Source organism: Coffea arabica, chromosome 3e (genome assembly GCF_036785885.1).
Source record: "Coffea arabica cultivar ET-39 chromosome 3e, Coffea Arabica ET-39 HiFi, whole genome shotgun sequence".
In the NCBI taxonomy this organism is placed as follows: domain Eukaryota; kingdom Viridiplantae; phylum Streptophyta; class Magnoliopsida; order Gentianales; family Rubiaceae; genus Coffea; species Coffea arabica.
The window spans coordinates 39,998,675-40,070,763 of NC_092315.1; the positions used below are offsets into that span (position 1 = coordinate 39,998,675).

The 72,089-nt window shown below is 35.6% G+C and overlaps 4 protein-coding genes, 1 long non-coding RNA gene and 1 pseudogene across 5 annotated transcripts in view; 2 read left to right on the forward strand and 4 right to left on the reverse strand.

Annotated features, from left to right (window-relative positions):
* Nucleotides 1–393: 393 nt before the first annotated feature.
* LOC113737622 (small ribosomal subunit protein eS30z/eS30y/eS30x-like) lies at nucleotides 394–771 on the reverse strand (annotated as a pseudogene).
* A 3,376-nt stretch (nucleotides 772–4,147) lies between these two features.
* Nucleotides 4,148–6,427, reverse strand: LOC113736826 (L-type lectin-domain containing receptor kinase IV.1-like). The gene has a single exon (XM_027263994.2). The coding sequence runs from the start codon at nucleotides 6,392–6,394 to the stop codon at nucleotides 4,361–4,363; it is 2,034 nt and encodes a 677-aa protein (XP_027119795.1). The 5' UTR covers nucleotides 6,395–6,427; the 3' UTR covers nucleotides 4,148–4,360.
* Nucleotides 6,428–13,337: 6,910 nt separating this feature from the next.
* Nucleotides 13,338–13,988, forward strand: LOC140038499 (uncharacterized). The gene has a single exon (XM_072083873.1). It carries the CDS (start codon nucleotides 13,338–13,340, stop codon nucleotides 13,986–13,988), a length of 651 nt encoding a protein of 216 aa, XP_071939974.1.
* Nucleotides 13,989–27,398: 13,410 nt separating this feature from the next.
* LOC113736827 (L-type lectin-domain containing receptor kinase IV.1-like) lies at nucleotides 27,399–29,833 on the reverse strand. The gene has a single exon (XM_027263995.2). It carries the CDS (start codon nucleotides 29,718–29,720, stop codon nucleotides 27,684–27,686), a length of 2,037 nt encoding a protein of 678 aa, XP_027119796.2. The 5' UTR covers nucleotides 29,721–29,833; the 3' UTR covers nucleotides 27,399–27,683.
* A 2,125-nt stretch (nucleotides 29,834–31,958) lies between these two features.
* On the forward strand, nucleotides 31,959–34,928 carry LOC140038275 (uncharacterized). The gene is made up of 2 exons (XR_011842116.1): nucleotides 31,959–32,281; nucleotides 33,994–34,928. It is a non-coding gene; the product is annotated as an uncharacterized lncRNA (long non-coding RNA).
* Nucleotides 34,929–66,652: 31,724 nt separating this feature from the next.
* The window catches only part of LOC113737623 (uncharacterized), a 6,699-nt gene continuing 1,262 nt past the window's right edge, over nucleotides 66,653–72,089 (reverse strand). Inside the window, exons 2-5 of the mRNA XM_072083874.1 lie at nucleotides 68,670–69,651; nucleotides 68,157–68,585; nucleotides 67,875–68,080; nucleotides 66,653–67,697 (exon numbers count right to left, since the gene is read on the reverse strand). Of these exons, the coding sequence (XP_071939975.1) occupies nucleotides 66,653–67,697; nucleotides 67,875–68,080; nucleotides 68,157–68,585; nucleotides 68,670–69,651 (2,662 nt within the window). The remainder of the gene's footprint in view (nucleotides 67,698–67,874; nucleotides 68,081–68,156; nucleotides 68,586–68,669; nucleotides 69,652–72,089) is intronic.

Sequence of the window (72,089 nt, forward strand, 5' to 3'; positions counted from 1 at the left end):
ATTAGCCATTATGCTCTAAGCATACTCATGGATGAGGAGAAATTTTTTGGCTCTCCTTAAGTGTCATGGTACACTTTGTAAAGTTGCTTGACTTGTTGCTCAAATATTGTACAGGTCAAGTATTTATAAAATATCATCTATCGTTTTCGGGAAAAAAATAGTTAAGTGGAGGACAAGACAAATGGAAACATACACCAACAGGAAATTGTAGCTTCCAGTCTAATGACTATACTCAATTCTCCTGCCTCGAGAACATAATTATGCCTAGAGAACATGGCAGTAAGTGGACTCGAGTTTCCCAACAGCTATAACATGACCAACATAACAATGCAACAAGCTCAAAACAGAATTTCACCTGCTAAAACTACCATACCTCAGTCCTCATATTTACTTCTATGATGAGTTTGGCCCCCTTTTCTTTCCAAAGCCAACAATGGCAGTGATTGAGCAGCAGTTGTATTGCATACGCTTGTAGACACGGCCACGGGGCTTCTTCTTATCTTGCTTTGCGACCTAAGGAGTTTGCCATCTCACCTTATCTACACAAGCTAATGAACTGCAAACCTTACCGATGATTAGCTATGGAGTTTAAACTGCTGAGAAATCTACATGGAGTGGGTGAGACTACAAAGAGTGAAAAGAGAAAGGACTGTTTCGTTACTTCTTAGAATAGATGAATTGGTCTCCAGTTTGTTCCGCCTTCCCGACCGGCGAATCATTAAGATTCATTTTAATAAAATATTTTGGATTCACAGTTTCTATCGTTCCCATCACTTCTTACTTTAATATTTAGGTCCAAATTTTACAACAGAGCTTAGTAATGAAATTTGTTCTTGAGTCAATTTTCTCAGTCTTTATTGTCTCGAACCTCTTTATTTTTTTGTTTTGTTCTATAATGTTCTACTATAAAATATTCTATAAGAAGAGTCATTTAATTATGGATGAATCAGTATTGATGCTTTATTACACTGCCTTTTATGAGATCACTCATAGACCTTACATATTGGAATTCTATATCATAGATATTTTTTCTCTTTCTCTCATCCTTCCATTTATCCACAGTTTTCTTCTCTATTTTGCTTTCCAACTTAAAATCATATTTATTTTTCCAAGAACATAAAATAAATTTCAATTGCTGCAAGGATGTGATATATCGGTCACATCTTGACTGGTTCTTTAGCTTTAGATCGAGATAATGCGAAATGATGGGTTAGTTATTGGGCGGCCAATTTTTTGAATTCTAACCCTAAAAAAATCAACGAGTCACACACTAAGAATAGCAATTTTCTCAAATGATTAATCGAATAAATGTTTGGGAGTAAAGTTAGAATTAGCGTATGCCTTAGAGGAATAAATTATAATTTAACCTTATCTACAATTAGGCATGCGCATATATCAAAATCATGTATTTTTAAAATGACCGGAGTAAAACTTTGAAGTTATGTTTTCCATATATTAAAAAAATTTGGTCTTGTTCTCAACTAATATTGGAAGCATGATTTTAGCTTGTGATTCTTAAAATGCTATATTATTGTGTATTGCAACTACTTTTTCTATTCTGATTTTAGATTTTTAAGTTAAAAAAGATAAAAAATAAAAATCTAGGATTTTTCCTAGTTTTGAGTTCTAATTGTGGATTATTCTTTTATGCTGACAAATGCCCTCAAGTTTTTAAGATAATTATTAACAAATCTAAAGGCACCCTATTTTTCTATTTCAATTTGTTATATATATATATATATATATATGTCTCTTTTCCTCTTTTTTTTTTTTTTGTTTTGCTCTCACTCCATCTTGAGGCATGTTTAGTTTATGTTCCTTTCCATCTATGTCCTTGGGTGAAGAATTTAAGTACATCAAGAAACAATTTAATTAGAATAAAATTTCATTATGCGCCACATAAGGCAATCTAGTCATTAGATGGTCAAAATTAGAAGCAGTATTGAACTAGAAGTATTATAGATACACTAAATAGACTTTCAAGTTACTTTAAATACCTAAAACTTCTTTGATTTTTTTTAAAATTTTTTCTTTTTTTGTTGTAAGTGAAATGTTTTGAATTCAAAATCTCTTACTGAGAGTCCTTCATAACTTACCATCCAACTCAATTCTTCCCCAATTTCAGTGACTCCTTATTAATCTTGAGAGAAACAACTTATCAATAACCATTTTGTAGAGAATCATGGTATGCTGAATGCATGTACTCCTAGATAAGACTACTACAAACGGTAAACAGTCACCAACACAGTAAAAAGAAATTACCTTTTTCTTGAATTTATAAAAAAAATTAAATTGTGTAAGAAACAAGTAACTTTTTTTTTTTTGTCGATACGATAGCTTCTTACACTATGGGAGGAGGGGGAGGACCTGAAGAGGTCCAAGGGTAATACGAAGGGGACTGAACCACCACCGAACGGGTCCAAGGGTAACACGAAGGGGACTGAACCACCACCGAACGAGACGGGGGTACTATGCACCCACCTGGATTTTTTTAAGCAAGGCCACATTTAAATGTGGCATATTGGTGGGAGGTAAGGTTTGAACATTGCCTCCTACCTCACCAAATTTTAATGCATTGGTAGTGCCCACCAACCTAAAGAATGGTGGTTTTAGCAACAAGTAACAATCTAGAAAAATAGGTAACTATTAAATATTTATCAATCTATACATTTTTATTTGCATTAGATACCCTACAAGTCTTGTCTGTTAGGATTGTAAGATTTTTGAGTTTTTGTAGAAAATATACTGTAACAGATATATATAAGATAAATAAGTGATTGAAAAATGTATTAAGAGAATTTTTCTATGAAAAATCGCAATCTAAACACAAGATCAAAGAAAATGCGAAACTCATTTCTATAAAATAATTTTTGATAGTAATCATAATTTTTACTCCTCCGTCCCATTATTAATGTTATATTTTTACTTTTTTATTGTCTCAAAATAAAAGTCTTATTATAAAAGTCAAATAACTTTCAATACTACTTTTCCTTTATACCCTTAGCAATAATAACAAAAATTTATAATTAATAATAAATAATTACATATGACCCACCATAATACATGCACACTTTCACAAGTCATGTGACCTTTTGTTTTTAGCTGGCCATTTTCGTGTGTCAAACAATGGCAAAGATTGGAAGAATGTGAAAAATACGGCCCACCATTTGACTGTGCATCATAAATGCTACTCCGGAAAAACGCCCCAATTTTTTGGGTGGAGGGGTACCATTTATACAAACATATGCGGTCTTTAATCACTAGTAACTTACTCGACGGATGTGGCTTAAATTTAGCACCTACCAACTTTGACCGCTAGACTGTACATTTAACAAGCTAATCCGGAGACTTTCATTATATACTGGTCCAGATGTTGTCATGCAACTGATTTGTCATCGTCAGTATAAAATCATATCGAGGAATCGTACTAATCCGAAGACTTTCATTGTGAACTTGTCCAGATGTTGTCCTTTTTGACGAGGGGAAACGTTTAAATGCCGTGCTGGTTAGGCGATTAGGTGCAAGAAATCCAAATTGTGGTTTCCATTCATAGGACCACAATAAGTTTCAGATTCATATGTTTTGCCTCTTTTGTATTTATATCAGGAAATTAGTCATGTTTCGAAAGTCATTTTCTTCCAAAAAATTTTTAAATTTTTTATAAATATATTTTTTAATCACATTTTTACCTTACATATATCAAATTATTATAATACATTTTTCTATAAAAATTTTAGAAAAAAAAAAAGGATCCAAACATGTTGTCATGATTGTGATACTTTTCTGAAATTGCATCTTAGCTAATTTTGAAATATGAAAGAAGAATTAAATGAACTTAGAGATTTCTAGCAAGTGAAGAAGCCTGAGTAGATGGAGGGAGAGGTTAATGAAATTTCAAACAATTTGAAGATAATAAATGGACTTGTACTACATTGGACAGACGTGTGACTACTGGAGTAATGAAGAGTTTGGTGACTAATAATTAATTTCAAGGGTTGGGTGTCTTTGCTTAGTGGGATGATTTCCAGAATAGTTTAGTGCAACAATTTCAATTTTCTCTCAGGAAAGATGCTAATGAATAGGTGCTATTAATGAATCATTTTTACAAGGCATATAGAAACTAGAATATACATGATACAGAAAAAGAGGAAAGAAGAAACTCGCTTACAATATATTAAAACATTGCATATTTGAGATGCCACAGTAATGAAGAATACAAGGGGTTCTGGTGGGTAGAAAGATAATATGAAAACAGAACAGATGCGTCAGGAAATGTACTCAACAGAATAATCACAGCAATAGAAGCTCTTTTTTTTTTTTTTTTCCTAAATTTACAAAATTAGAAAGATATGCATCTTAATTACCGACCACCAGAGAGAAAGGAGTCTGCTACAGAAGGTGTGTAACATCTGTCTGTGGAAGTTGCAAATGACGATTTAATATCTTCGAAGTCAGGATGGGTGAAGCCAAGGCCAACAGCAGAAACGCCCATGGCTAGTGATGATAAATCTGGCAAGGCAACTGATCCCTCCAAGTACAACAGAACTTGCCTCATACTTGGCCTAATCTTTGGTTCTGAATGAGAGCATAGCAAGCCCAGTTTCAACACCAATTCTGCTTCCTCTTTCACATATTCATTACCCAAATTATGATCAACTGCCTGGAGTATACAACCTGCTTTCCAGCACGAAAATACCCAGTCAACCAAAACGATACTCTCTGCTGGTTCTGCTCGAGGTTCTATTGGCCTTCTTCCGCAGGCAACCTCTAGCAAAAAGGCCCCATAAGCATATACATCAGTGCTCGTTGTGGCCATCCCAGTCCTATTATGCTCAGGGGCAAGGTAGCCAAGAGATCCTGCTACATGGGTGCTTTGAGGGAGAGTTCCATGATCATATAGCCTTGCTAGGCCGAAATCACCTAATCTTCCATTCAGTTCATCATCTAACAATACATTACTGGCTTTTACATCTCGGTGGATCACTACTTGCTCCCATTCTTCGTGTAGATAAAGTAATCCTGACGCTACACCTTTGATGACTCGAAATCTTTGGCTCCAGTTGAGGGCGCAGTTTGGTTGGTTGTACAGAAACTTGTCTAGACTACCATTGGACATGAACTCGTATACCAAAAGCAACTCTCCTTTACGCCTACAATAACCCAAGAGTGGCACTAAATTTCTATGGCGTAAGCGCCCAATACTGACGATTTCTGCAATAAATGCTCTCATTCCCTGTCTTGCTCGATGAGAGACCTTCTTGACAGCAACCTCAACCCTGTTTGTCGGCAACACGCCTTTGTAGACCTGGCCAAATCCGCCTTCCCCTAACAGCTGTTTTTGTGTAAACCCCTTGGTGGCAATGTATAAATCTTTGTACTTGAACCTGTGAGGCCCATAGGCAAGTTCCCATTCTTCCAGCACTTCTGCAAACTTCCACTTCCTCCTTAAATAATAAACTACCCCAAAAGCTACAATCGACAGCAAAAGTATGGAAAGCAGGGGCAATCCCACGGTGAAAATTTTAGAAACTTCCTTAGGTCCCAACCGAGGAAGCTTGGGGAGCCGAGAGAGATCAAGCGCTTGCGCATCACCATTCATCTTGAAGCTCCATCCCAGTACAGTAAAAGCTATCCCCTTGTCGATTGGACTAGTGGCTGCAGAAAAGCCAACATACATGGTTTGCCGTAAAATTGGCGAAAGATCATATCTCAGAGACAAAAGAGGAGTATGTGGTTTAGCAGCCGCTATTGGAGCTAATGTAACGTCGATTCTCCTATCCACCCCATCGTATTCCACCCAAAGTTGCATCGGTTGACCGCTGGCAAGAGTTAAGTTATCAAATAAACTCTTGTTATTAGCCCGGTAACTTGCTGGCTGCGATACCTTAGACCTCATAGAGTTAATGTCAATACCAACATGGTTGTCATTGATATCGTCAAAATCTGGGTTTTGGATAGTGTCAAGCTCCACTGCAAAAACGTGATTTGTACTGTTTCCATCTGTGCTTGTGTCGAAGAGGCCGAGGAAACGTGTGGAAGCCCCTTCTGCAAGGCCTCTTGTTGGCGCAATCACAAAAGCCATTCCCTCACCTGGCATGCCTGGGAGCCCAGCTACCATAGCAAACACAAATTGGGTGGAAAAGGAGAAAGCTGAACTATTAGATGTGCTCTTGAATTTGATGGGATTAGGATAGAAGCCATGCCCCGTCTGTAAGCTGGTGGTGTTGGTTATCCGTAGGAGGCCATTGCTGGTGATTTTGGCTACTCCATCCAGACTAAGATTTGATGATTGAAATCCTTCATAGATGAACCCAACATCGTCAGAAGCTGATGCACCAGCAGCGGTGTGAACTAGAAAATAGGCTAAGATTACTGTTAGAAGTCTGAATGACATGACTATCCAACTGCCAAATCCTTGTTAATTTGGTAGCCCATATCTTACTGTCTACCGTTGTATATACTGGATTGTCTGATGTGAAATACTTTCAATGGGTCCAGATACATGACAATTTGATTTTACTTTTCAAATTTAACCTTTTGACAATGATGCAATGCTTTTGAGCAACATCACCTTTTTAAATTGACCGTCACTTCAAAATGAGTAACATCATGCTAACGTGTGGTTAGAATTGTCCATAACTCATTTAGAATTGTCCATAACTCCAAAATGAGTTATGGACTGTAATACACTAGCATTTTCCTTTGGTTAAATAGTTAAAAAACTCTGTTTCAAAAAAAAAAAGGTGAAAAACTCCAAATCACATATTGCCTTCAAATCCCCTTCTTCTACCTCCTCCCAGCACCCCAGTACCCTTCCAACCATCCCCCTGTCTGTCAGAATTCCTCCAATAAAATGTCTTCCTTTGTCAGAGAAGGAATTTGCAAAGTCCAATTACCAAAGTCTTGTTAGAATCATAAGCGAATTATTATAAATAAAAAAAAGGAACATTAGTCACTATAAAATGAACAACAACCAGATGACAATGGAGGCAACTAAAAAAACATGATGGGAAGGTATGGGTAAATGGGGTTTAGGCGGCAGTGGCAATGGTAGGTTTATCTCCTTTTAGAAACGAGTTTCAGAGTTTGAGGGGTGAAGATAGAAAGTTGACTGTTGAAACAGTGATCGACGGAAGGCAAGATCAGCTCAGGAATGTGGAATTTTCCGGTGAATTAGTGGCAATGATCCCTTTGTGGAGGTAGTAATTTCAAGTAACGGTAATAATGGGATTGAGATTTGGATAATTAAAGTCGATGGTCTCCTTACAATTTATATATGTAACCGGTCAAAGTGCTAGCAAGTTCCATTGCCTTGCCAACCTGTGGACCATAATTGTCCGCAACTTATCTCAAGTTACGGCATCTAATCATCGCATTTCCGTTAACCACAGATTAGAGGGCTGATTTGCATCTGTTGTCTAATCACTGCTCTTTCCAAGTAGGGGTGGGTAAAATTATCCGCTAATCCGAAAATCCATCATACTCGAGCCGATCCGATCTGAAAATTAGGATATCTATTTTTTATTATTTGATCGGGTCAAAAGAAAGGCCGGGTACTCGCTAAGATGCAGGGCGGGTTAGAGTCACATAATTAAAAATTCGCCAGTACCCGATCCGCCCCGCACACACATATATATATATTTTTTATTTTATTTTTATTTTTATACACACACTATGAAATAATAATTTAGAACTAAATAAGTAATTTTATTGAACAAATTGCATTACAAATATGAGAGACTATAGTTTATTTATAAGATTCATTTGTAGAGGTCATGATCTTATATTTTATAAAAAAAAGTTTAATTGATGTGGAACATATATATTAAAAATTGTGCTACTTATTTCAAATTTTTATTGATTTTGAATTCTTTTAATTTTTTGCCTTTATCTTATATTTTCTTCACATGCTTGTTTCTTGGTGGGAAACCTTTTTTTAGAAAAAAAATTTATTAAATCTTAAATGAATATGTAAAATATAAAATTAAATTGGTATAAATTATTTTTTAAAAAAAATTAAATGATAAATGAGGCGGGATGAGTACCCGCTGACCCGACCCTATTTTAGCAGGTACCCTATAATCGAGTATCCGTTGATATGCGGTGCGGGTAAGGATCAGAAAATGGCTGACCCGCAAGGTGCGAATCGGATCAGCCAAATGATGAATGGGGCGGATACTTGACCCGCGCCCACCCCTATTTCCAAGTATCAAATAACTAAAGCCATGTTTGGATTAGTTGTTTTTGGGGATGTTTTTAAAAAATTTTATTATAGCAGAGTTTTTATAGTATATTTTGAAATATTTTTAGAAAATATTTTGGAATGTTTAAGAGTAGAAGAGTTTATAGAATATATTTCGAGATATTTTTTAAACATTAAAAAAATGTAGATTACTTTTTAAAGTATCTTTTAGAGCACTTTTTAAAAATTTTATGTGTATTTAAAAAACTAGTTTTTAAAAAACTCAGCCATCCAAATATTTTCAGAATGTGCTTGCGATTTGCACTTCTGCTAGCTCCTAATCAATAGAATGTGACTGGCGGTCGTTCGCTTTCCTAAATCATTTAAGAGTACTGAACTTAATCATGTGTGGAGGAAAAAATTAGAGCATGAATTAAAAGCAAAACTAAAAATAGAGTACTGCTATAGATCTATGGTTTTCTCAGTACTAGTATATCCTACGTGGATGTCCACATAGGAAATTCTATAGATTCATTATTTTTTCTATAAATTTAGAAATTTAGAAATATCAAACCTTAGTTGAAGTTGTATAGGAAGCATTTGAGGAAAGATTGGAAAGTATAATTAAGCAATATAAATTTATTTAAAAAAATACTTATTTAACGTGATAATTGTCACATCATTACTGCATAAAAATGAGAAAAGAAAATTATAAGTCGCCTCATCAATTTACGTAGGAGGTGATACAATGGGACTAAGAAAACCGATAATACATACTATTTTTCCTAAAGATAAATACAAGAGCAACACTAAGAAATGTACAAGATGTAGCATATTGTCCAAATGAAGATGAAAAATTATTGGTCATCGCTATCAGAGTTTGAGCTTATGTTTTTAGATAAATTCTTGAATAAGACAATAATTCTCCAACAACTAGTTATAATTAAATAAATGTGCATAATGCTTGGATTTATTTCCACAGAATTTTTTTTTTTTTTTTAAAGAACCGGTGAACATTAGACTATTGAAAGCATAGCTTGGGACCTTAATCATTTAATGTTTTGAAGACAAGGTAAAGAAATAGGTACTTCATAAATGAATCTAGTTGGATATGATACAATACATATGAACACCGATATAGCTTATGTTGTGCTTGGCAGCCTCGGCAAATGAGTATCTGCAAAATTCATTTTGAGTTCTTTTAAGCATGTTAAAAATCGGCAGCTCCTTTTTTTTTTTAAGTGTAAATGAAAATGTTCAAAATCGAGATCTCTCACTTGCACTTCCTCTCGCCCTCCCCCATTTGTTACTCATGATAACCTTTATGCTGAGATGATAATATAAATAAAGATTGAGATTCTAAAAACAACAAAATATTATTGATTTATTTATAACTACATACATGAATTAACAGCTGTTTCTGGAATCCAAGCCTAAACAAATTGAACAAAGACTGCTTTCACAACCTTAACAATTACTACCCAAATTGTATCATAGATTCAGTAATTTCACTCCCATGAATCCATTTTTCACTGGATTATATAAAGATACTTTTTTTTATTTAAGAGGGATAACAAACTGGTGGAACTTTACCAGTACATTTATAGAGTGAGAGGAAAAACATAATTTGCATGTATGAACTTAATAATATTGGTCTCTAAAAAAAAAATTATAACTCTTAGCATTTAAGAACAACCCTAATATAAAGTGTATGAACGAGAAAATGAGCGTATCAAAAGTTTGACAAAACATGCTGGTGCCACTTTCTTATCACATAGTGCAAGCTACAAGCTACCTATTTGGCTTTGAAAGAAAAGCTTGAGAAATTTAAAACTTCTAACTTCACATTCAAATCAGATTTCTTAAATACAAATAAATAAATAAATGACACAAGAATTTCTTTTTTCTGAAAGAAAAATGGTGTTGTGAAGGAAAACTGCAAGAAGAATTCAGTATTTGATAAATCTCTCACGTCTCCAATTTGTTATGAACAGAGATCTGTTGATAATCTCGTGTTGTTTGGCAATGCTGACAAATTCAATACAATATGAATTGTGACCCGGGACTATTATTTATTTGCTCAAGCAGCACGAAACAAACAAAAGATGTGAGATATTGGGAGGTGTTTGGTAAGTGAATTTCAAGACAGGGAATGAGCTTCAATTTAAATCATATTTTTACATAATGTTTGTTTAAACTAAACAGGATCAGTTAATACGTTACATAAAATCTTTTCTTTGTTTAATGATTAATTACTAAAGTGTAAGTTTTGTTTATCTATTATATTTTTATTACTAAAACTCATTGTTGTGAAGGTATCAAAAAATCTGGATTTTTATCAAAGTAATATATATAGTGATAAAATGATCATTAAATTTCAGACAAACAGCTTGTGGCGTTTGTCGTGAATAAAAAAGAGGGTTAATTACAATTTGCCCCCTAAACTTGGGCCCTTGTATCACTTTGCCCCCTAAAGTCCAAATATATACATTTTACCACTTATCGTTAACTTTTTGACAGGGTGAAGATAATGTTATATTTTTTATAACCAAATTATCCTTGGCTAATTTTTAAACACACATAATAATTGTAAAATAATAAACACCTACTTCTTTAATAGTTGCTAAATGCATATAAACACAATTATACTATACATTTCAACCTTTTAGCACTAAAATGAATTCAATAATCTATAAAAAGAAGCCTAAGTAATTCAATGTATTTATCTTAATGCCGATAGCAATACTTATTTGAAATGAAATAAAATTAATTAGTGCATTTGGAATGAAGATTATTTGATAATAATTTTTTATTGTAGCACTTTTTAATATGTATTTTTAAGAGACAAAACATGACTAAAAAATAAAAATATATTGGAAATGTATTTATAGAATCTCCATTTTTTTTTTTGAAAAATGATGAATTCAAACAAAATACAGAGCAAGGTATGAATACGGCATAAAAATGCCTAATAGCGACTTATTGACTCGTGAAAATCTTGTAAAAATGCAACAAAAATAGAAATTATCAAAACCAACCTGTTTACAATTTATAGGAAGAAAGATAAGCGATGGAAAACTTGTGTGGAAGTTTTAAGAATTTTTAAATTCTTTTTTCACCATAATACAAAATTTCAATTCTTTGGCATTATACCATCTTCTATTTTTTATTTTTCTAATCATGTGACTTTGTGTTTTCGCTAATAAAATGTTTTATATTCCAATTAAAAGTATAACATTATTCTAGAACTATTATGTATTGGCATTAATGTCATTTTGTCACAATTTTAGATGGAAACGTCATCATTAATGTTTGATGTCAATGAAGGAGGTAAAGTGTATATATTTAAAGTTTAGGGCGGAAAGTGTTATAAATGATTAAGTTCAGGGGGCAAACTATAATTAACCCAAAAAAGAATGCGTACGTCCCGACACAGGGGTGTCCGGGTCAATCCTTATGGGGCCCGACTAATCCCCTGCGGCCCGGACCCGGCGCCCCAATCCGGCCCGAACACGTTAAGTGCGCGGAGGAATCCAGCGTAGCGGAGACTCGAACTTGTGATCTCAAGGGTCACTGATGAGAGGCGCTGCCGCTGGACCATTCACGCGGGGCATCAATATCCCATTAATAGCTTGACCACTTTCTAGCTTAGATAAGCCTCCAAATCCCATATCGTCTGCACCCCTCTTCTGTCCAGTTTCTCTACAACAATAGCCTGCATGCACTCAACATGAGTAGCAGTAAATTTTTTGAAGTTTAGACAGATCGATCTTATTGGTAGAATTAATGGTGAACAATTTGCATAGGGGAAAAGTAGTTAGGAGACCTTAAAACCAATGGTTGACGGAGAAAATCACACCATTTGGTGAATAGATTTTCAGAGATGATTGGCCTATAATCTTTTTTTTTAGTTAATTAAAAATTTGGATGGATTTAGTTCTATTTTACTATCATAAGCCAAGCCAAGGTATGCCTCGAGATCACAGGCTATAGATCCTTTGCATGAGTTTTATATTGTACATCAACAGAGTCTTTACATCAGCGAAGGAATAGAAATTCGAACACGCAATTTATTTAAAAAAGTGATATGACATTAAGAAACTGAGACATGTACACTTGGCTATAGCATTCAACCTAAATCATGAAAATCTTGACAAATGTTGACTAGTCTACTAAAAAGTCTTCGGCCTAGTCTTGGACAGTTGTCAATAATAGACTATATACATACATATATATATATACTAGGAGGAAAAGCCCATGCGATGCGTGGGAGTTTAGTGCCTATAATTAAAGATGGTTAATAATTATTATTTGGTATTTTGTAGTATAATAATTGAAGTATGACAATTTTAATATATGATATTAAACAGAAAAATCATAAGTTATATATTGAGTTAAAAAATATACTAATATACAATGAAACAGAATTATAAGATTAGATCAACTACTTTGCATCTAACCTAATAAAATAAAAGACCTATTTATATCTGCTCATGCACTTTATGGATATTAAAATCTGTTGTTTAATTTGAATTTGATCTTAATATAAAGGCAATCCACCACATTATCTTGTCATATAAGTGAGATTTGAACAATTAGCATATTTGAAGAAAATCATTGCTAGTGGAATTTCGGTTCTTGCAAGCCAAATTCTTGAATTTATATTGATTTCAAGGACATATCATCATGAGACCTCCACATTAACCAATCAATCAATTATGATTTATCGTATAATTTATAACATATATGAAAGTGTATCATTCTAGATAGGGATTACAATCACTAAACATCAGTTTTTGATCTAGTTGCAAAGATATACAACAACTAACATGCTAATTTAGAGGAATAACCACGTCAAATAGAGTACTTAGCCGCCTGCCCCTCAGAAAATGCATGTTCCACCGTCAAATAGGAGGTGTGGTCCTATTTTACTGGTTTGTCCGGTATTATGTATGGCGGGTCGTCTTTGCGGACGAGGGTAATTGCTTGGTGGATGTCGTCTCCGTGCTCAGCATACAGATGGTTTATCTTCAGGTTGCTGCCGAGTTTCATTTGCTGGCACATTTGGAGGGCGCGGAACGCATCGATGTTTGAAGGGGTCCGGATGCACTCAAAAACCATTTGTCAAGCCGTTTCGTCCGACATAAGGTTAGCGATGGAGATTCATTTTCATAAGAGGCTTGGTTGTCTCTCATTTCCTCAGCTCTACGAGTTGTCCAGTAAGCCAGCCAGTAGAGTTAGCTTTCACATAGTGCGGTGGTCGGCAAGGCCAGGCTGTTTAACTCTGAATACGGATGGGTGCTCCAAGGGTAACCCAGGGTGTAGTGGGGGAGGTGGTATCTTGCGTGACGCTTCTGGGGGGCCTATCCTGGCTTTCTCGGCTTTCTTCGGCATACGATCGAGTTTACACGCGGAAGCCCTCGCAATGCTAACCGGCCTTCGGATGTGTGTGAAGCAAGGGTTTGTAACAGTAGACCTTCAATCGGATTCTCGGGTGTTAGTGGGGATTATCCAGCGTTGCTTCCGGTGTCCGTGGCAGATCCGGCCTGAGATAGAGCAAATCTGGGACTTGGCAGCTACCGGAGTGAGAGTCTCTCATTGCTACAGAGAAGCCAACCGGGTGGCGGATATTCTGGCCAATGTGGGTGTTTCTCACCCACAGCAGGGTTACATTATGTATGATAGCACTAGCATAATTCCGAAGTTAGCGAAGGGGGAGATTCGTTTAGACAAGCTAGGCATGTCTTCTGTTAGAAGGATAGTAAGGGAGGTGGAGCGGTCTGACCGGGTGCTGGACTCTGTGTAATTCTGATTACGGTTTTGCTTCATCAATAAAAAAGAATTTACTAAAAAAAAAAAAAAGTTGGCTTTCTTTATTTTCTCTAAAGCAAATTAAAAAAAAAATAGAGTACTAAAACATCTTAGACCACTCAATTCAAGAAAACAATTAAAAGTAATGAAGTACATACTTTAGATTTGCAGCCAAATAGTTTTAAGTAGATAGCTAAACCTATTGGCAAATCAAATGAAGTGAAAATTTTGCCTAAATGGAATCATCAATAAAATAACAAACAATTTGAAAATTATCATAACTAATAGTTAAAACAACAAAAGTAGATGCAATCTGCATATGAAAAAATTTATGATGATAAACTTACTTTAAACCACAAATATAATTAACAAATGTGATGTCCTCCCTATCATGCCTATCTAACATGGACAATTGAATTAAAATGCTAAAAAATTATCGCACATACACCCTTCAAGATTACAGATTTCTTACAACAAAAAAATAGATTGGTTAAAGAAAACATACCTATTGAGATTTCTTACAACCAAAAAGTAGATTGACTAAAGAAAATATACCTATTGATAAAGGTGTTGCAAAATGGGGAAGAGGAGATGTGGCAACATCCAAATTTAATAGGCTACATGATTGTGGTGGAAAAAAGTTGTAAGTAAATGAAATGAATTTGAACAGTTGGGGGTCACGGCCAAGAAAGCAAACTTCTCCACTAATTGGCATTAATTGTGTCTTAATATCTATATATCATAAGTTTGCAAATAACTGATGAGAAATGCTTTAGGAAATTAAGAGACTTGGATGTTAATACAATTAAATGATTAGAAGGGCTTTTATGTGATTTTACTAAAACACAAGCTGAATTTAGTTATACGCAATGTTCAATCGGATATCTGTCACCCCTAGCTTTAAATGTCTAAAAGGACATCTAAGTAATTACAACAAAACTAAATTAACTATAATAACTTGTATTCAATACTCCAATTGCATTTCAAATACTTTTACATTCCCAAAATAGCCCTACCCTTACGGTTAAAATCCAAAGAACATCTTTACACTAAACTCATTCTTATATAGTATAAGGATATATAGTACTATGTTCTTGTGGCTGAATCTAGTACCAATGAAAATGTTTTAAGCAAATAAATTTTCTTTTGTACAATAGTAATTATCTATCTTGTACCTGCACCTACTCCTATTCTTACTTTAATCTATTCTAAAGAGAGGGTCCGATTAGACCTATGGAGAAACTGACGAAGATTGAACAACCATCAGATCAAAAAAATGTACTATACATCCGTATGAATTTAAACCACTTAAAATGACAAATCACATATAATGATAATTGGTGGGAGGCAAAGTTTGAACTATTGACCTCCAGGGCTCCACCTCATCAAACCTTATAAGCTATGGTAGTGGCCAACATCCTAATTTGCTGTTGGTTTTTCACGTTGGTTTTTCACTCAAATAATTTGATCCATGGATTTGTCATACAGACTTTCATGAAGGATGAAGCTACATGGTGCACGATCATGTAGCTCTTATTGAGGTTTTTAAGACCCAACTAATCCAATCCAACGTGGTACAAATTAAAATTTTTATTAAGAAAATGTGTAAAATAAATGTGACATGCCTTGAGTACTAGCGGGACAATTTCAATTAGAAGTTATCTAGCAACAGCATTGTGGTACTGTTTGAGTAGCTTCTTTTTCCATTTTTGTTTTGTATTTGTGACTGATGACTAATGGGAGCGTTAAGGGTTAGCGCTAGACTTTGGTCTTTTGAAAAGTGAAATTATAGCCGAAAACTGAACAAAAATGGAAGGACTTACAATGCGATGCACCCATTTAATTTCAGAAAACATCTAAACCAGATTTCAGAAAGAAATGAAGTTATATGGAGCTAATAAGTGGATAATGGACATTATTACAGGTTAATTTAAGAAAAGCTATTAAAATGTTGAATAAATCTCAACACGTATCCCTTCAAATTGCCAGACAGTATGAAAATGATACTTGTCGCTGTGGTTAAATGAAAAAGAGATTTCAATATTGTAGTCATGCTTGCCTAATCACGTAACCGGTGGATCAAAAGTCTTTGCAATGGCCAGCAGCAGACTAACACGGGATTGAAACTTACCCCTGGTACAGGGCACCTGTCATGTTCCCAGCATCTTAAATCACGGAAGCCTGTCTCATTTGCCAAAATAGTCTTTCCACTGGTACGATTCCTGTAAGATGGGGATTGGGACAGGTACGAGAAGGTTTGGTTCCATTCTGTACAGTTGTTGAACCTTAAGGTATAGTTGTTGTATACCACCGTTGTTGGCCAGTTGTTGGTTCCATCAGAAAATTTGTCGTTCAATTCTCAAATTGCTGTTTTTTTTTTCTTTTTAATGGTATTCCTTAAGGTATATATATTTTGTACATTCTCTGCACTTCAATTACCAGAACCTTTACCCAGGGAAATTAGTTTCACCATGTATTTGCAAAAGATCGCTAAAAGCACATGGAATAAAACAGAGCAATCACAAATCTGAAGAAATCAGACATCCAACAAGTCGAAACAAATACAAAAGGGATGCAAATGAGTAAGAAATCAAATGACTTCTTTACTTAATTGGCACTGATGTCTTAGGGCAGAAGCTGTGCTATTTGTTTCAAAAGCACCGTGTATGTGTGTGTATATACAAGCAATGGTTGGGCGTTCTCGTATATACAAGCAATGGTATCTTGTGTTTATGGTACCATATATATGTATTAGAGGTGGCAAAATAGGCGGATGGACGGAATTTGTTTGGGTTCAAAATGGAACCAAATAATATGGGTTTGTGTTTAACCTTACCCATATGTATTTTGGAACTAATTTGGGCGGGATCACTTTGGAATGGGTTTAGATTGATCCCGCATAATACCCAAATCTATTTTCTATATTTTTTTTCCTTTAATTCTTTTTTATTTTTTATATAACTTTAATATTTTTATTTATTAAATTTCTTTTGACCTTATTGTGAATTTATATTTTCCTGAATTCATTTACACTCTAGAACGATCAACAGTTACTTTTAAAAGACATAATATTTTGGTAAGAATGAACATATTTTCTCCCTGGATTAATCCAATTTTTGGATTAACAAATAAAAGAAAAGATAGATATACAGTCATATTCCAACCTTACCCATAATGTTGTCTGACACAAGAACTAGAAACAAGATTTTTTAACACCAAATTCATTCTTACTGACATTCTTAAAATTTTCAAAATTTGATACAAAAGAAATTCACATTAAATGCTGAATAAAGCTAGCATAGAAACGAAGAACCTGATTAAAAATTGATAACATGGTTGCATATAGAAATCTATGTAGATAGTTCAACAATTAGCATAAAATCAACATAAAAGGTGCCAACAGATGTTAATAAAGCATTGATTCTTGTAGACACCAAAATTTTACCCATTCATTTTATTTTTATTGTTATCTTTATTTTTTTAAAGTTGTTTAAATGAAATCATTTTTACTTAACTGGTTTTCTTTTGTAGGAAAGTGAAGAAAGGAAAAGAAAGAAAATGGAAGTGAAAAAAAATCAGATTTTTGCAAAAAAAAAAAATCAAAGATGAATTTTTGGATAAATGAAATTTTTTGGAAAGATATTTGGGCCCAATGGGTACCCAAGTATTTCCCAACATTTCCCATCAAATAGTAGGTACAATTGAGATGCATCCCATGTTAAACTCAATATCAAATTGCAATACCCATCCCATCCAAAGTCTTTTTTGGGCATGGGTAACCCAATGGAATTTGGGACAAATTGTCACCTTTAATATGTATATGGTATCTTGTATCCGTTATTTTCAAGCAATGGTTAGGCGTTCTTGTTTGCCGAGTGGCAGTTCTTCTTCTTTATTAGTTGTTTCTGCCGTGCGTTGCTCATAGGTTTCCGGAGAAGAGGTGACATTGGATTCTTTCGATGGAAAAAACAAAGTAGAGAAAACCAAGAAAAAAAGAAAACCTAAAATAGCCTATTTTGTCTCAAAAGAAAGTATAAATTTCCACGTAGAGGCCTCCCTGTGTTGGAGGACTCAACTTTAGTAGTCATTATATTATTATACTATATAAGAATGACTTGAGATCAAAGAGGGTTTGAATTTCAATTGCATGAATAGAGGCTATTTGAGAATATAGAATGTTGTGTAGTTTTTTAAAATTTTCGGGACGACTGAGAGCAGCATGTGTTTAGGTATATTTACTGAAATGCTCTCATTTTGGTATATTTAAATCTTTGATTTATAGGAACATTTGGGTATTTCTGGAATATGAAATTATTTTGTAATCGTTTTTGCATCAAGTACAACTCATATAAGTTTATGTGTTAGTGTAATTATTGAAATGGTGTTATAGACATGTTTACTTAAAGTGTGACTTTTGTTGTGTAATTAACACATAAACATATTAACACATTGTGCAATTAACACGTTGCTATAACTAACCGTTGGAGAGTATTCTTTTGTCTGAAATAACTTATATCTCCTAGGAGTCTTTTGGGAATGGTAAAATTATAAAAACATTGATAAAGTAAAGTATACAAGTGTGTGCTACAATTAGAATGTACTATTATTAGTTTTATCATATTTAATGACTATTTCTTTCCAGAATGTATTATTATTTGTCCAATGAAAAATTCTCTTTAACCACAGGCACCAAACACCCGCGCACTTTCCCCCTAGTATTAATTATACAAAAAAGGAGTTTGGGGTTCTGCTGTTTTTTTGACTTTTTCTACACATATGGGGGTTTTCTTGATATTTTACAGTTTTGAGTCATATATTTACAGAATTTAATACAAGTTGTCGTGTCCCATTTTTTGAAAATAATATAGAAAGGAGTTAGAAAAATGAGTTTTTGATTTTAGAAAATAAAGAAAAATGGCCTAAAATGGGACATATAAAGTGCAACGTTTTGAGCTCAAAATTTAGTCTAAAAAGGGTTTTTTAGGAAAAATAAGAGTCGCCACTTGGTATTGAGTTTAGGTGTACCAAATCATTCAAAAAATATTTTTAAATGAAACCAAATAAAAACCTTTTTAGATGACTCTAGATCTTTGAAAATAAGATAAAAGAGTTTGGGAGTCATTGTTTAAGAAAAAGAAAGCAAAGATTTGATATGTTCAAACCTAAGGCACCATTTTAATCTAACCAAGGTTAGTTGCAAGATTAGTCAAAAATTTGTCTAATCTAATTTATAAAACTTATTACATTAGGATGCTTCTATATGGATGCAAATCTAAACCTAGGGGATATCTGGAAGGGCGAGATGTCTCTTCAAAACTCAATTGGTTCAAATCACATTAATTGTGATGTTAAAAAATGATTATTTGAAGAGCTTACAAAAAATGCAAGTGATGAGACTCAAAAAAAGAAATTATAATATATAGATAATTATACATGAGGGAATGCAACGTGATGGGTACATGAGACTAAAATTCGTGACTCAATTTTCCTTCTTATAGAGGGGTAATAGCGCGTTAAAGTTAAAAAAACTATATTCGTCCATTTCCTATATTTGAAGGGTGACTATCCTAACCTATGCCAAGCAAATGGACTAGCCTATTTCTAATTTCTTAAAATGAGATACAATTCTAAATGATATAGTCCAAACGGATAGAGGGTAAGGGAATAATAGTAGGGGAAAATATCATGTAAAAATGAAAATAAACTAAAATAGAAAAATGCGTGAAATACAATAAATGTCATACAAGATATGACTCTAGCGCGAAAATAGCCTAAAGGATCTAATATTAGACTATCCAATTTCTACAAGTCCTTACTAGCGTTGGACTAGTGGAAAATCGGCGAAAAAAACCACAACTAGCATTGGATTAGTGTGGTGACTTCATGCACTCATTATAAATAAACAAAACATATAAAATATAATTAAAAAAAATAAACATATAAAACATATAGAACATGTAGAGCACATAGCACATAGGCATAATATTTAGATGCAAAAAATCTTAAGAAAACGAAGAAACACATAAGCACACAAGCATGCAAGTAAATAAAAACTAACTATTATATTGGGGGTTCTAACTACAATCTAAAAGAGAAATTTTTGGAAATAATAAACCTATCTATTACATTTAGGGTAAAAATAAAAAAAACCCCTTGTGGTATATCTAATACGCAGAAAACCCCTCGTAGTTTCAAAATATAGAAAACGACACCTCATGTTTTGAACTAAATTATAAACTAACAAAATTTGTTAAATTTAACGAAAATGACAGTTTCGGCTGTTAAACTTATCGGATTCCGTTAAGTTCACCGTTAAACTTAACAGATTCTGTTAAGTTCATCGTTAAATTTACCGGATACCGTTAAGTTTACCAGATTCTGTTAAGTTTAACAAATTCTGTTAGTTCACAATTTAGTTCAAAACATGAGGTGTTATTTTGTATGTTTTGAAATCACGGGGGGCTTTTCTATATATTTGATATACCATAGGGAGCTTTTTTGTTTTTAACCGTTACATTTATCTAACTAATTACATTTTAGGGCAAAAAAATAAAATCTATCTATTACATGGTCTAACTAAATACATTTTTTGGGCACCTATCTATTACAATTTAGCATTTAAATGCCTCTCAAATAATCATCAAAAATTAAATAAAATAAATGAAAACTTGAAATGAATAAAATGAGTAAATAAAAGAAAAAAACACTTAAAACATGCAACTACACATAAAAAACACACAGGAGCACATAAAAGAACATAAAATAATAATAGAAAGTACCTCCCTTGAAGTAGTGGTTAAATGAGGTAGAATTTTGCCTTATTTATACTCTAAAATCAACAAAATAGTCACGCCACCAATTTAATTAACAATTTAAAAGACAATGTAAACGTATAGCAAATCCACTTTATTATTATTATAAAGAAATATGAATAAACATAAAATTTCTAAAAGTTACTAATTAAATACATTTAAATGAAGCATGATTAACAATTAAATGCATTGTAGTTAAAAAATAATAAAGATCAGGAACCTAATTGCAAAAAATTGAAAAGTTTTTAGGGTCAAATCATAATTTTCAAATAGATTAGGGGTCAAAATCAAAAGAAAATAAAATTTAGGGACCAATATATAATTAAATTAAGGATCTAAATAAAAAAAATTCAAAATTTTAGAGCCGAAATGAAATTACTCAAAAGATCAAGGACTTAATTGCAAAATTATTTTCTGTTTTTATTACAAATGATTTGGGCTTTTCTTTCTCTTTTCTTGTTTGGCTTGGGCCAAACTGCTTCAGCCCAAGGAAAAATAAAGCAGACCACTCCCTGGAAAACCCAAAATAGCCCATCATATTCCACTACTCAAAGATCAACTGAGGAGTTGGCCTTGATCCTTCAAGCCCAATACCTTAAACCCAAAGAGAATAATCGCCCGGTTTCCAAACCCAAAAACACACTCAATTTACACTTTAATGGATCAAACCTAATAAAACAAAACAAACATAATTGGAGCAAAAATAGAAAAGCAAAGATCCAGACACTTTTGGCGGATATGAAGTTTTCGGTGGGTCGATCAACCGAAAACTAGAAAAATTCCGGCCAAACTGGCAGAAACCTCATTGGAAGCCCCTTTTTCTCACTTTTAAGGCCGGATTTTTTCATATATACGAAGCATATGGCATCATGTACTCACTCAAATCTCAAACAAGGTCCAAAAAATGAAATAATCATGCCAAAATGAGGATGCAAGCTTCTTGAACATAAACTTTCATACACACTCAAATCTCTTGTATAATCATCGAATCAAGCAAGGAAAAGCCATGGAGATACATGAGGATGCTTTTCAGACGAGATTGCAATCTGAAAATGAGAGGGAAGAGGATTTGTTGAAGTTTCAAGAAAAATTGCAGCAACATCGCTGATGGCGAACCCCCAACTTGACGACTCGATTCAAAGGCTTCCTGACATTTTTTGGGAAAAATTTCAAATAAATCTTTCCTACTAACGTCCTAGATCACGCAGAAACAAAAATCTCATCCAACGAAGTTGGATCAAAGGAGAAAATCGAGATCGAAGATGGCTAGATGACCAACCCGCTTTCTGGAAAAATTTTTCTGAAACATTTTTTTCTCTCTGTCGTTTTCTCTTACTCTCCCCCCCCCCTTTCAAAAACTTATCTATACATTTTAAATGAAACAAAAACCCCTAAAACCCTGTTAGGATCCAAACGTGGAATAAACAACTATTGAAATATCCAGCTACCCTTGTTGGGAGACTCACCCATCACAGCCAGGTGTGCGACCCGGGTCGACCAACGGATTAGTCAGGGCAAAGCCCTGGATACCGTGGCAGGCAACCAAAAAAAAAAAAAAAATATCAAGTACACAACAATTTAATGAGGAACAAGCCACAAGTATGAAAGATAGACGACACACAATATTTAACGTGGTTCGGCTCCACCATTGAGCCTACATCCACGGAGAGAAACCTATTCTTTATTATGAGAGGAAAATCCTATACAAAAAATATAACTTGAACCCAAGTCCAACCCTTGTATATCATCTCTCATCTCTCAAGAACCCTCTCTCATACCCCATGTATAAGGCTACATGATGCCCCTTGTGTCTCCTTGTGTTTCTCTTTGTGTGTTTCTTGTGTAGTATGCCAACCCACCTATTTATAGAGAACATTACTGCCAAAAAATCAAATAACAATTGGAAACTAATACTATTTCCTAAACTCATATAGAGTAGGAAATAGCATTTAACTAAATAGGGTTTTACTTGACTACTACTTCAAATAACTAAAATCAATTAGGAAACTAGTTACTTTCACACAAAACAGGAATTTTACCTAAAAGAAATTAAGCCAATTTCCTAACAAACCCTAAGAATTATGGTGGATATGGGCTGGTTTTTTTGGTGGCAAGTTTTGGTCCCTTAGATTCATTTCCAGCTGTCTTTCTTGATGGAATTAAGTGATGAGGTATCCCTAGTACTTGCTAAACTCGTGGAGAAAGAAAATGGGAAGCAAAAAGGAATTTTTCTTGCCTCAAAACCAACCTCCTCGTACTGGATTCTGGTACGCTGCATGGAGGACGAAGACGCGCGTGAGAATTTTTTTTTTTGAAAATTCCATTTTTTTCCTTTTCTTTTTTCCTACAAAAATAAAATAAAATGATAATTTAAACAATGATATAAATAAAGACATAATAAAAATTAACAATTTTTTTTTTGAAAAAAATTTGGTGTCTACATGGTTATTTAATAACTTCTTGGTGGATAGTTTCTTTGTGGTTTGGTTATGTTGACATAGGCACAGAAAAGCAATAGTCTTGCAATTGGTCAACAAAATGCAAGACCATAGAAGAAATAACAAGTGGAGATCTTTAGCTGCATGGAGATTCTCGCTGATCAACAAGCTAGCAATGTTGTCTTAAATAGAACAAAGAACTCAAACATAGCAGACTTTGATATTTTCAGACTTTTGGCAGTGGATAGAAAAGCAAGATGGATAATCGCTGAGACATTGTGAATTCTTCACTGATAATCTTGTATTACATTATCGCAAAAAACTAACTTAATTTTGAGCCTCTTAAATGTGGTCAGATTATTTACGCCAACATTCCTTTCATTATGACATATATATTGACGAATCAGGATCTCGCAGGCTAGAAGTGATACCATCACCTAACCGTTCTTGAAATGAAAAAGAAACGTGAAAGACAAAAGCCGAATTGCTTACTGTATAGTTATTTTTTATTCATGTGATTTTCGTGTTTTAGTTAATCCTCAGGAATTTCTCTTTTCAGAGTTATGGATTACCAGTTGCCATCATCTTAAACCATTTTTGAATAAATCAACACTTGCTATGTTTCCATTGCAGTTAATTGGTTCCATAATTGATCATATATATTTTCAGTTACGGCCTTTTAGAATTACATGGCTTTCAGTACATGTTGCATGGCCATTTTTATGAAAAGTCAGATGTGTTCAGTTTCAATGTCTATCATTTAAAAATATTCAGCACTATATTTAGCATTTAGTACTTTTTTTTTTTTTTTAACTTTAGATCACTCTGGCAAGAAAACATATTTAGCCTAATCATGATAGAGATAATTCATTTATTTCTCTAACACAGTCCATGGCTTAAATGTCAATGGTTTTGAAATCCAAACCCTTTCCCATAATCTACACGTCCTAGTTTCTAACTCAGAGGAAAAGTCCAATACTGATTATTTTACTGCTGCTTCAATTTATCAAAACACTTTGCCAAAGTAATCTCTTTGATTTATTCAGTAATAATGTTCAAAGTACATGCGAATGTGCAACTACTAAACAAAATTTGTGCTAAATTTTTTGGAGTATATTTGAAATCATTTTCAAGAGATTTAGTTTTATGTTCTAATAGTAAATATGTAGAAAATTCACTAAAATAAAACATATAAATAAATAATTATTTAGTAATAATTCATAACCATAATTAGTAATAGCTAATAAAAATTAAGATTTACTAAATAATAATAAGAAATACATATTAGTTGAAAGAAGGGTATACGAAAGTTGAAATTGGGTAATTATCAAGGATAATTTAGAAAGAATATAAAATAACACAAAAAGTTTACATCTAACCCTTCTCTCTCCCTTTATATATAGTATAGATATTCGGTGTAAATCAAACGCATTTGTTTCGGATCAAGCATACCATTTTACATTACAAAAACCATCAGTGTAACCATTAAAAACGGAAAATCATAGCCACCATAACTTTCCAACTTCATCAAAACGTACAAAGTCAAACCACGAGGGCACTATTTTTTTTTTCGATAACGACAATAATTATATAACCTATTTTATCCGAATCTTTAGGGCAGAAAGAGTCTAAGGAAACTTGTGTATTAGGGATTAGAAGATATGCAAACCTGACTAGATCAAAGGAATGCTATGATATTACTTTTAATTTTTTTTTGTTACAAGTGAGATTTGAACTCCTACCTACAGTTCAACCCAAGGAGGGACTTAAGTCCCTTTCCTTGGTGGCCACTGAGCCAAGGAACTCGTGGGGATTTACAAGAAGACCAGGGAGCAGGACAGAAAACAATAATTGTGTCGATAGGAACAATAAATGTTTTTAAACCTTGATGCCTTAACCGAGTGGGTTTACTGAAGCTTGGAATAGAAGTGCTCAGAACTATGCTATGTTAATTTATGTTAAACAGAACTATGCTGTTGTCTTTTTTTTTTTTTTTGGCATTTTCCAATAATTACAGTCCCTTGTTGACGTGACATGTGCTCATGTTCCTAGCAATAGCTTTTTTGTAACCAGGGAGTTCAAGGGGGGTATTAATAGCCTGATAATTCAATATAATGTGCCAGATTATGAATTCTCCTTTTGTTTTCTTTGGATAGAGACTAATTTCAAGCATACAAGTTACTCTTTACAGTGATGGAAGGAACATTTTCCACCGCACAACCGAAGCAGACATGTATGTCATCATCATGTTCAACGTACAGACGGATTCTAGAGGGATGGCGATGCCGCGGAGGAGCATGGTTTCATTTTCAGGCTACAGAAAAATTTAGAGGATTGTTGGTGACATTAATACATCAACCACTATGCTAATTAATCTGACTTTAAATTTACCAGCTACCATTGTCTAAAAGTGGACCATTCATTTATGAGTGGATAAGACTTCAGTATGTATAGAGGAATTGTAATTGTCTGAAGACTTTTCTTAGTGAACATGTCAAATGAATTGTCAAGTATTTGTAGGTGATAACACCTGAGTTTTGATTCAGTGGTCACAAAAAAGGAATTAAGTTCCTCTTTGAACTATAAATCGGGTGTTCAAATCTCATAAACAGTGAAAAAATTCAAAAGAGGTGTCAGAGCAGTCCTTTGGTCTAGTTAGATTTTTATACTATTAGTCCCTTTCTCTTTAGCCTCCCCTCCCTCTTGATTAGGATACATTATGTTATAAAAATATCGTTGTCGTAAAAAAAAAAACTTGTAGGTGATCCCTAAGATGCTGGAAAATGGGATGTACTCTCTTACAGGGAGACGTCCAAATACTAGATTCGGATTGTTTGTGGTCGAGATTAGTTCGGTCGAGTTTGGGCTGATCTCGGCTGTTAATTTGATTTGTATGTGTTTGAATAGGAGAGTGTTTAGAAATATTATTTGAAATAATACTATTATATTTTTTTGTTGATGTAATGTATGTGAGATGAATATGTAATTAAAAAATAAAAATTTACTAAAACATATATTTGTGATAGAAGCAAAATATTTTTTGCAAAAAAAATTGATACCCAAACAAATCCACTAAAGAATCTGCAAGTGCATGGTTATATTTTACTAGTACTAGTATAATGGAGTCATTACACCGTAGACTACTGTTTTTTTTTTAATCCTTCTCCAAATCATTGAAGTCAATAATAAAGATCATTTTAATAATACATGCTTCGATATAAACCATATATTATTATTATTATTATTATTATTATTATTATTATTATTATTATTATTATTATTATTATTATTATTATTTTCTAGCAGAGAGGAGTGAAATTTAAAATATAGAGTGGAAGATTAAAATCGAGAACCTCTAGATTCTAGAGTCTCAACTTTAACTAATAGACTAAGACCTCCTCAATAAATAGCCAAGACCCTTATCATTAGGCCATTTGTGTGCCTGCATAGGGAGAGAGAGAGAGGTAGAATTTAAAAATTAAAGAGGGAGATGGGTGAGTTTCAATCCTATCTACACAAACATATCTACCTTTCCAATTAAGCAGGTTGTCCCTAATGTATAACATTTGATATTTATTTTGGTTCCCATGTTTCACAGTCAAGACAATTGGCCTTTCCTTTTGCTGTGGTTCCCTTTGTTTTAATATGAGAATATTTGTTCTCCATATTTTGACCTTTTGCGTATTGATGTTTTAAACGTTACACTAGTACTAAAAAACGTGAACAAGTACAAAGGTAAAATATTGAAATACGATGAATCATATTGAGATACGATGTTAGTACTAGCTAACTATACTGTAACTTGACGAATCCCCATATACTGTAACTATACCAAGTTTGTTTGGTAACCAGGTGGGTGCAAATGCAATGAATTTGAGTTGTCTTTTTCATAGTACAGCAATAAGTATTTGATAATGACTGTACTGTGCCTCTTGTATATTTTTTCCAGGCAAATTAAACGGATAGTTTTTAAGATTTTGTCATGATTAACAGTTTTTCTTTGCTTCCACTTTGAAAGCTACTCTTCTTTTCTTAGCTCCACAGACATAATGAACTCAAAGAAAACTGTTATTATGCTAATTATGAAGATTGATGGAAGAATCAAATGAAACTGGATGCTTAATTTGGCATTTTACAGGACGCTTCTCCGAATGGTTTAGTGCAACAATTTCAATATATTAACCTTATGCATAGCTGCCATGTGTTCATCCTTTTGACAACTCATGAAGAAAACTGAAAAACAGACAATATAAACAAGGAAAGAAGTACAGAAACTTAGACTACCAACACATTGCAAATTCGAAAGATTTAATACATAAAACCACACTAATAAAGCCACCTAACAAAATAATCACAGGAATAGAAGCTTTTTTCTTTTTTCTTTTTCCCTTATTTTTTCTTCTTTTCAAACTTAACACAGCAGAAAGATATGCTTCTTACTCACCTACCACCGGAGAGAAGAGAGTCTGCTACAGAATGTGAAAAACATTTGTCTGTGGAAGATGCAAATGATGATGTAATATCTTCAAAACCACTAGGATAGGCAAAGCCAAGACCAACAGCAGAAATGCCCGTGGCCAATAATGATAAATCTGGCAGGCTAGCTGATCCCTCCAAGTACAACAGAACTTGCCTCATACTTGGTCTAAGTTTGGGTTCTGAATGAGAGCATAACAAGCCCAGTTTCAGCACCAGCTCTGCTTCCTCTTTCACATACTCAGTACCCAAGTTTTGATCAACCGCCTGGAGAATATCGCCTGATTTCCAGAACGAAAATACCCAATCAACCAAAATGACATTCTCTGCTGGGGCTACTCGGGGTTCTATTGGCCTTCTTCCACAGGCAACCTCTAGCAAAAAGGCCCCAAAAGCATATACATCAGTGCTCGTTGTGGCCCTCCCAGTCCTATTATGCTCAGGGGCAAGGTAGCCAAGAGATCCCGCTACATGGGTGCTTTGAGGGAGAGTTCCATGATCATATAGCCTTGCCAGGCCGAAATCTCCTAGTCTTCCATTCAGTTCACAATCTAGCAACACATTACTGGCTTTTACGTCTCGGTGGATCACTACTTGCTCCCATTCTTCGTGTAGATAGAGTAATCCTAATGCTACACCTTTGATGACTCGAAATCTTTGGCTCCAGATAAGAGTGTACTTTGGTTGGTTGTACAAAAACCTGTCCAGACTACCATTGGACATGAACTCATATACCAAAAGTAACTCTCCTTCACGCCGACAATAACCCAAGAACGGTACTAAATTTCTATGGCGTAAGCGACCAATACTGACAATTTCTGCAACAAATTCTCTCATTCCCTGTCTTGCTTGATGAGAGACCTTCTTGACAGCAACCTCAACCATGTTTGTTGGCAAAACCCCTTTGTAGACCCGGCCAAATCCGCCTTCCCCTAACAGCTGTTTTTCTGTAAACCCTTTGGTGGCAATGTATAAATCTTTGTACTTGAACCTGTGAGGCCCATAGGCAAGTTCCCATTCTTCCAGCACTTCTGCAAACTTCCACTTCCTCCTTAAATAATAAGCTACACCAAAAGCTATAATGAACAGCAAAAGTAAGGAAAGCAGGGGCAATCCCACGATTAAAAATTTAGAAACTTTCTTAGGTCCAGACCGAGGTAGCTTGGGCAGCCGAGAGATATCAAGCGCTTGCGCATCACCATTCATCTTGAAGCTCCATCCCAGTACAAAACAAGTTAACCCTATGTCGAGTGGACTACTGGATGCAGAAAAGCCAACATACATGGTTTGCTGTAAAATTGGCGAAAGGTCATATGGCAAAGACAAAAGAGGAGTATTTGGTTTAACAGCAGCTATTGGAGCTAATGTAACATCGATTCTCCCATCCACCCCATCGTATTCCACCCAGAGTTGCATCCGTTGGCCGCTGGTAAGAGTTAAGTTGTCAAATGAATTCCTGTTGTTAGATTGGTAACTTGCTGGCCGGGACACCGTGGAATTCACAGAGTTAATATCAATGCCGATATGGTTGTCATTGATATCTGCAAATTCACGGTCTTGGAAAGTGTCAAGCTCCACTGCAAAAAAGTGATTTGTTCCACTTCCAGTGGTGCTACCATCGTAGAGCCCAATGAAATTTGTGGAAGGCCCCCGTGTAAGGATTCTTGTTGGTGCAATAACGAAAGCCATTCCCGGACTAGGCACGCCTGAGACTTCAGGTACCATAGCAAACACAAATTGGGTGGAAAAGGAGAAAGCTGAACTATTGGATGTGCTCTTGAAATTGATCGGATGAGGATAGAAGGCATGCCCCGTCTGTAATTTGGTGGTGTTGGTTATCTGCAGGAGGCCATTTTTGGTGACTTTAGCTAATCCATACAGGCTTAGATGTGATGATTGAAATCCTTGATAGATGAACGCAACATCGTTGGAAGCTGCCGCACCAGCTGCGATGTGAGCTAGAAAGTAGGCTAAGATTGCTGTTATAAGTCTGAATGACATGGCTATGACTTGGATGCCAATTGCTAAATCCTTCTTAATTTTGTTGCCTATATCTTACTATCTAGCGTTGCGATTTCTTCGCACACCATTTGAGCTTCACATACATTACTTTGACTGCTTTTTATTAAATACGGTGGTTGTACAATAAAACAACGCTTTCAAATAACTGTTTAGGCAACGGGTCCAGATACATGACAATTAATTTTAACTTATGTTTGAACTTGAAATGTTCTACATGTATTATGCATTCACTGTTGTTAATATAAAAAAGATTAATTCTATAAATAAATTATTTCATATATTTGTTTATAATACAATATAAGTATGGTAATACACTATACTATATAACACGTACATCATTTACACCAATAGCAACCATGTTATCACGCGTTACTCATTAAGTCTGTGAAAAAAGTTAAATGAAGAGTATGAATAGCATTGCCCAACAAATATCAAGATTTTAGAGTACTAAAGCTTTAGTTTTCAAGAAAGTGAAGTTTGGGACACTCAAAAAACTTGTGATCCCTTTTTCCGCCACAATTCTCTTTGATTCTTCCCGTTTTGTCCTTGCTATGATACAAGTTCCTTAATTTCTAAAACCTACCACCTTATAAAGCAGCCACATTATTAATCCCACGGTTTTAGCTTACTCAGATATTCCCTTGATTCTACGTAAACCTACACCAACTAGCAAATCAGTATAGGTGACAAACAAATCCATTTAACTAAATTTACTCATACTTGCTCATGAATAAATGGATATGGGTATCTTAAATTTTTGCATATGAATATAAATGGATTACCCAATAATACAAATGGGTATTATTGAGTAATCCATCAAATCCAATTAACCCATTTACAATTATCTCCCCAAACCTCCTCTCTTCCTGCACCCATTTTTTTTTTTTTCAAAATTTATGATATTAACTACTTTTGTTTCATTATTGTTATTATTTGTTGGTTTTATCTTATCATTTTGTTTTCTCTTAGTTTGTTAACTTACTCATTTTTCAACATTACCAATTTATGACAAATTTTATCCTCTTTTCCTACATTACTAAAATGAAATTTTAAATTTACACACGAAAAAGTGTTAGGGGTTCAAAATTTTTGGATTAAGTTTTTATGTTAACTTTTATAGTACTTAGTTCAATTTTTTATATTCTTATTGGTAAATTATTAAATAGTATGTAATTTTACGACATAAAGTACGGATGAGAAAAAAATTGATAATTAGGCTTATTGAACATTATAAGTAAATATTTAAAACTAATGATGGGTGCAAAGGATGGTATAAATTAATAACTTAGTTTGCAAAAATGATGAGTTTACAAAAAGTTAAAATAAATGGATTATAAATGGATAATTGGATTACCTAATTCATTTTAATTTTGACTTACCCATTTATATTCATCTAATTAAATGGGTATAAATGGGTTGATTCACTTGTACCCATTACCCATTTTAACCAACCCAAACCAGTCCAAGTAACCCATTTTGACACATCTACAAATTAGGTACAAACTATAAGCCAAGGTTCGGTAAAAGCAAAAATCAACAAAAGGCACAACATTTATAGGTGTAGTTCAGGACACTACAAGAAAAAATGAGTTTTGGTGACTCACATTTCATTGCTAGTCATAAAAACTTTATGACTACCAGGACAAGTCACAAAAAAAATAAAAATAAATAAAACTACGTCGTAATTGGATGTTTTTGTGATTGGTATGCTGTTCGTCATACGAAAATTTCTTGGGCAAAAAACCTCAGCGGCCACTAAATTATTGGTCAGATCATGTTTTGGTTATCAAACTATTTTTCGTCAGTAATTAGTCACTAAATAACTTAATCAGTAAATCCGTGACCATTTAGTCGATAATTACTTTTAATCTGTGAAATTAGCTGTACACGTGGTAAAGTGCGGGGTAATTTTGTCCAACAACTACGCGACCCTATTTCACAGATTAACTGCTAATTTTATAGATTAAAAGTAATTATCGACTAAATGGTCACGAGTTTACTGATTAAGTTGTTTAGTAGCCAATTACTGACGAAAAATAGTTTGATGGCCAAAATATGATCTGATCAATAGTTCAGTGGCCGCTGAGTTTTTTTACCCAAATTTCTTTTATGATTGAAAAGGTGCAACGTGCAAGTCACAAATATTACCCTATTCGACTTATAAAAAGAAAAAAGGTACTATAACACTATTCGACGTCATTTCCTTGAAAACGGAAAAACATGGAACAAGAAACCCAACAAAAAAAAAACTTAGAAATACTAAAGAAATATAGAATCCCTCGCCAATCGCATATCCAGCTCTGTCTCTCATCGTCTTTGTTGTCGATAGATCCTACTTCCTTTTTGTTGTCAATAATTCGATTCATTTCAAATGCTATTAGATTTTCAAAGAATACTGGTGAAAATATAGAACAATAGCAATTGTAACAGCGGTGGAGAAGACAATAATGATATGGTGGAGATGTTTTAGCTTTTCTGAAAATCGGATTAGTTGAGGAGATGGCAAAGAGCTTGATTTATTCACACCCATCATTCATGAGGTAATTTTGGTGATTCTCAAAAACTAATATTGCAGTTCTTAGAATCTTCATTTCTATTTGAAGCATAAGGGTTACAGACAATTGTGGCATTCCCTTGTATTCTTCATGTGCATTTGCTGCTCGAGGATAGCAACGGTAAGTTTCTTTAAGAGAATTTTGTTAGTTTATACAAAGTATTGGAAGATTGCATTTTTTTTTGTGATTTTGTTGACAATATTTGTTAGTTAGAAAGTTTTTGAATTTTAGCTAGGTCATGTTTAACTTGATGTATATTTTACTTGTAAAGAAAAATAATTTAATTGTAATATGATATTTCAGTTGAATTTTGCTGTTCTGGGTCCAAGCACCGCTTAATGTAAGAGAATTAGTTAATTTGATCTAGGTTTCATTTAGCAGAGTGCATATATTGTTCTATTTTGCTTGGAAATTTTGAAAATGTTCTTATTGCCGATTTTTCGATTACATGTTGAATTGCAGTATATATCTAATATCACGAGAATCATCAAACAAAGACAATCTGATGTTTAAGCAGATAACCATTATAGTTATTTGTAAGTTCTAAGGAAGTAATTATTTTAGTTAACCGACTTGTTAGTCTTTAGAATCAGGTTTCTAGACTGCTTTAGAAGGAATGAGATATTCAGGTTTTCCATGCGGTGGTATTGTTCTGGAGTTTTTGATAAGAGAAATATGTTCTCTGCTTAATGACATGGTTTAAAGTCGCAGTGGTCATTTTTTAAGACCTAGTTTGGTTATCAATTAGCATTTGATCTCACTAGTTTTGCATTGTCCTGTTTCGATGACAACTTTGCACTAAAAAGCTAAAGTCTTCCTTTATTCAAGATGCAGGGTAGTGTGATAGGAAGTATTTATACATATTACTTGTATTCTGGTAAGTCAAGTGTTAGTAGAACGGTCTCATCGGCTAGTTCTGTCTATGTTCTGGGGTTGTTCATGATTTCTGTAATTAGAATTATAAAATTAATTTGGAAAAATTGAGTATACTTCTGTTTTTGGTTTTAATCAGTAGTACCTGTTTACACTTCTAATCAATAATTTCTTTCATCTCTCTGTCCTTCACTCTTTTTCCTTTAGCTTTGATTTTTTTCTCCCTTTCAGCTGCATATTTTCCTTCATCTTTCATCTCTCTTGTATAATAGTTAGGAAGAAAGGAGTTCATTTTTTGTTATAAAATGGTAAATGAGCTTTTACTATCTAGTTTAATTAGGTATTTGATGGGAAACTGTGTTTCCTTTCTCATTTGTAGATTGGCAAGTGGAAAAGCTCTATTAATATTTATTTATATATTTATTTATTAAGTAAATCTTCAGTGGACTAGAAACATTTGTGTAGTAATTGATGCTTTGTGGGCAAATGATTCATATTATACATCATAGATGTTTAGCTTAAAGCGCTTTTCTTTTTTAAATGGAAAGATTAAGAGCTTTTGATGGCTATAGTGATTTACTAAATTTTGCATGTGGCTCCAATAAACAGAATACAAGAATCCTGAATTTTGCTGCCTTTATTCTTTGTTGTTTGGCTTAGCTTGAGCACATTAGCTAGTGTATTTTAAAAAAATGTACAATTTGTGATTAAGTTCTAAGTTTAATTGTCCTTAATGCAACTTATGAATTGAGGAACGCCGTGGTGGCACCACCTTGTGATTTCGACCAAGCTTCTAATTGAGCACTTAAGTAGGGGTATTTCAGGTATTTCACTGATGAGGCTGTAAGATAAGAAAAAAAAATCGAAGGGAGAATCCAATTCTAATCCTAGGGTTATTGGTAAAAAGGGAGATCTGATCTGCTCGACATCCCAAATTTCCCAAAGTGGCTCTGGATGAAATCACTGCAGTGAAATGTATCCAAGTAGGAATTGGGACAAAGCATCCTCAAGCTCACGATGTAGTGATCGAGTCCTGAAGAGCGTCCGCGTCGGGTTGAATAGTGCAAAATTAGAAAGCCTGATTTATGAAGGAAATGATGAATATTACAATGGAGACAAATTCGTGTGATGCCACTGCCTTGAACAATGTAGAATTGTGATAGCATGGATGGAGTCAAACCCATCGAGAAGATTTCATGGCTGCAGAAATCATGGGTAATTTTGTGCATTGCTAAATGTTAGGTTTTGTTGAATTATTGCTTGAATTTTGACTATTAAATAGTAGTGAATGCAGAAACGTGGTGCTTGTAATTTTTTTTTTTTTTGGTATGATCCACCCATACCTCAAAAAATGAAGAATACGCTAGCTACAATTTTGTGAGAGCTGAGAAGTAATGAAAGGGACAATGTAGCACTGAAGATTGAAATCAGCAAATTGAAGGCTAAGTGAAAATGTTGCTCTTGGCTTGTACTTGTTGCTACATTTTAGTTGGTGCTATACTCGGGGGCACTCAAAGGCAAAAGGGTAGCTTGTTAGAATTGAAGATGTTGCAGTAGTTCTAGACATCATATGAAAGTTTATGATTCATATATTTTGGACCATGTAATGCTGCCCTCTTCGATAATTCCTGAGATTTCATGTAATAGTTTTGGATATGGATTGATATGGATTTGTAATAGTTTTAAGTTTCCAGTTGTATGTTTACAAAATCAATGTTGATATGAAAGAGAGCAGCTTCGTTAAGTGAGTTTTTGGTGATGTATATATGTTATTTGGTCATTGTTGGTTGGAGTGGAAGAATTGCATTATATGAAGGTTGCTTGTGTATGAACATTAAGAATGCTGTCATATGTGAGAGAGAATTATAAACTAACATAAAGTTCCAGGATTCATAACAACATTGTGAATCCCTTAGAATCGAAGTTGTGAATCATTACAAAATTCCAGAATCCAGAATTCGTTAGATTCAAAGTCTTAGTAGCAAAAAACAATAAGTTCCAAGATTTATCACAAAAACAAGTGAATCCCATGATATAAAGTTCCACATACATCAACTTGCATTTGTTACTACCAAAAAGGACAAAAGACAAAGTCAACTACAACTATTTTAGTCACCCAACAATTTTAACAACCCAAAAATAGTCAAAAACAACTTCATTAGCAACTCCTCTAGCTACATTCATTTTCACTGGTCATCTGGCTCGTCGAGTATCCTATGAGATTGCAAATTCATGTTTAGTGAGAACCTCCAAGAGTAAATAACAATTAATAATTTATATACAGTTTCGTGGTTGCAAAAAGTTACCCTTTGTTTCCTCCTTTTCACAGTTGCCATCTTGTTTCTCCACACTTGTGCTTCGTAACAAGTGCAAGCTCTTTTGGTCTGGTCCGAAGCATGACAAAAAAAAAACACACACACACACATGGTCCTACATAACCTCTGAGAGCTTTCAGTTGAAGCAGTAGGTTGAACATCAATTTCTTCAGGCACTAGATTAACTTGCATTATAAAAACATGGCAAATTTCAGATGTATTCATCAAAATGACCAAACAAACAAAAAATAAGGAGCTGCAACAACTGTAAAACAATAAGGAGCTACAACATAGGTGGAAAAATAAAGAATTGCAACATCTTCTAACAATAAGTAGCCGCAACAACAGCCAACAACAATAACCATAGTACTAAAAAAACTTAAAAGCAAAGAATACATGTTGCCGATTCTTGCAATGTAGCAGAGTCTTGGAATGTCTCATTATCACGTGGAAAATAGTATTCCCAATCACAGAAGGAGCTGCAGCAATATTCAAGATTAGTAGCTGCTAACTAAAATAGTGTAATATGAAAGAAAATAGGAGTTCAGCCATACTAGTTTCATCATGAGTTTCGTCTTTTCCCTTGGCATCCAATGGGCAAGTTCTTGCATTGTATCGAAGTTTCTTGCATTTTTCACACCTATTACTATTCACAAGTGGTGTTATTTCATTGTTGTCCACTCCTTCCATGCTAAGCTGACATCTCCTTTTAGTGTGACCCTTTTGATGACAAAGAGAGCAAGTCATACGTGTAATACCCTTTCTAGACAGTCTTGTGCACCCTTTGTGAGGATCCGAAAATTTTCTTATTTTCGTTATATATTACTGGTTTATTTAAATAGTTATTCACTCATTTTCGCCGAATTATTTAATTCGACTACTTAAAATCCATTTATATGAAAAAACGTCTCTCTTATGTTTTTAAAGCGTTTTGTTAGAAAAATTATTTTTTGAAAACTCGTTTAGTTCGAACACGAATACACGTTTTTCGAGGCTACATTTGAATTGAGAGTGTATTAATTTTGGAGAAGTAAGAATGATCAATAGTAGATTAAGAAAAGTTAATTTGAGAATTGAGGAATTAACACTCGACTCATGTGAGGACTCGCAAAATTTACTTATTTAAATTTCCTATTTCTAACTTATTTAATTATTTACTTGGCCATTTACTCCGAATATTATTTTTTAAGCTCTTTAGACCTAATTACATGGGTCTATAATTCAATTGTATTTTTAAAGTGACTCGTTTCAAAATTTAATTTTTGGAAGCTTGTTTAGTGAAAATAGTGAAAAAAAAGTGTTTGGAAATTTTAACCGATTGAGAGTACAATAAGTTTGGAAAATTAGAGACTTATACAATGGTCCTAAAATAGGTAATTTTAGGTTTAAGTACTCAAGTGATAGTTAGTGGTACGATCGTTACAAGAATTTCTTGAAGGTTTCACTTTATCGCGCCTAAATTGGAAATACGCGTTTTCACGCGCGCGATTAATTGAGGGACTTTAGACCATTATTTTGGGACAATTAAGAGTGAATAATATTTATATGAATATAAGTGCATTAGAGGTTCAGTGCACTAGTGAAATAAACTCGAAAGGAATCGAGCCCAAAATGCGCGCGTACACGCGCGAGAGAGAGTTGACTTTTGGCGAATTGTGGCCACACATTTAAGCTTACTTTAGAAGCTTTATTTCAGCATATCACACGCCTCTTTCCCTCTCATTTGGCCGAACCATCAGCTGCAACAAAACAACTCCAAGTTTTGCAAATTTCATCTCCAAATCTTGCTCAAACCTTCACCAAATTCAACCAAAATTTAACTACACTTAGCTCAACACTTGGGAAGTTCATCTAGCTACAAAAACAAGGAGCTTTCCACGGATTTCTTGGAGCTTCTAAGGACTGAAAATCCTGCCTAGTTCATCAACCAAAGTAGGTAATGATCCAACACTCTAATCTTGGTGTATGGAGGTTGATTAACACCTTTAAGCTCTTGTATTCATATGGGTGGTTGTTATTGTTGGAAAATTTGGAAGGTGGGCTCTATGAACTCCCACCCTTGTCTTGATGGCTGATGTGATGATTGATGATGGATTTAATGTTGGTTTAGTGCTCAAAATGGTAGATTAATGGTGTATTATTAGTATAAACTTCAAGAAATGCATGGGGTAAAAAGTTCCGATTCTGCCCCTGCTTTGAATGTACCTATTTCTGCGGAATTTTGAGGTTGTGATGACTTATATATGATGTTTATATGTTGTATATATGGTGTATAAAATTTCATTGAAAAATATTGAGGTTTGGTGGGTCAAATGAATCGATTTCACAAAGCTAGTAAATCTGGAACTGTTCCCGTAATGCTCTGACCAGCTTTCGTGTTTCGGCCATAACTTTGTGCTCCGAAGTCGAAATCGAGTGCCGTCAGTGGCATTTGAAACTAGACATTCCCACCTTTCCGACGGTAAAAAATTCACATTCTGGTTCCATGTATGTGAGCTGAACCAACCATTTAAAGGCGGCTGTTCTGTTTCTCTGTTTTCCTGGAACGAAATGCTGAGGCTGCAACTTGTGGCTCGAATTCGAGCTAGTTGTGTGCCGAATTTCAAAATGATTTCTTCTGTGAAATTTTATCTCTATGAATTTATTTTCCAACGCCATAAACCATGCCCAATTCTGAGTTAATTTGAGTGATTTATGATCAAACTACGGAACCTGCCCTACTCTTGAAAACCCTAACTTTTGGACAGATTTGATGCAAGGCTTGGTGTAGACTTGCTAACTGAATATTTTGGTGCTAAACACTTATGAAATGTGCCATAAATGTTCCTTAGGCTTTTCCTACACTAATGAGCCATGTTTGAGGAATTTTTCCTTGACCAAATGTTTGGAATGGAAAACAAAAGGGCTCAAGGCAGTTTTGTCTTAGGATTTTCGAAACTTTGGTTGTTTGAGTGACTACCTTCCCGAAGGTATTTTTCCATGAAATTTGATAGAGGGATACTCTTTATATATGAGTATTATACTGTTGAATTTTGTACCAATCCAAATCCATTTCGATACCTAACTAAAGTCCCAAAGTTGGAAGCTCAAATCTGGAAATTTGTTCACCAGTTTTGAATTTTCCCTAACTTTGAGCTACCGTATCTCGGTACTCGAAACTCCAATTCTTGATCCGCTTTTTCTGTTAAAAACCTTACTTGCAACTCTAATTGAGTTACAGATTTCAAAGGCTAGCTCGCAACGTGTGAATTTTGCCGAATTTCCAAAGTTAGCGAAAAACCAACCTCAAAACTATCTTGCAAGCTTAAAACAGTAACTTTGAGCCAATTTTGAATGCCTTCCATTTGGAATCATGGAAAAGTGTATTCTAGGAACTTTTATTATATTGGAAGTAGTTTCCAACGGTACCAAATTTTCCAATTTTGGACATGTAGAGAGTGAGATATGATTTTTCAAAGTAAGTGTAACAAATCTGAAAATTTCTAACTTCAAGGAAATGGAGTTTTGCAAACTCTCACTTTTTCCTTTGATATCAATGGATCGTTTTACACTCGATTTCAAGGATGAAAATTAGATTTTTCTTGTGTTTTAAAACCTCACTTTTGAGTCTCGATTTACGAGTAATTAAGGCTCATTCTCGTGAAATTTTCTTAGATTGTACAAGGGTACAATCTTCCTTATTAATTGGGATGTATAAGTGATAGTTTATTATTAAATGCTCAGGCGCTCAAGAGGACCTTCCAGAGGATCTCACGGGAGACGCCTAAACCATCATTTGAACTTTCTACTTGAATCACTGTGAGTGTCAAGTGCATGAGTTTGTTGCTAAATGGTTAATTGGTTCTTATCCGTTATGTGAATTTGAAAATTTGAGACGAGTGTGTACTTTATCGCACTCGCTCTCTTTCGAATGAAATTATATTTGAATTTTGCTATGTGAATTCATATTTGACTTGTACATAGTAATGTGGATGTGATTCGTATTTGTGATTCATATTTGTGATTCCTATTTGGAATCGTCGATTTGAGCGTTGCTCATCGACTTATATCCGTATTCGTATTTGCATTCGTATTCGTATTCATATTCGGAGGACGCCCAAACTCATTGGCTAACTTTACGAATCGAGTCAGCATGGGCTTGGTCGACAAGTTTAGCAAACCATGAGATATTCGTAGAGCATGATCTATTGGAGAGATTTTGCTCGGCATTACTCGTGCAGTATTGCCATGATATACTCGAGTATTATAAAAAAAAAAAAAAAATTTGATGAGCGGGCCCGGTAAGGCGGTGTAACGGTGACGGGATTCGAAGAAAAGTGGTGTATCTACGGATTCGATACTTATATGGTTGACGGAGTGTCAACGTGAGATGTGATCAAGACTTTGACTCGACTACGTGGAATTTAGCTCTTGAGAGCTACAGTATCCTTGAATTATTTCTGTTTATTTTTTTTTCCTATTCGAAATGTGAAATATTCGAACTTTATAGCTTTACTTACTATGTAATTTGTGGCTACTTGGAGTATGTGTTTGCATGTGTGTTTCTTGGCCTCACTGAGTATTGGCTCATCCCATTAGTTTGTTTTCCTTAACAGGAATGGAGGAAGTGAACTTCGGAGGAACCCCTTTTGACGTATTTTGGTATTAGGGTTTCAAATGTTTTGGCTGGACTGGTGATTGTTGTATAGTTTGGGGAACTGATGTATCTTTTGGGAACTTGATGTAAGGATTGGTTAACTGATGTATTTTGAACTCGTGGTGTGAGCCTTGGATGGTTGATTATGGAAGCAACTTTTCTTTATTTGGCTCGTATTAATTGTTATGTATCGATAAGCTTGAATCGATTTGTCTTGAGTCCTGGCGAGAGTTGGGCAGGCGTCCCTCGGATACCCTTGGGTTCGCCCTTGGGAGAAGTGGGGGCGTCACACCCTTTGGAATCACTTCATGGTTCATCCAGCTCTTTCCTCCTTGCCTTTTTAGGCCTATCGGGAAGTTTTAGTTTCTTAGGTGCATACGTAGGGACCTTCTTAGATCTTTTCTAGTTATTAGGCCCATTAATTGCACCAATAACTAGCTCATGAGGCTTTAGATATGCATCCCTTGAGAAATATGGATGCACTGGACTTTCAGGCTCGGCTTCGGTCAAAGCAATGCAGCCTATAACATGAGAGCATGGTAAACCAGTGAGTTTCCATTTTCTGCATGTACATGTCTTCGCCTTTAAGTCAACAACAAACATGGTCCCATACATATATGTCACCTCAAACCTGTCATCATCAGACCAACTGGCTATATTTGATCTAGCATCATTCTTTGCCTTTTCAAGTTTTTTTTTGAACTTTTGGACAAATAATATCATTTCTTTCTCTCATCCACTCCCTTTTTGTCCCAAGTCTTTCCATTAGGTATGTCCTAATGTTTTCAAGCATACCAAGACTGGGCTTTTCTCTTGCTTCTAATATAACAGAATTAAAGCTCTCACACAGATTATTAAGAAGAATATCACACTTTGCCATGGTCCTAAAATGTGAGCTGGACCAATGGTATGGTGATGTGTTGTCCACTAGCCAATTGTGTGCTTTCTCATCAAACTACCTCAACACATCCATTTCAACTTCAAATTTATTGACATACGAGGATCTTGCACAAGCCCAAAACATACTCTTAAGTGTTTTCCCAGGATGGACTTTTTTTAAGTTGTTCTGTAAATGCCTAACACAGTGTCTATGCTTCACTCCAGGAAGAATATCTTAGATGGCAGAACCCAAATCCTGTTAGATAAAAATATGAAAAAATTCACTAATTAGTCATTATAAAGTAGTTTTCCAACAAAAATTTTGTAATTAATCATTATACCTTTTGCCTATCACTGATAAATGTCCATTGTTTTTTGTCATGGATTTTGAGATCAAACTTTAATAACTCAATGAACCATGTCCAAGATCTCTTGTTCTCGGTCTCTACCACTGCATATGCAATAGGATAGATGTAATTGTTAGCATTTATCCCAACAGCTGTCAAAAGTACTCTCGGATGTGGTTCTCTTAGATGGCCCCCATCTACACCAAGTATAGGTCAACAACCTTCTTTAAAGCATTTTTTAAGGCTGCAAAACAAGTGTATAGTCTTTTGAATCTCTCTTTCCCGCTAAATTCATCAGCCTCTGTCTCTACATGCATTGTGCAACCAAGATTTGAGCTCAACAATTCCTTACAATAGTCCCAAATTCTTGTGTATTGCTGCTTATATTTTCCTTCTATCAAAATTTTGGCTTTCCCAAAAGTCTTGTAAGCCTAATCTTTTGTGATGTTCACTGTGAGGACTTGCAAATTCCTTACATAATTCTTGAAAATTTCCTTTTATTTGAAAATTATTTGGAAATTATTATTCTATACCATATTGCTACTTAATCACCCTAGAAAAAGTGTCAATGATCATAGGAAATTAGGGTTTTCCTTTCCGATTTCAATTCGAAGTGAAATAGGGTTTTTCATGTATCCGTCGTGTAATTATCCGGTACGGAGCGAGAATCAAATTTTGTACTTAAGAGTGACTTTTGGGTGAGAAATAATATGTGATTAGAAGAAATGATAAAAATTTAGTGAATAGGAAGTAAAAACCCTAGTACGTGTGATTTAAGGAAAAACGGTGCGAACCGACGTGAACCGTGCACTACCGATTGAACACACCGCTTGACCACCACTTTCTTACCATACAAGCTCATTAATATTTGAGCAAAATATCTCCTTATTTCCAGCTGGCTTTGACCGAAATTTAGGGCTAAAAATGCAAGGAAAGAAAAAGAAATTTTTGTTGGCTTTGGTGGTGACAAGTGTCACACCCCTATGGCTCCTTGACCAAGCTAAGTCCAACCTTCTTATCATCTTGTTGGCTTCAATTTCCCTCCATTTTTCTGCTGCTTGGCCGAGACAAAGAGAGGAGAAAGAGAGAGCAAGAAACAAACTTCCTTCATCTTGAGTTGAGCCATCCAAGTGAGGAACAAAATTCTAAACCGATTAAAGTGTGAGTTGTGAACTTGAGAAGCTAGGGGAAACAAAAAATTCCAAGAGGAGGTGAAGTATTACTCTTGCAAGCTTTATTTGTTGAGGTATAAGGTCTACCCATGGCTTTGGTTCTTTTATTTTGGTTTAAGTTGTTATATAATTCATGTTTTGGTTAGATTAGTAGTGATACAAGTTGTTGTGATGATTTTAAAGGTGATATATGTAAGTTAGGGTTTGATGATTTCTGCATATACTTGCTATATGGATGATATATGTTGTATCTAAGCTTATATAGGAGGTTGTGGTGGTGGATTGAGGCAAGAAATGAAGAAAGTTTCCATTGAATCCCAAAATTCCAGATTTCTGGAAAATTTCAGCCTTGTTCTGTCCGGTTTTATTGCATCATGTTATAGGCCTAATTAGGCTTAGTATAAAACATGAAAGTTGTAGAGAATAATATTTTTTAGGTGCCTACAAAATTTCATCTCAATCGGAGCAACGTAGCCTATGAAAAGATTAAAATTTCCTCACTGCCCTAGGATGTTTCCAGTGATCCGTTTTAGACCGTTCATCCGTTTGGCTGTGTTTATTCACTATGATCCATGCAGATTTAGCCATTTTTCAAAACATGAAAGTTTTAGTACTCTGTCTTAGCTTTTAAACGCCTTAAACAACACCTTAAACGGACTTTGGTAGCCTGAGATATGACCATTTAAATGTAGTCCGGTTAATTAGCCGATTAGTTGGAACCTGGTTCTGTGAACTGGGAATTTGATTAGGTTACACTGGAAATTTGACCAAGTGATCTTCATGAAAGTTGTAGGACTTCGTCTTAGGTTCGAAATGGTATAAGTTAGACACCAATCCGATAAGCATAGCCTCAGATGTGTTCTTTCCGGAAAACCCTATCAAATCTGTCTTTTTGTAAACTTCATTTCCGCATTTGTTATTAGTTGATTTATGTCCTTGTATTGTCTTGAGCCTATGGAACGGCTATTGAAATGCATTTGTGTTGTGTATAAACTTGGGCTTGAATGAGAAAAATAATGAAGCCAAAATGGCTGGAAAATTAGGTAAAAACAAAGGGCGTGCTGCCCAAATTTTCGCTCGAGGGCTAAGTTTCTATTTGAACTTGTATACTTTTGTTTGGCCAATACCATGTCCGGCTTTCCATTTTAAAACATGATACCTCTTTAGTTTAACACTTCAAATGCTACTTACTCCTTCCCAAAATATAGAGGTATGATTTAGGATTTTCTCGGCCACAAGTGAACCACTTTTAAGTGAGGTTTTAAGTGTGAACGTAAGGTAGTATTGTCCTCATTTTCACATGATTTTATCATGACGTTTAGTCTATACTAGCTGCTTGGGTATGAGGTGATTTTGAACTATCTAAACGATTCCGAAAACAATATTTTTAGCCTATCTCGTTGGAGTCCGAGTTGTTTTTGGTCCAAGTGTTTTCCGCCGGACATTTTATAACCCGCTTGAGTTAGTTTTGTATTTGGTTTATGAAACCCTAGTTATTTTCGTCCTCCGATCCAAATATCCCTTTTTCACTATAAAGGCGTCTTTATACGTTTTACTTATCATTTGTCGATTTTTCTTTGATTTCACTTACTTGTTTGTGCTAGATAGACTGTAATATTCTTTCTCATTTACTCTTAGGTTTTCTCGGTGATTGAGGTAATATCCGAAAGGATATTTGCACGTTGTTTTACGTAAATAGGTGAGTGTTCCTTGTTTGTTATGTTTCTTGATTATATGGCTTGTATATATGACTGATAACATGTTAAACGCTTTCAATGATTGGCCAAAACGAGTTTTCTAGGCGAGTGTGTACTTTATCGCACTCAGTCTAAATGATTGTGAAATTTTTAATGATTGAACGATTGAAATGTTACTTGTGCATGAATGTAAGCCTTTTCGGCTGAACTGGCCACTGCCCCTTGTTACCGATCGACTCGAGCCTGAAGCGGATTCGGTCGGGCGATATGGTGACCTGGGTGAACGTTTGGTATAGTCGAGTATTACCTTGAAGTCTGGTGGAGCCTGGCCAATGTCCGGGAAGGGGTTGAATGAAATGAATGAACGAATGAATGAACGAGGGGTTTACTTACAAAAATGTATTTTCAAATGATTGGAGAAATAAGGGAATGAAAGGAGAATGAATGAATGAACGAATGAATGAATGGCTCCTCGTGAGCTCGTATCCTTCTATTGAATGTATTACCGCTTTATATTGTAAATGTTACTTGAGTTATTAGTTATATATGGTTAATGCATTGAGTTTATTGTTTGCTTATGTGTTCGGAACCTCACTGAGCTTTCTAGCTCATTCCTTTAGTTTTGTTTTTCTTAGCAGGGGAAGGCGTGCAAGGATGAGAGCTCCGTATAGACTAGCCGATCTAGTACTTTTGATTCTTTTGTAATGGTTCTCGCCCCAACGTTTGGTGGGCTGATCGTATGGAGGATAGGGAACCTTTGTACTTAAGTGGTTTTGCTTTTGAGATGGATATGTATATAAGTTTACGTTTAAATTTGGAATTGTGGTTATTTCAATTGTTTTGTGGGTTTACTGTCTTTTCTTGTAGTGACTGACTGAGTCCCGGCGAGAGTTGGGCAAGCGGTCCGCCGAACCCTCTGGTTCGCTTTAGGAGGAGGTGGGGCTGTCACAGGTGGTATCAGAGCCTGCTTCGCGTGGTTTCTGCGCGGAGTGAGTCTGGACTGAGTGGTGAATAGGTATGAAGGATTAAGTACTCGTTCAAGCATAAGCTATGAATTACGAATGTTATAGGCCCTAAATCTTTCTGTAGTATATAAGGATCATAGATAGGTGCGTCGGGTAGGAATTTCGATTGTAGATAGTTTACTCTTAGGACTGGCCAGCTCGAGAGGTGAATTATTTTATTTCGGATTCTGGTGTCTGAGTACTCCAGAGTTGGGACGGTACTAAGTACTTGAGATTTGCATTTTGGGAATATGAACAGGCTTTGTCTGGCTAGAATAAGTATAAGAGGTTAATGGACATCGAGTCGGATAGAAAGTGACGTGAGAGACCGGACGGGGTTATTCTAACTGGGTGTGGGACGATATATCCCTTTTCTTTTGATTCGCCCGTATATTGTCACTACATGCTGTCAGTTGTGTATTTGTGTATATGAATATCTGCTTGACTTGAGACGCATTTGTATATTTGATTATTTGTTTCCTTGATATGTTTATGTGGTGTGTTATGTGTGTATATGTTTATTTGGGTATTTGGCGCCCTAAATTTTAGTTACTTTAGTCACCTTATTGCGTTTATTCATTAAATTATTTTTTTTTTTTAAAAAAAGAGAAAAGAGAGGGGAAAATATATATGGAGGGAAGACGTAGTCGAGGACGAGGTCGTGGCCGTGGGACTAAGCGAGCCCAGGAGCCAAGAGAAGAAAGGGAAATCAGAGCTGAATAAGAGCAAGGACCAAGGGTCGAAGCCGGAGACCAAATGGCGACGGCGATGCAACAGATAACGAATATTTTGGCACGACTGGTGGATCAACAAGGCCAAATGGCCGTGAATCAATCGCAGAACCCTGAAATCGGAGAAGACAAGGCTCTTGAAAGGTTCCAGAAGTTTGCTCCTCCAAAATTCCTTGGAGGGCCCGATCCGGACGTAGCTGAACAATGGGTAGAAACCATGGTTAACATCTTCACAGCTCTAAACTACACTGAGCAAAGGCAAGTGAACTTTGTAGTGTTCCAATTTGAGGGACCGGCCCGAGCATGGTGGAACGTGATTAGAGCAAAGTGGGAAAGAGAACAGACTGTATGGACATGGGCGAATTTCATAAGGGAATTTAACGAGAAGTACCTCCCTCCTTTAGTCCAAGAGAGGAGAGAGGAGGAGTTTATTGGGTTACGCCAGGGAACGCTAAGTGTGGCCGAATATGAAACGAAATTTACAAGACTATCCAAGTTTGCTTCTGAATTGATGGCCACAGAGCGGCGAAAAGTAAGACGGTTCATACAGGGATTAAATTTGGAAATCCAAGAAGCATTAGCGGCGGTACAAGTGAATACGTTTACGGAGGCCCTTGAGAAAGCTCAAAGAATCGAGACTGCAAAGGCACAGATAAAAGCCTCCCAGACCCGGAAAAGGGGTACATCCGGCAGTGTTGTGGAGGAATTAAGTGAAAGAATAACACCTCCTAAAGTGCAGAAAGTGAACCTGTTACTCCGCCCACCATGGACATTAGGGGCGGTAGATGAAAGGTCTACTAAAAAAAGCCAAATCGGACCTGGGAAAAGTTTTCAAGAAAGCCAAAAGATGGCTTCTCACGTGGTCTGTGGATACTGTGGAAAGGCAAATCATGCCAAAAGCAATTGTTGGAGAAAAGGACGGAAATGTTTAATTTGCGGAAGTGGCGATCATCAAGTTAGCAACTGTCCGAGGAGACAGTCACGTGAAAGCAATACTCCGCAACTGGATGGAGCTAAATCACAAGTGAATGAAAGAGGGAAACGAACTAGTGTACCGGCAAAGGTTTATGTTTTAGACAACCGACAAGTTCCAGACTCGTCTGAGGCAACTGAAGGTAAAATTTCGAGGACGAAATTCTCTTAAGGGGGAGAGAGTGTGAGGACTTGCAAATTCCTTACATATTTCTTGAAAATTTGCTTTTATTTGAAAATTATTTGAAAATTATTATTCTATACCATATTGCTACTTAATCACCCTAGAAAAAGTGCCAATGATCATAGGAAATTAGGGTTTTCCTTTCCGATTTCAATTCGAAATGAAATAGGGTTTTTCGTGTATCCGTCGTGTAATTATCCGGTACAGAGCGAGGATCAAATTTTGTACTTAAGAGTGACTTTTGGGTGAGAAATAATATGTGATTAGAAGAAATGATAAAAAGTTAGTGAATAGGAAGTAAAAACCCTAGTACGTGTGATTTAAGGAAAAACAGTGCGAACCGACATGAACCGTGCACTACCGATTGAACACATCGCTTGACCACCACTTTCTTACCATACAATCTCATTAATATTTGAGCAAAATATCTCCTTATTTTCAGCTGGCTTTGACCGAAATTTAGGGCTAAAAATGCAAGGAAAGAAAAAGAAATTTTTGTTGGCTTTGGTGGTGACAAGTGTCACACCCCTATGGCTCCTTGACCAAGCTAAGTCCAACCTTCTTATCATCTTGTTGGCTTCAATTTCCCTCCATTTTTCTGCTGCTTGGCCGAGACAAAGAGAGGAGAAAGAGAGAGCAAGAAACAAACTTCCTTCATCTTGAGTTGAGCCATCCAAGTGAGGAACAAAATTCTAAACCGATTAAAGTGTGAGTTGTGAACTTGAGAAGCTAGGGGAAACAAAATTTCCAAGAGGAGGTGAAGTATTACTCTAACAAGCTTCATTTGTTGAGGTATAACCGTATAAGGTCTACCCATGGCTTTGGTTCTTTTATTTTGGTTTAAGTTGTTATATAATTCATGTTTTGGTTAGATTAGTAGTGATACAAGTTGTTGTGATGATTTTAAAGGTGATATATGTAAGTTAGGGTTTGATGATTTCTGCCTATACTTGCTATATGGATGATATATGTTGTATCTAAGCTTATATAGGAGGTTGTGGTGGTGGATTGAGGCAAGAAATGAAGAAAGTTTCCATTGAATCCCAAAATTTCAGATTTCTGGAAAATTTCAGCCTTGTTCTGTCCAGTTTTATTGCATCATGTTAGAGGCTGAATTAGGCTTAGTATAAAACATGAAAGTTGTAGAGAATGATATTTTTTAGGTACCTACAAAATTTCAGCTCAATCGGAGCAAGGTAGCCTGTGGAAAGACTAAAATACCCTCACTGCCCTAGGATGTTTCCAGTGATCCGTTTTAGACAGTTCATCCGTTTGGCTGTGTTTATTCACTATGATCCGTGCAGATTTAGCCATTTTCTAAAACATGAAAGTTTTAGTACTCTGTCTTAGCTTTTAAACGCCTTAAAGAACATCTTAAACGGACTTTGGTCGCCTGAGATATGACCATTTAAATGTAGTCGGTTAATTAGCCGATTAGTTGGAACCTGGTTCTGTGAACTGGGAATTTGATTAGGTTACACTGGAAATTTGACCAAGTGATCTTCATGAAAGTTGTAGGACTTCGTCTTAGATTCGAAATGGTATAAGTTAGACACCAATCCGATAAGCGTAGCCTCAGATGTGTTCTTTCCGGAAAACCCTATCAAATCTGTCTTTTTGTAAACTTCATTTCCACATTTGTTATTAGTTGATTTATGTCCTTGTATTGTCTTGAGCCTATGGAACGGCTATTGAAATGCATTTGTGTTGTGTATAAACTTGGGCTTGAATGAGAAAAATAATGAAGCCAAAATGGCTGGAAAATTAGGTAAAAACAAAGGGCGTGCTGCCCAAATTTTCGCTCGAGGGCTAAGTTTCTATTTGAACTTGTATACTTTTGTTTGGCCAATACCATGTCCGGCTTTCCATTTTAAAACATGATACCTCTTTAGTTTAACACTTCAAATGCTACTTACTCCTTCCCAAAATATAGAGGTATGATTTAGGATTTTCTCGGCCACAAGTGAACCACTTTTAAGTGAGGTTTTAAGTGTGAACGTAAGGTAGTATTGTCCTCCTTTTCACATGATTTTATCATGACGTTTAGTCTATACTAGCTGCTTGGGTATGAGGTGATTTTGAACTATCTAAACGATTCCGAAAACAATATTTTTTGCCTATCTCGTTGGAGTCCGAATTGTCTTTGGTCCAAGTGTTTTCTGCCGGACATTTTATAACCCGCTTGAGTTAGTTTTGTATTTGGTTTATGAAACCCTAGTTATTTTCGTCCTCCGATCCAAATATCCCCTTTTCACTATAAAGGCGTCTTTATACGTTTTACTTAACATTTGCCGATTTTTCTTTGATTTCACTTACTTGTTTGTGCTAGATAGACTGTAATATTCTTTCTCATTTACTCTTAGGTTTTCTCGGTGATTGAGGTAATATCCGGAAGGATATTTGCACGTTGTTTTACGTAAATAGGTGAGTGTTCCTTGTTTGTTATGTTTCTTGATTATATGGCTTGTATATATGACTGATAACATGTTAAACGCTTTCAATGATTGGCCAAAACGAGTTTTCTAGGCGAGTGTGTACTTTATCGCACTCAGTCTAAATGATTGTGAAATTTTTAATGATTGAACGATTGAAATGTTACTTGTGCATGAATGTAAGCCTTTTCGGCTGAACTGGCCACTGCCCCTTGTTACCGATCGACTCGAGCCTGAAGCGGATTCGGTCGGGCGATATGGTGACCTGGGTGAACGTTTGGTATAGTCGAGTATTACCTTGAAGTCTGGTGGAGCCTGGCCAATGTCCGGGAAGGGGTTGAATGAAATGAATGAACGAATGAATGAACGAGGGGTTTACTTACAAAAATGTATTTTCAAATGATTGGAGAAATAAGGGAATGAAAGGAGAATGAATGAATGAACGAATGAATGAATGGCTCCTCGTGAGCTCGTATCCTTCTATTGAATGTATTACCGCTTTATATTGTAAATGTTACTTGAGTTATTAGTTATATATGGTTAATGCATTGAGTTTATTGTTTGCTTATGTGTTCGGAACCTCACTGAGCTTTCTAGCTCATTCCTTTAGTTTTGTTTTTCTTAGCAGGGGAAGGCGTGCAAGGATGAGAGCTCCGTATAGACTAGCCGATCTAGTACTTTTGATTCTTTTGTAATAGTTTTCGCCCCAACGTTTGGTGGGCTGGTCGTATGGAGGATAGAGAACCTTTGTACTTAAGTGGTTTTGCTTTTGAGATGGATATGTATATAAGTTTACGTTTAAATTTGGAATTGTGGTTATTTCAATTGTTTTGTGGGTTTTATTGTCTTTTCTTGTAGTGACTGACTGAGTCCCGGCGAGAGCTGGGCAGGCGGTCCGCCGAACCCTCTGGTTCGCCTTAGGGGGAGGTGGGGCTGTCACATTCACGTTCAGTTCTTCATGCACCTTGTCCTTAAATGCACCAACTATAACCTTCCTATTCGTCCGCAGGAACTCCATGTAATGCCTAGCCAAAAAAACCTAAATTTGCATGTTTATGATAGAAAGTTCTACCACATTGACGTTCTGGCCCCATCGTTCTTATCACAAATGCATCGCAATCTGGTTCTTTTGCAGCATAAGCAAACCAGTTGCATTTGTCTTTCTTGCATTTTGCTTTGATCCAATTCTTATCATTCTTTTGCCAACCATGCTCCTTGTCCCACTTCACAAAATAAATTTCAACAGCTCTTTTAAACATCTTCTTAGTGTCAAACAATAAACCAACAAAGAATTTGAGTTCCTTCATATTAATTTCTGGCTTGAACGTTACATATTTCAGCTTCTTTCTTGAGGTATTTTAATCCAAGCTACTAGAGCAACTATTCAACTCCTCTGTGTTGATGGAATTAGATTCCTCTTAGACATGAATCTGATCACCATCATAAATATCACAATCATGCACAGCAGCAAGAGTTCCTTTTCCTTTTGCTTTTGCTTTTTGTGGCTGCACATGTTGTGAGGACCCGAAAATTTTCTTATTTTATTTTATTTTACTGGCTTAGTTAATTAATTAATTCGACTATTTAAAATTCATTTATATAGAAAAACGCCTCTCTTATGTTTTTAAAGCGTTTTGTTAGAAAATTACTTTTCAAAAACTCATTTAGTTCGGAACAACGAGTACACGTTTTTCGAGACTATATTTGAATTGAGAGTGTATTAATTTTGAAAAAGGTAAGAATGATCAATAGTAAATTAAGAAAAAGTCATGAGGACTCGCAAAAATTTATTTATTTTTAAACTTTTGTTACGAGTTTATTAAAATATTTAATTACCTGTTTGCCCCGAATATTATTTTCTAGTCTCTTGAGACCTAATTACATTGATCTATGACTTAATTATATTTTTAGAGTGGCTCGTTTCAAAAATTAATTTCTCGAAACCCGTTAAGTGAAAATAGTGAATATGCAATTGGAGTAAATAATTGATTCGAGAATACAATAAGTTTAGAAAATTGAAAACTTGTACATTAGTCTCAAAATTAGGTATTTTTATGTTTAAGTGCTCAAGTATTAGTTAGTAATACAATCGTTATAAGAATTTCTTGAAAGTTAAGCGTTATCGCGCAAAATTGGAAGTACGCGTTTTTACGCGTGCGATCAATTAAGGGACTTAAGGCCTTTATTTTTTTTGACCATTAAGAGTGAATAATAATAGTATGAATATAAGTGCATTAGCGGTTTAGTACACAAGTGAAACAAACCCGAGAGAAAACGAGCACAAAACGCGCACGTACGCGCACTATTCCTAGTTGACTTTTGAAGCAACTTTTGGCCAAATTCTAAAGCTTCTCACGGAAGCTTATCATCAGCACATCTCTTCTTTTCCTTGCTCCAAAAACAGCCGGCCATCAAGCTTCACAAAACAACACCAAAGCTCTCCAAATTCTACTTCATTTCTTGCACCAAATCTCAACCATTTCACACCAAAATTGAACACCACTTAGCCTAACACTTGGAGAGTTCATCTAGCTAAGAAAAGGAGCCACTTTCCACGGTTTTTCTTGTACAAGAGAGGGCTGAAAATTCTGCTTTGGAACATCAAACCAAGTAAGTAAAGATCAAGCTTTCTAATTTCGATTTTTTGAAGTTCTAGTATACCTTTAAGCTTTTATTTTCATATGGGTTGATGTTGTTGTTGGAAAAAGTAGAATGTGGGCTCTATAAACTCCCACCCTTGTCTTGGAGGCTGATTTCATGCTTGATGATGTTTATAATGTTGGATTAGTGCTTAAACTAGTGGATTATTGGTGGAAAATTGATGGAAACTCATGATGGGTGCAAAGGCCAAATCTGACCATTTTGCCGCTGCTTTGTTCGGCCACTTTAATGCAAAAATTTGAGGATTTAATGGCTTGATTGTGTTTTTTACATGTTTTAGTAGTTGTATAAAAATTTTTATTGAAAAATACTGAGTTTTGGTTGGTCAAATGAATTTATTTCCCAAAGCTAGTAATCTGGAAACTGTTCCCGTAATGCTCAGACCAGTGTTTGTATTTCGTCCATAACTCCGTGCTCCGACGTCAAAATCAAGTGCCGTCAGCGGCATTTGAAACTAGACATTCCCACCTTTCCAACGGTATAAAATTCACGTTCTGATTCCATGTGTGTGAGCCGCACCACTCTTTTGAACTCAGCTGTTCTGTTTCTCTGTTCTGCTGGAATGAAATACAGAAGCTGTGATTTGAAACTCGATTTCGAGCTAGTTGTGTACTGAATTTTAAAACGATTTCTTCTGAGAAATTATAGCCCTATAAATGTATTTTCCAACACTATCAACCATACTCAATTCTGAGTTAAATTGAGTGAGTCATGATCAAAATACGGTGACTGCCTTGTTCTTGAAAACCCTTGAATTTGGACAGATTTGATGTGAGACTTGTTGTGGTCTTACTAAATGAATTTCTTGGTGCTAAACACCTACCAAATGTACCATGTATGTTCCTTAGACTTTTCTTGCACAGATGAACCATGTTTGGAAGTTTTCCTTAGCCGAATGTTTGGAAACGGAGAGAAATGGATCGCTAAAGGCAGTTTTGCCTTAGTAATTTCAAAACTTTGGTTGATTGGTTAACCACCTTCCCGAAGATATTTTTCCACAAAATTTGATAGAGAGATACCCTTCATATAGGAGTACTATACTACAAAATTTGGCACCAATCCAAGTCCGTTTCGACACTTAACTAAAGATCCAAAGTCGGAAACCCAAATCTGGAATTTGTTCAACAGTCTCGAATTTTCCCCAACTTTGAGCTACCGTATCTCGGTGCTCGAAACTCCGATTCTTGATCCGATTATTCTGTCCTAAACCTTACTTGTACCTCTAATTGAGTTATAAATTTCAAGGGCTGGTTTGCAACGAGTGAATTCTACCGAATTTCCAAAGTTAGCGAAAAACCAACCCCAGCTCAATCCTGAACATTCTGGAACAGTGATTTCAAGCTCATTTTTGAGTACTTTTCACTTAGATTCGTGGAAAATTGTCTTCTAAGAACTTTTAGTACTTCGAAAGATGTTTCCAACGTACTAAGTTTTCCAATTTTGGACCTATAGAGAATGAGATACGATTTTTCAAAATAAGTGCACCAAATCTTAAAATCCATAACTTAAAGGAAGTGGAGTTTTTCCAAACTCTCTCTTTTCCTTTAATATCACTTGATCGTTTTACACTCGATTTCAAAGATGGAAATCAATTTCACTTGTGTTTTAAAACCCACTTTTTAGCCTCGATTTATGAATAATTAAGGTTCATTTTCGTGAAATTTTCTGAGATCGCACAAGTGTGCAATCTTTCGTAATAATTGGGGTTTATAAGTGATTATTCATTATTAATTACTCAGGCTCGTACGAGGACCCTCAAGAGAATCCCACGGTGGACGCTTGAACTTCAAGTTCCTTTTCTTTCTCATTACTTATAGTGGTGAGTGTCAAGTGTATGTTAAATGCTTATGTGATTGAGATATTAATTGTACGAATGTTATACATGATACGTAAACTTGTCGAGATAAGGGTGTACTTTACCTCCCTCGTCCTCTTTCCCGTGTAACTACGTGATACTTATTACTTGAATGAATAGGATTGGTAATTGTACATGGATATTACGTGCAGGAATAATTGAAATCCTGAGAACTTGATACGTGCTTACTTGTTATCAATGACTTGAGATTTGAAAATAGAGTCGAGTGCGTAATTTATCGCACTCGTTCTCATTTGAAATAAATGACTCGTGCTTGAATTACATGACTTGATGGAAATGAAATGAATGCTTGAATGTATCAAATGCTTGAATGACGTGAAATGATTAATTATGCTATGGCTGCATAAGTCGATTGGAGCGATGTCTCATCGACCTCTGAACGATAGTAAGTACCACACCAATTGGGTGGGAGGTACCTCTCGAATCGTCTCAGATCTATAAACTGAACGATAGTAAGTACCACACCGGTTCGGGTAGGAGGTACCTCTCGAATCGTCTCAGAACCCTAAAGCATTCGAAGTCGATTGGAGCGATGTCTCATCGACCTCTGAACGATAGTAAGTACCACACCAATTGGGTGGGAGGTACCTCTCGAATCGTCTCAGATCTATAAACTGAACGATAGTAAGTACCACACCGGTTCGGGTGGGAGGTACCTCTCGAATCGTCTCAGTACCCTAAACCCCTGAACAATAGCAAGTACCACACCGATTTGGTGGGAGGTACCTCTCGAGTCGTCTCAGAAACATAAATGGAATAAGTGAAGTGCTACGAATTTAATTACTTACCCGGGTGACGGGGTGTCGTCACAAGAATGCATTGAATTGAACCTGGGGCAAATCAATTGAAAAATTAACTCCTGAGAGCTCCTGCACCCTACTCAAGTATGTTTATTATAAATTATGAACTACTTCAATGTTATAACTTTCATTATTGTGTAAGAGTTATTGTTATTGAACTACGTGTCTTGCATGTTTTCTTGGCCTCACGAGCATCCGCTCACCCCGTTAGATTTGTTTTCCTTAACAGGAGCTGAAATGGAAGGAATTATGAAGAAGCTTACTTGATGGCTCATTTGATTAGAATTTTGAATGTAATTGTTTAGGCAACTTTTAGAAGTTGCATATTTTGAGAAAACTAATTGTAAGTTTGAATATTTACGTATGGAAATGACTTCGTACTTTTTTTCCAATTTTTATTGTTAGCATTAGATTTTAAGTTTGAATTAAATTTGTACCGAGTCCTGGCGAGAGCTGGGCAGGCATCCCGCGGATACCCTTGGGTTCGCCCTTGGGAGAAGTGGGGCGTCACACATGTCCTTTCTTCTCTTCACTAGTTAGTATGGCATTTTCCCCTCCATAACTAGCATCATCTACGTCCCTTTGACCATCAATTGCCATACAACAGTAGTTGCACAATTCTTTGTATATTATGTCACCCTCGTCTTCCCTAAAATCATGGTCACTATCATGAAAGCTTTCACCACCATCTGTTGACTCTAATTTCGGTTCATTTTCATCATCTGCACCTTCATCTTCTTCAATCACAGTAGCACCTCTCCATTTACCCTTTTTTATTTCCCCCAATCTACTTTAGTTACGTCAATTGGAAGTTCTTCATTCCCAAGGAATTCATCAAATGTGATGTCCATATACAGCAGATCTACTTTTTCATTCTCACCTTCACTCTCAAAAACTTCCCTGTTCTTGCTAGGTTCCATGGATCTAATATGAAACTCATGGACCACGTAAAGTTCAACTTTCCCAATTTGTTTACCTATAGCAGCCATGTCCATGACATCCTGTTCACTGTCTATTTGTCTAAGTCTTGGTCTCCTATCTACGGTAGGGATTCTATATCTATAACTGGCATTTTCATCACATCCAAGTAAATGTCCAAAGCCTAACACAGAAGCTATGTTAATCTTAGAGGCCAAAACCCCATCAAAATGCTCCATGGTACCCCCCACATATTTTGGTTCTGGTTCTTCAATGTATGCCCCACCATAGTAGACATATAAATCGAATATATCCGAGTCATCACCTATTTTATTTTCCAAACAAATAAAAAAATTACTACCATAATTTGTAATTTACAGTCATTGTCTGCCTTTTTGAGGAACATGAAAGCAACATGACAAATTAATTTTACATTCATGGACCACATGAACCCTTTTTCAGAAAAAAAGGAAAACAGAAAACAAAGCCCTTTTCCCATGACATTTCAATCGATCTTTCTAGTAAAATACAATACTTGCTATTCACAACATGACAAACCCACATCGAACTTCATTAAGCAATTAACATAACAAATCAAAGAGATTTAAGTGGTTCAATTTACTCAATTTGCTTGACCCCTCTTTCTCAAAATTTCTTCTTTTGTGCTTTTTATCACTTGTTGCCTCCATCCTTTGACTTCCTATGCCATTACATTTCCTTATTCATCATGATTTTAGTGAATTTTGTTCAACACATCATTCACTAAAGCTTTAGGTTTTTTCAAGAAAAAATTGAGGTTTCGGGTTTGGGTTTTTCTCAGTGATAAAAATGCGTCGGTAAATTTTTATTTTGGTTTTTACTTCTTATCTTATAGCCCCAACAGTGAAGTACCCGAAATACCTCTCCTTAAGTGTTCAGTTAGAAGCTTGATCAAAATTACAAGGTGGCGCCGCCGCGGCATTCCTCAATTGGAACCAATAAATAAGTATAGGGATTAAATTGGCCAAAAAAATTAAGTAAGGACCAAATTGGTAGTACAAAAAAGTTAGGGACGAAATTGGCTATTTTTCCAAAAGGAAATGAACAAATGCATCCCAAGCTTCACTTTTTGAAGCTGAAAACCTGGTAGAATCTGGCCGAGATTCTAGCTAGAGTCCAAAATTCAAGTGTTTTCATGTGTTCAAGACTTAAATTCAAATTTTAACTAAGAAAATGCATCTTACACATTGATTTTCACTTAGAAACAGCATTTTCATACATGGACTTAAGATTAGCATGAAATGTAAAAATGCATGAAAAATTCCTAATGGTAAAAATGAACATGAAAACTCCCTATTTGCCTCATTGAGATACACTTATGCACTTTTAATGAATTGCATGACCCCTTGAAGTTGTTACCTACAAATCACTCATGAATACAAATCAAGCAATATAAACACACTAAAAATAAGAAATTGTTGGGTTCTATCCCAACAAGTGCTTCTTTATAGTCAGTAATTTGACTATTTAACCTCATTTTCTTAAGGAGACTTTATTTACGATTTTAGGACATGACGGATCAACAAAAGATGGTTCAATTGTTTGAGCAATATATTCAAACGATAAGAGAGATACATGTGACTTATCAATCTCAAGTGGTTCATGGATATTACTGTGAATGTGTGTCACTTGCGTATCCACCAAAGGAGATGCTATGAATATTTCTTGGGCACTAATACCTTTAAAACCTATACATTCAACACACTCCTCAAGAGGGGTTAAAAATGAGTCATTAATACTTGCTTCTCGAGATTCAAAGTTATTCCAAAGGTATTATCATGTGAAATGGACATTTGTTGGTTAAAACGCACATTAGATTCATTATTTTCATCAAAATGCAATCCACTTTTACATACAATATTCCCACTATTCATGTTAGGGTCGTTTTGCGTATCATTATATGAAATAATTTCACATAAAACATGCAATCAGTCTTGTTTCCCAAAGTGAGAAGCTAATTCATCGATTCTTTTCTCAACCCTATTCAAATGATTGGATATCACATTAGCTAGTTTTTCAATAGCTAACTCCCAAGGTTGTCTAGATCCAGTAACTAATCTTTCAATAGCTAATTTCCATGATGGTTTAGATTTATATTGAAAAAAATTCAGGTGGGTAATCATAAAAACATGAAGAATCACTATAATTACATTGATTATTCCAATAGGAACTACCCCAATTAGGACCATATTGATCAAAATAAGGATTGTAATGATCCAATTCATCATAATAATCCATATTTTGTGCTTGCATACATGTACAAGTAGCATGATAATCTCCACACAAGCCACAAATCACATGATTAGAATTAAAAGTAATAACATTCCTTTATTGTTCAAATATATGCATAATGTTGTCCAATTGAACTTTTAATGTTATATAGTCAAATTAGCCTTTAAACTCCTCAAGCCATCTTCAGATGAAATATTTGTAGTATTTCTTGGTTACCTTTATTTATAAAACTTTGTACATTATAAGAGTTCATTGTCGAACTTCCATTTCTCATGCATTGTCCACCCATGTTTACTATTCTCTTTGAGTTCTAAAACATGTTTTCAAAGTAACTCAAAAATAAGTTTAGTCTAGAAGAATAGATAACTTGACATATACAAAAACACACAAATAAGGACTCAACAAACATATAAGAAAACATGACACAACAAATACAAGAAAACAAGTAAAATGCCCAAACTAATAAAGTTGCTCTTTACGCTAATATTGCCTCAAACCTTCCTTGGCAATGATGCAAAAAATTTGATGAGCATGGAGTGTGCATACAAAACTAAACTCAATCCATAATCAAGTTTTACATTTATAATTTTTTAAATACACCACATATGATTTTTCACAAGTATATGAGTCAAAATTGAGTACAAGGTATTAAGAGTCGAACCCACAAGGAAGAATAGACAACTTCCGACACTACTAAAACTCCTCTTATTAGTTAAAAGATCAACAAATTGAAGGAAATAAAACTAAGCTAAAATGTGCAAAAACAAATTACAAATGAAAGTTCCTTAGGTCATGGTATCCCTAACTACTCATGCAAGTGCAAATTTTTAGATCATTGAGTAATACTATCATGACTAGTTATTACATAATTACCTTATACATGTGAAACCTACTCTAGTAGTGAATCAACTATACCTATAACTAATCCATACCTATTCTCATGATCATGAAATTAGCTACAAGTTAATTGTCTCAATGAAACTATATGGAACAAAGCCACAAAAGCCACAAAGGTACACCTCCACTCTCATGAGTGTATTTTCTAGATTTAGCACTTGCTTGAACTAGGGTTAATTCTAATTCTCATTGCAAGTCTAACACTTTAATATTATCACAATTAATGACAGTTAATCATTAATAGATAAGCAAACTGGTAAACAACTTGTTCAAAATAATAGCATCAAATAGCCAAGACATTAACACAATACAATCATAGAAAGTTTAACCAAAACCCAAGGCATAAACTTTAGAAAGACATTGTGAAATACAAATCTAAAACTTTTATATTAATTAAAGAGTTAAAAAGGTACAGTAACCTTTGATACATGAGCTCCCTCCTTGCCTTCTGCATCTTTCAACTTCATCTTCATCTAGTTAGTACACAAGAAAGAATGAACTAAATAACCTAAAATATCCTACACTACTTAAACTGACAAAATATAAGAACTACATCTTGAAGTGAAGAGGCGTCTTCACTCCCCTTCCTCTTTTTTTAATTCTTGCAACTCACGTGTTTATATAGAGAAAGATTGGTCCAAAAGATGGTTCTAGATCCACTCTTTTACAATTAAAAAATCTGTAAATTCATCCCTTAAAAACCCTTTTACAATTAAAAAGTCTGTAAATTCATCCCTTAAAAGAAGTGAAATAATGGAGGTGAAAATAAGTTGAAAAAGTTGCAGTCAAAATTTCTAACCAAAATTCCTCCAGCAATCCACCTAAAATTTTGGCCAGATTTGTGGCGGGATTGCTCCCCTATTTTACTTGCACTTTGTTGCTTCAACTCAAAACTTTCTGTCTCGAATTCCTCTAGAAATCCGTGCAGGGATTCCTAGAGGGATTTTTTCCAATTTTTTTCTTCGATAAGTTTCTTCACTTTCTTGCTTTTGTGACTCAAACCACCTCTAAAACTCGTCAACTTTGCAAACTTTAGGACTTCAATTAACACAGTGCAAGCATATTTCCTGTCTAAAATAAAGTTCATTTCCAACTCCTACAAAAGTCGTTAAAACATGCACGTAAAAGTGACAAAAATCTCATTTAAGCACTAAGTAGCATTTAGAACCAATTCTAGCCAAAATGGACTATTTTCTTTTTATCATATTGCAAAAATAACTAAAAGTAATATAAAATATCATCCAAATATAGTACAAATTAGTCATTTATCAGTTGGAAGGAGTTTTGTCCATTTATAAGGGGAAAGTTTACCAAAATGTTTTCAAAAGTTTGTCCAAATTTTCAAAATTGTCCCAAAAATTTTCAATTTCATTATAAGGGCAATGTGTTCCATACCATTAGTAACAAAAATTCATTTATTTTTGAAATTGATGAGATTCTACCATGCACCAATTTTAATAAAACCTAAATACCCCATTTTTTACAAGTATACAGATCGTTTATTGAGTATAGAGAATATTAAGTATCGATCCCATAGGAAGATTGTCAATAATCGATAGTTTTTGAACTCCTTTATTATTTAGACTATCACAAATGCAACAAATTAAATCTACACTACAAACATGAAATAAAAGTAATAAAAATAATAATAGAAAACTCCTAGGGTTATGAAATTTCTCATTACTCTTGGAAGTGAAATTACCAGCTAATTGAATGTGATTATCTTGGCTAGTTATGGCGTAATTTTCTAATATATGTGAAACTTACTCTCGTAATGAATCAACTATAGTTTTAGTTAAACCATACCTACTCTAACGGTAATGAAATTGACTATAAACTCATTTCTTCTATGAAATTATATGGAACAAGCCACTAAAACTACAAAGGTGCACCTTTACTCTCGTGAGTGTACTTCCTAGGTTTCGCACTTCCTTGAACTAGTGTCAAATCTCAATTCTCATTGTAAACTTATCACCTTAAGATTATCACAATTAATGCCCAGTTAATTATGATTAAATAAGCAAAAGTGATGAATAACTCGTTCAAAATAATATCATTAAATAACCAAGTAAAACATCACAAACAAGTTATAGAAAGTTTATCCAGAACTCTAGACATAAACTTTAGCAAAACATGAAGAGAAGAAAAGAAAAGGCTGTACTTGTATTATAGCTAAACATGAACTCAAATATAAAAGATTGTCAGTGATAGGAGAGAGGTCATCCTTATCACATGAGTTCCAATTCTCCATCTTGCTTCTTAATTCTTCATCCAAATCTAGCTATAAGTACAAGATGGATAAACTACACTAACTATACTATACTAATGAACTAAGAAAAACTAGAAAAGACTACATCTTGGTAGTGTTTCTAGCCTTCCAAAGTTATGAAACAAGCTCAACAAAAGGCCCCATTTATAGATAAATTAAAGCTCCAAACAATCATATTTCAAGCTGTACAAATGGTGTCTTGAGATTCCTAAAAGTTGTTACTCCAATTTTTCAAGATGCTTTGTGCACTTTCCAATTGAAATTCGTTCAGAAAATTGGTTCAAAAGTAGTAGGAAGGAGTTGCAAGTTGAAGTACAACTAGTTCCAGCTGTAAAGTAGCTAAAATATGAATGTGTACCCTCAAAATGTGGGTTAAGTTCGCGTATTGCCTCCTCTTCAGGTTTGCACTTTTCTGATCAATTTTCAACATTGCTCTATTTTTGCAACAAATTCAACTGATATTTTCTTGATGAAGGCTAAACTAACTATTGTACAAAACATGAAAGTTTCAGTTCTTTGAGTTATGTTTTCAATGCTTTAAGAATTATCTATTTTCGAGTTCTGTATACTAAGAAATAACCGAAATACCTTTGACTAGTTAAAATCCTGTTTCAGCTTTTGACAACAAAAATGGATAATTGTATTTCAACCTTTTGACCAAGAAAACTCATGAACTAGATTTTGATGTCTCTTAAAAAATATAGAGCTATGTCTTAGTTTCAAAATGGCTCAAGAATCAATTCAATCCAATGCTTTTAGCTCAATATATAGTCGAAATAGCAAAATGTGTCAAAGCTGTCAAACATTTTTTCTTTTATACTTGCTTGCATTTCATCTTTTGAACATTTTACACTTCACGTTCTCTTTAAATCACTTCAAATCATCAACAATCATCCAAATATCTTCTCAATTCATTTCATTTGATGATTGAATCATTAAAACCTATGCAGTTTTCATCATTTGAATAGATAGAAATGCAATTTTTCATACTTCGAACCACAAAATGCATACTTTCACTATAAACCTAGTTAATTAGCTATAGAAATGAATAAAACACATCAAAACTAAATAATAAAACACAATTAAATCGCTCAAAATGCACACTTGTTAGAAACAAGTATATGCACCTTGAGAAATTCATTCCTTAATTCACTTGAAAATAACTATTATGTGATTAGCATTTTTGCTTTTTAGGAAAGTATAACTTGTAAAATTGAGAAATGATAAGTGTATATTTTGCATGTTGTAAGTGTGTTTTATTACTTAATTTTTGATATAAGCTTTTCTTAAGCATATACTTAAGTGTGTTTTATTTTGCTCATGAAATTGATATAAGTGTGTTCAAGAGGGAATGTTTATTTATATGTGTTTTATTGAAGAAAAAAGCAAAAAGAAAAAATAGAATTGAATTAAGAGTATGCAAAGCAACTCAAGAATGTGAATTATTGAGTAACTGGCGGTCCTTATCTAAAAATGTCGATCTTCACGTCAAAATATACTTTCACAACTTGAGTAAGTATTTGTAATATATGAATAAATCGCTCTTTTGAGTTTGAGAAGAAAATGATCATAGGATTAGAGAGCTATTTATTGACAATATGAATTGCTTACTTGCGAAGTTGAAGTAGGAAGAGAAATTCAATTGAACTAGATGAAATTGTGGTATAATTATCTCTCCTTTACTTGATATTATGAGTACATGAGGCAAAGTGAATGATCACATGATGGTTGCTTACTTAGCTTTTTGAAGAATTGAATTCAAAGATGCACATAGGTTTTTCAAAACTTTGGATCATTGTTGGTATGTATTTCTTATTACTTGAGAACAAGCAATGATTCAAGTATGGAGGAATTTGATAAATATGCATTTTACGTAATTTAAGTGTATTGTATTACTTAGTTTTTGGTGTGTTTTAGTCAGTTTAATAACTAAATAAATAGGTTTCTAGTGAAAATTTCATTTTGTAGTTTAAATGAGAAAATTGTATTTCTATGGATTGAATTGATTAAAATTTCATAATTTTGTAGGTTTTAATGATTAAATCATCAATTAGAGTGAATTGAGAAAATATTTGGACGATTCTTGATTATTTCAAGTGATTTTAAATGAACATGAAATGAAAAATGATCAAAGTGTAAAATGCAATCAAGTGGCAAAGAAGAAAAAATTGGTTGCTCTAACACCTTCTATTCTTTGGCTACATCTCAAATTATAAGTATTGCATTGAAATAATTCTTTAACCATTCTGAAGCAAGAACATAGGACTATGTTTGCGAAATCTAGTTCACATATTTTCTAAAACATAGAACATAGGACATCAAAATCTAGTTCACATATTTTCTTAGTCAAAATGTTAAAATATAGAAGTACATTTCTACTATAAAAGACTAAAAGAAGATTCTAACCAGTCAAGGGTATTGCGATCATTTCTCAAGCTATAGAGCTCCAAATTGCATGGTTCTTAATGCATTGGAAAGATAACTCAAAGTGATACAACATTCATGTTTTATGCAAGTATTAGTTCAATTTACATCATTATGAAATTCATAGTACAATTTAGTAAAAAATAGATAAATTTCCAGAATCATTAGAAAAGTGCAAACCTACAGGTAGGACTATCAATGAGGTCGGGCCAGCTCGAGCTCGGCTCATTTGGGCCAAGAAAAAGCTCGATGAGACCAACCTTTTAGTAAGTCGGTCTGAGATTGAGTCTAAAAATTAGACTTGAATTAAATATGAGCTAAGTTTGGACCTCATTAGGCTCAAATTCGATATAGGTCCAGTCCTTTAATTACCTATATATATAATATTTATATTTTGATATTATGTATAATTATACATCTAAATATATTATTACTAAATACCAAATATATACAAATTACAAAATACAAAAATACATCTAAAGACTTTTCTATTAGCTTTCTTGAGAGTCAATATTAGTAATACATAACTGAATCTCTAATTTTTCTTATTGGTTGAGTAAGTTTTTACGTTGGCATTATATTGGTTGATTTCGTTTTGGTCCAAAAGCACATCATCAAGCATGTTGGGATTCAAATCACAAGGCTATAAAGACATTCCAACCTTTGAAAATGTATTGGCTTATGACCGCATGTTTTGTTACCATTTTTAATGTATTTTGAAAAAATTAGATATAAATATTGTTGAAAATTTTTTGGTTTATATACTTTTTAAATACTATTACTTGTTCATGTTTAGTTTTAATGTTGTAGTCTTGTAAATGTTAAATTAGTTTTACAACTTAATAGTTATAGTAATCATATTAAGAAAACTAAGGAGTAATAAGTAGTTTGGGATAAACCCGAATAAGCTCACAACTCGAATATTATGTGAGTTGAGTATGAGTTTCACATTTATTAATCCAAAACTCATAACCCGAAATCCAAAAATATTACAAATTAAATAAGTTGAGCTCGAGTTTTTGAAAGCCCAGCTTATTAGACCCGATTGACAGGTCTATCTACAGGTAAAGGGAATACACAGACCAAAACATGACCTAGCTTACATTTTCCACTCCTCGTTTTCACATTTCAACTGTGGAACTTGCCCTTATTTACACATCATTTTTTTACCATTTCTTTAATCATATTTCAGTGAGATTTACCCAAGAAATCATAAAGACTTCAAAATCAACTTTTGGCAATTCCGAGAAACAATTTGCACAACTTGAAATATGATTGCTTGGATCTTTAATCTTCTATAAATGGAGCCTTTTGTGAAAATTTCTTACAAGTTTAGAGGTTAAAGAATCTATACAAAATATAGTCCTACACTAGAATCCCTTAATTCATTAGTTTAGTATTAGGATTAGTATAGTTTTTATCCAATCTTTGTACTAGCAAGACATAATTGAAGATTGAGGATTGAAGGTGAAGAGGTTGATACTCACAAGTGACAAGGGGTTTAATCTCTTTAGCTCTTTACTTTTTGTACTTGAATCTCATGTTTTGTGTTAATACAAGTTTGGTTTTTGTTTTCATTTTCTTCAGGTTTTGTTATTTTGATACTAGACTTGTAGATGAATATTGTTAAAATCAACAAGGGAGATTATATTCGTAATTGTGTTGAGTGATTCAATTGAGAGCTTGATTTAAGAGGGCAATATTGGCTATATAAAATCAAGCCTAAAACATAGACTTTCCAAAGTATTGATTAGCAGTGGTATTTTGGTCAAGTCAAATTGTTAGGAGTTTATTGCATAGTTATTAAACCAGGCCGGATCGGTGGTTGAACCGGTCAAACTGATGGACCTGCCATAGAACCAAGCCGGTTCAACAATTGGAATGGAGTTGCAGATGACTCGCTTTGAACCGTTTGACCCAGACGGTTGAACCGGTGACCCGCTAAACCCGGCGATTTTTGATGAACCCGACGGATTTTGGAAATTTTTCTGAAATTAGCTTTTTACCCAATTTTGTAATTTGACTAGCCACACAAACATGGGCATTATCATCTTTACGACAATTAGATAAGAAAAATTGATAAGGGATTTGGGAATTAGGGTTTATTTTTTTTTGACACTTAGATTTATCTTTATATATATATATATATATAGAAGTAGCGTTTCATTCATCAAGAATGAAAAACAAGCGCAAATTCATCTTACAAATGCCTAATTCTCCAAAATAAAGGCACCCTAACCTATCTAGTCTGACCCCCCTCACGAGCCAGTGCCGAAAATGCGCTGAAATTGTCATAGATCTTGATATGCTATTCAGGATGAGAGACGCCTACATTGGACAAAGCATCCGCCACGGTGTTAGCCTCTCTGTAACAATGCGAGAAACGAGCCGGATCATCCACTAACTACCAAATTTGCTGTGCCTCTTGACGGATCTGCCACGGACACTGGAACCGCCGCTTCAGGATCCCAACTACGACCAATGAATCCGATTGTACACTTAGATTACCATAGCCCCTGTGGATACACAATTGAAGCCCAATCAGCAGTGCTCGAATCTCTGCATGAAGGGAAGTGGTCTCCCCAAAGAAGGCCGAAAAGGCAAGCATAGGCAACCCAGTTGCATCGCGGAGAACCCCATCGCCTCCTCCCACTTCAGGGTTTCCCTTGGCACAACCATCAACATTAAGGATGAGCATCCCACTCCCCATCACCTCCCAGCGAACACGTTGGACTCTACAGGCCGGCAAATGCGCCCAATCATACAACTGCCCAAATGTTTTCACCCCAGTCGTATGCTTGAACTGAATCTCTACAATGAATTTGACCTCTGAGGAAATGGCTTGGAAAATCGTCGTGGAGTGCATCGGGACCCCCTCAAAAATCGCTTTATTCCTGGCTTTCCAAATGTGCCAGCAGATGAAACTGGGAAGGACAAAGCAAATGAACTGCCGTGTCGCAGACTGCTGTGACCGCAACCACCATTCAACTATACGAGCTCACAAGGAGGAACCAGAGCTCCTAACACCACACCAACCACCAAAATAATTCCAGACGTCCAACGTTATGAGATCCCTGGAAAAAACGTGCTCGAGCGATTCCTCAGATGCACCTGGGCAGCAAGGACATTTCGATGGCAAGTGAAACCCTAGGTGGCGTAGCATATCCGGCAGTGGCACCCTCCCCATCAGCAACCGCAACATAAAGAAAGACACTTTCAACGGGATTCGAGGGTGCCAAACTTTAGAGAGAGCCACAGATGTGTTACGAGCCTGCCAAACGTCACGAAAAGCTGACGCCAAGGTGAATTTTCTAGACTGTGTGGGCATCCAAATTACCTCATCTGCACTTCCTCCAGCTGGAACCGGGTGGTGAAGTATAGAAGACACAATTTCGCTAGGCAAAAGGTGAGATAACGGACTCACATCCCAAATCCCATTTTTGATACTGCTATGGAACGAAAGATGCAGGATGACTGTTGCACGAAGAAACAAAGCACCACTGCCCAACCAATTATCATACCAAAAATGGCACGACCCATCATTTACTAGCCATAACATAGAGATCTCGACTTGTCGGCTCACGTTCACCATCCGTCGCCAAACCGGCAAAGCAGTCAGCGTCAATTGTGCTTGACAGGGGTCAGTCCCTCTGCAATATTTTGCTCGCAAGAACGCAGCCCCTACTGATGTCCCTATTCGAAAGCTCCACCATAACCTACAAGAGAAAGCTGTATAGACGTCTTCAAGCCGCCGAAACCCCACCCCGCCCTCCTCAACCGGGTAACACAACTGAGACCACCAGATCCAATGAAGCTTTGTTCCGTTAGGTGATGAACCCCATAAGAAATTTGAGCATGCCTTCTCTAGAATACCGAACACCGAGCGAGGAAGCACAGTAGCCGATAGTAAGTGGACTGGTATCGCGGACAACACATGCTTGATTAGAACTATCTTACCTCCTGAAGACAATAGCTTTGATTTCCACGACAAAATCCTCTGTAGGATTGCCTGACACACGTCCCCAATGTATGACGACTTACACCTCCCAAAGTATAAAGAAAATTCCAAATAGCGTATGGGAAAGGCCTACCAGACAAACTCCGTGACGCGCTCAATCACCCTTCTTCTGGTCGGTGCCAATGACGGATGAACCAAGTACCCACTTTTCTGAGCATTTATCAACTGACCCGAACACTGTTGATATCCTTCCAGCACCTACATGATGTCCTTTAAGAAGGAGGCGGACCCATTCGCAAATATAAGAACATCATCCATGAATGCCAAATGAGTTACCGGAGGGCACCCATACGGAACTCGGAACCCCAAGAAACCCGACTGCAGCGCAAGGTTGTTTAAACCTCTCGACAGAACCTCAGCCCTATAATAAACAATGCTAGCGATAGCGGGTCCCCCTGGCAGAGCCCTCTGTAGATTTGAAAAAATCATATGAAGAGCCATTGATGATTACCGAGAACCAAACATTAGACAACAGCTAACACACCAGATTTATAAACTGCTCCCCAAACTTAAACTTTCGTAGGACTCCAATGATATGCAACCATGACACCCTGTCATAAGCTTTGGACATGTCCAGGTTCAGAACGACGTTTCCACCCCTAACTTTCTTACCAATACCCGATACCACTTCCCGAACAAGCAAATAATTCTCTGTTATATTGCGGCCCTTAACAAAACCTGTCTGTTGGAGGGAGATAAGCTTTGGCAAGATGCCAGCCAATTGATTAGTCAAAATTCTAGATAACAACTTGTTGAAAAAATTGCACGGGCTAATCGGTCTAAACTGAGAGAAATCCTGAGGATTCGATACCTTAGGAATTAACACAAGCGAAGTAGAAGTGACGAAACGAGGCAGTTCCGTCCCACAAAAGAAGCTTAGTACCACAGCATAGACGTCTTGAGCAATAACCTCCTACGAAAAGGTAAAGAACTTGCCCGTGAATCCATCCGGGCCTGCAGCACTATTCCCATCCATTTCCCTCACCACTCGATGAACCTCCTCTATAGTAGGCACCACCTCTAAGAGCCTGTTGTCCTCCCCCGAGACCACAAGTGGGATAAGATGCAACCTATCCGAGGAGGACCTCGACGTGCCCGAGAAGAGATCAGAAAAGTATGCTATTACCTCACTCGTTATATCCTCATCCGACTCCACCCACACTCCATTGGCCGCCTTTATTCTATGAATCATACCTTGAGCCCGTCGCTGCCGTACCACTGCATGGAAGAATCTGGAATTACGATCTCCACTGCGAAGCCATTTAACTCGAGTCTTTTGACTCCAGAACTGCTCTTCAATGGACAACGCATGACGTAACTCCGCTTGAGCCTTGTTGAGTTCGACCTGTGCCTTCTCCGACCCCTCTTGATCCATGGCCTCCTCTGTCCTTTGAATTGTTGCCTCCGCCTCCCTAACAGCATCGAACACATTGCCAAAACAATGCTTATTCCAGTGCTGAATAGCCCTCCTGGCTGCCAACAATTTAGAGCACAAGACCCACAATGGAGAGCCACTCACTTCTTGATCCCAAGCACTGCGAATCACCTCCAAGAGTTGTGGTTTGGACGTCCAGACATTCAAGAAACAGAATGGACGTGGTTTATCATCTAAGAGAGAGGTAAACGAAATCTTCAGTGTCGCGTGGTCGCAAGGGTATCTCGCCAAATGCACTACAGAAATCGAGGCGGACAAGTTCAAGCATTCCCCATTAATTAATAATCTGTCCAACCGCTTCGAGACTCTAGCACTGCCTCTCCTATTATTACACCACGTAAAACTAGCTCCCGAAAAGCCCACGTCAAAAACTCCAGCCTCTTCCATGAAGGACATAAGCTCCACCCCTTCAGCTACACCAAATGGCCGACCCCCCCGTTTCTCATGGGGTGCCAAAATGGTATTAAAGTCTCCCCCAATGCACCAAGGAGCTGAGCTAGGTTTATCAGCTAATAGGTTTAGCCATAAGTCCCTTCGCTCTTCCCTAGAGCATTTTGCGTGAACAAAAGACATAGTGACCAAGCTAGGCAAAAACGGATGTTGAACAACCAAAGAGATGTGCTGATCCAAATTTCCCACAACCGAACACACAAAAGGACTATTATAGAAAACCCAAAGATCATTCGATCGATTCACAAGCATACAATCAAATGATAATCATAACCGAATGGACACAGTTTTAGACACATCTAGCTTAGGCTCACATATCACCACAAATTTAACATGATGCAATCTTACTAACTTAATCAATCTACGTAGGTTAGGGGCTTTAGCCACCCCTCTAATATTCCAAAAAATGCCGTTAATCATGAAATAGAGCCTGGAAAGAGTTTTGGGAGGATGAAGCAGACCGTAGCTGTCTGTCAGAGGGAATTTGTCGCACACCTTTCCCTCGCGCTTGTCGAAAGCCATGCTCAACCGCCACAGATTGGTCAACGTTCAATGTGACAGCCCCATCTCCCCCTAAGGCGAACCAAAGGATTCGGCGGACCGCCTGCCCAGCTCTCGTCGGGATTCAGTCGTTCACTTCAACCCTCAAACAAAGCCAGAATAAACCCACAAGAATAAATATAACGACGATCCAAAACTTAAAGCAAAACTTATATACATTACTATCTCAAAAGGGAGTACAAACATCGAATATACAAAGGTTCTCAATTCGTCATACATCCATCCCGTGCCAAGCACTAGGGCGAGAACCATTACCAATCAAAAAAAAAAAAAACTAGACTAGGTTAACCTACACTGGGCTCTCGTCCTTGCTCGCATCCCCCTGTTATGGAAAACAAAACTAAAGGGGTGAGTTAAAAACTCAGTGAGGTTCCGAACACATAGGCAAACAATAAATCCAATGCATTCACTACATAACACCAATAATTCAATATGCATGTACAACATAAAGCGATAAACACATTCATTAAAAGGATACGGGCTCACAGGGAGCCATTCATTCGTTCGTTCATTCGTTCTCCTGTCATTTCCCCTTATTCCTCCAATCATTTGAAAATATATTTTTGTAAGTAAAACCCTCGTTCGTTCATTCATTTCGTTCACCCCCTTCCTGGACGTTGGCCAGGCTCCACCAGAATTCAAGGTAATACTCGAGTATACCAAATTCACCCAGGGTCACCATATCGCTCGACCGAGTCCGCTTCTGACTCGAGTCGATCGGTAACGAAGGGCAGGGCCCAGTTCAGCCAAAAGGCTTACATACATGCGCATATAATCGTTCAATCATTGAAAATTTCACAATCATTTAGGTCGAGTGCGATAAAGTACACACTCGCCTAGAAAACTCGTTTTGGCAATCATTAAGAGCAATTAACACATTACCAAACAATAACAACAAGCCATGAAGTCAAGGAAAATATAGCAACAAGGAACACTCACCTATTTAAGCAAAATGACGTCCAAAGTTTCCTTCCGGATACACTCTCAATCACCAAGGTATCCTAATATAATCAAACGAACACATTATACTTCAACCATCAAAGATGTAAGTGAGTCAAAGAAAAGTCGAATACGTACTAGTACAAAGTATAAATATGGTTTTGGTAGTGAAAAGAGTACATTGAAACCAAAGGACATAAGTAAAATATTTGTAAACTTAGACTCACTTGTAAAACTTTAAAAATCGCTATTTGAGTCGAAGTGGCAAAGAAAACGTAAATACCCCAGATGGTTCGCGTGGTATTCTCTCTCAAGCCTTACTCAAGTCGCAAGTATATCGACCTAATTCTCGAGCGTAAATTTGGGCAGCACACCTTTTGTATTTACCTATTTTCCAACTATTTATGGTTTCATTCTTTTCCTCAATCAAACCCAAAGTCATATACAAAATCATCTCATTTCAATAGCCATTCCATAGGCTCCAAGTCATACAAGTACAAAATCAAGCTAGGAGCATGTGCGGAAATGAAGTTTAAGTTGGAAAACAAAAGACAGATTTGACGTTGTTTTGCGTAACGGACACCACTGAAGCTAAGCTTATCGGATTGGGGTGAAATTTATACCGTTTCGAAGCTAAGACAAAGGCCTATAACTTTGATGAAGACTCAGTCCAGTTTGTAGTGTATCTAAGTCAAAATCTCAAATAACAGAACCAGCATCTCACATTCGGGCTTGTTGACCGCCTTATGAGTAAACAACAATAACCCAGGCTACCGAAGTCCAAACGAGGTGATTCCAGGGGCGTTGGAAAGCTAAAACATAGCAATACAAGTTTCATGTTTTGGCTAAATGCTAGTTCAGTATGTATCAAGGTGAAAAGACACGATCAGATTGGTGCACTGTCAAAACTGTTCACTGACTTTAATCCTATGGCAGTCAGGGTATTTCCATCTTTTCATAGACTATTTTGCTCCGATTGAGCTGAAATTTTGCAGGAAACTATAAAACATCATTCTCTACAACTTTTATGTT

Coding starts and splice junctions, on each gene's coding strand:
- LOC113736827 (XM_027263995.2), bottom strand. CDS start 29,720: ATGTCATTCAGACTTATAACAGCAATCTTAGCCTACTTTCTAGCTCAC.
- LOC140038499 (XM_072083873.1), top strand. CDS start 13,338: ATGGAGATTCATTTTCATAAGAGGCTTGGTTGTCTCTCATTTCCTCAG.
- LOC113736826 (XM_027263994.2), bottom strand. CDS start 6,394: ATGTCATTCAGACTTCTAACAGTAATCTTAGCCTATTTTCTAGTTCAC.